We start from the raw sequence: 72,089 nt of genomic DNA, 5'->3' as shown, positions 1-72,089 counted from the left end.
ATGCTCCGCCTTTGTAATCCTTTGTACTCAATTCCAGTCTGCTGCCACTCTCTCCCCTTGTACATCTCATCACCTTACTTTTACCCACATTTATCTTCAACTTCCTTCTTTCACACACCTTCTCTAACTCTGTCATTAACTTCCTAAATCCCTCCTCTAATCCTGCTACAAGTGCAGTGTCGTCAGCAAACAACAACTGGCTTATCTCCCGTTTTTCTCCATTTTCTTTAACCATCTCCAATCCCTGACCCACTAGCTTTGCATTCACCTCTCGCACTACCCCATCCATGTATAAGTTGAACAGACAAGGCAACATAACACATCCCTAACGAAGTTCCACCTTTACCTCAAACCACTCACTCTCTCCATTTCTAATCCTAACACAAGCTCTACTACTCTCGTAAAAACTCTTGACTGCTTTTAACAGCTTTCCTCCTACTCCATATATCTGCAAAACCTCCCACAGTGCCTCCCTGTCCACCCTGTCATAAGCCTTTTCCAGATCCATTAAAGCCCAAAAAACATCCTTACCTTTTCCCATAGCTTTTTTCACATATCTGTCTTACCACAAAAATCTGATCTACACAACCTCTACCTGTCCTAAAACCACACTGTTCCTCACCAATTACTTCCTCTGTTCCTCTTCTAATCCTCTCAATCAAGATCCTCCCATAAGCCTTCCCAACTACATTTAACAAGCTGATCCCTCTGAAACTACTACACTCACACTTGTCCCCTTTCCCCTTGTAAAGTGGAACTATACAAGCACTCCTCCAGTCCTCTGGTACTCTACCCTCTCTTAAACAAACATTAGATAACCTCACCAACCAGTCCACCATAACTGCACCTCCTTTTTTCAGACATTCTGCATGACATCCATCCAATCCAGGTACCTTACCTGCTCTCATTATCTTAACAGTTGCCTTCATTTCATCTTTCCTTATTTCTCCTCCATTTTCCTCACTCATCACGGTCATTTTCTTAGCGCTTCCCACTGCAGCTACCTTTCCCTCCCTATCCTCCTTCACATTTAGCAACTCCCTAAAATACTCTGCCCACCTTCCTCTCACTGCCTTCTGTTCCATTATCTTCTCTCCATCTGCACATTTTCCCTTTTCTTCTTCACTTGATTCGCCTCCTCTTCCTCTCTTAATTTCTTTCCAAACCATTTTTCAATACTTTCAAAATTTTCTGTCATACTCTTACCCCATCCCATACCTGCTCTTCTCTTTGCCTCCTTTATCTTATGCTTTATTTCTCTCCTCTTTTCTTTGTACCTCTCATATGATTCCCTCGTCCTAATTTGTAACTAATCTATGAAAGCCTGTTTCATCTCTCCTTCACCCTTCTTTGCTTCCTTATCCCACCACTCACTACCCTCCTTTCTATTTCCTCCTGTCATCCTTGTTCCACACACCATCTTTGTACACCTTATGACTCCCTCCTTAAACCATCCCCCATTCCTCCTCCACTCCTAGCTCTACTCTATCCTTCACTCCCTCCCACTCCTTTCTCAGCTTCTTCTTATATTCCTTCTCCTTTTCTTCATCATTGAAGCAGTTCACTCTAAGTACCTCCCTACCTTCTGCCCTTTTCCTCTCTCCCCACCTATTCTCCACTCTCAACTTACCTTCCACAAAAAAAAAAAAAATATATCTGATATTCCCCTTAGAACATGTACATCCTTAACTCTTCCTACTATTTCACAAGACGAAAATGTAGTAGCACATTTAGTAAAATGTTTTAGATAACCCACTGTCGGAGAAACAAAGCAAAAGAAACAGACGAACTGTATATTTCGACCACTACTGAAGAGGACCACAGTAGTGGTCAAAATATACAGTTCGTCTGTTTCTTTTGCTTTGTTTCTCCGACAGTGGGTTATCTAATACATCTTTCTACTATATTCCTGGTTACCGCTATATAGAATAATCCATTAATGCTCTGTCTACCACCCTTCCATCCACCACCATCTCCCAGTTGTACTTATGCTTGACTTTCTTCCTAAACACTATATTTGCTATCATCAACTCTCTTTCGAGGCACATTTCCACCATCAACTCTCCACTACGATTTTTTTCCTGGAACTCTATACTTCCCAATCACTCCGTCTATTGGTTCGTTTCCTACCCTAGCATTAAGGTCTCCCAACACAACTACATATACATTTCTCCCTAATCCCTCTATGCAATCACTTAAATCCATCCAAAAAGCCTCCCTTTCCTCTATGCTTTTCTCACTACCAGGCCCATACGCACTTACAAAAACGTACATCTCCCTTCCCAGCTCCACCTTCATCCACATTAACCTTGAAGAAACCTCTCCACTCCACTACATGCTTACCTATCTCTTCACTTACTAGTTTAGCCACCCCTTCTCTCCCTCGTCCTCTCTTCACTCCTGAGAACCTCCCAACTACACTCGCAAACTCACACTCGCCCCTCCCTTTCAACTTAGTTTCACTCAATACCAACACATCCATCTTTTTTCTCACAAACATACTGCCTATCTCTTCCCTTTTACTCTCATCTGTACCACATCCATGCACAATAAAAGACCCAAACCTTAGGGTACTAGTTGGAAAACTTCTAGACACTCTTATGCCATTACTTTTTTCAGGAGTGTCCCCTGTGGGGCTACAGGTAGCAGGATTCCTAGTCCTATCCCCGTCCCGTTTTTTGCCACCTCGTACGACTCAAGTGGGAAGACTTGGTGGCAGCATTCTTTTCCCCCACCACAGGGTATGCGAAAAAAGGAAATCGATATTCAGAGAAATGGTAAAGGACAGTAACAAGGGGTTGGGGGACAACATAACGGAGGGACAGTCGCAGTATGATAAAAATGTCATCATTCCTCTATGAACAGTCTTCATCTATCACAAACAAAATTATGTGTGGCTCTGGTCCGTAGGGGCGCCACATATATGTATATATATACCCTAAAGTATCAGCTGCTTGCTACTTTGCCAAAATAACATGCAGCCAATACCCCAGACGGGGTGCCGTGTAATTTTATGTTATCAGTTCATGCTGCACATGTATAGATAAAAAAAAAAATTAACTACACATGTGTTGGTCAAAAGATATGTTCTGGTTTCCATCATTCCATTTTTCTCTAGTGTCAAAGTTAATGAACCTGACACATGCTCGCGGTGGCCTAATGTGAAAACGTCATCAGCAAATTTTATTAACCAGTTATACTGGCCCCCTGTCCTTCAGATGAAACTATCTTTTTTTTTTCGATGTGATATCATGTCTCTTGAAATAATTGAATTTTGATACAATGGATATTTCAATGCACAAAGGATTCGGATAACATGGATTTTGACCGGATTATGGAGGTCAAAACTGTAGGCCAGTTTCTCTTGTCTAGTCAGGGTAAGGTATGGTGTGAAACGATTTTTTCAATCGATTCAATATTACTATTTAGGTAGACAGAATTAATGGTCATAATTCATCGTTGAAAGGAAATTGGAGCATGTTAGTGTTACTAGGGAAGTTTGCGTGAGGGACTTTTCAATCCAAGATTGTTTAGGTTAGATTTAGAGCTAGGTTCTATTCTCTTCCCTTTGTTAATGTGAATAGCGTGATAGGGAGCATTTTGATTTCGCATTCGGCTGGAAATGGGTTCGAATATCAGTCCAAGTGCATATTAAAGCAAAGGTGACGGCTTCGGCTGCAGCTATGCTCCTCCTGGTGTAGGCTCTTCACCGGACTAACTGCTGATTGGGTAGAGGCTATGAACGATGCCCCAAACATAGCCTACATCACAACTGCACGACTGATTAACTTTTATCGCGGCCAAAAGTAAAAACAGTAGCAAACAAGATGTCCTGAAAATAAAAATGCCGAACGACTTATGACTGATGACCTGGATTTGAATCCAGGTTCTGAATGGATAAGGGCCTGCAGCACTCCCGTAATGGTGAATTTGCTGCTGCTACTCCGCCCTACACTATTACACAACCCCTACTCCTTCAAGACGATCAGGACCTCCCTCCCACGCCTCATCTCGTCCTTCAAGAGACGAAGACCTTAATTTGGATTGCATGTGTGTAATCCTTAATAGGGACCATCTCAAGTCAAGCTTGGGTGTCGCTAAGAATAGGGACTTTGTCTCCATGTGGAAATCCCGCCAAATGTGGACCCAATTAAATGGGTTCCTAGGCACTATGGTCCAAAACCCAGAAAAAGGTATATTATTAACGAAGTCCTCATCAACACAAGTGCACAACGAATCCCATAAAATTTTACATTCCTGCGTGGGTGTACTTGGCGCCCCACGTTTACGACAGTACAGAGAATCGAGCTCTTTAAACTTGCACGCAAACGAATGCATGAAAATCCCATCGTCCACATTGATGTTAACCTTTGCCCGTTCCCTGTTCACATCTCTCCTCCTCGCTGAATATCTAAAGATATCCTAAACTACTTCATAGATCACACATCAGCAGCTTCTTCAGCGCCAAATACTTCATACACGTCACAACGTTTGATTCCCTGGCGGGACTTTGATAGTCAAAGCTCAAAGCAAAAACAGCTTTTCGCTGCACCCGAAGATACAAAACTATCAACAAGCAGTTCTAAATCCCCATTTGCAAAGCGTGGAAAAGAATCCAAAAAGTACAACGATTCACCGTATTGTAGTTCAACAACTAACTCTTCTCCTCTCTTCTTCAAGTAGCAGAGACGTTGGCAGAAACATACAAACCACAAGCATGAATTCATCCCCCGAAAGACATTTGTTAACCCCAACTACTACCTGACATCACATCTCTCATATTCCAAGACCAGACTACCGTATATACTCGTGTATTGTGCGAGTTTTTGTGACAAATTAAAAAATAGGGGGTCGCGTTATACACAGGTAATGCTTTTAAACGTGTCAAAATTCATGTTTTTTTGTGTGTGTGTGTGACCGTAACTTATCTGGTACACTTACAGTCTCACATTACATTTGGGTAACCTTAATAGTACCAATAAGCTTCTATAACCTGTTTTCCGAAGTCTATATTCTTCCTTTCTGCTGCCATATGGGTATCAGGACTTCATTCACTATGTGCACCATAGTAACCTGCAAAATCGTGCATAAATGAAGAAATTATTTTTCTCCTTTCTCCAATCTGTATACACCTTCGTTCGCACGTGGAACAAGTGTTACTGAACGAGGCACAAGCTGTAGGTAAACTATACACCAGAACAATTAGCCAACCAACCCAGCATCCTTACCCTCCCTATGCACTCAATGAGTCCTCAAAGGAAACATTCTCAGCGTCCTTCTTTCACAACCAACGACAGTGGAGATTGATTTACTGCCAGCTATATAAGTTACCTTACGTCTACATCCGAAAATGATAATCACCCTTTTAACGTACCAAAAGTCATCTTCCCCTAATAAGTGGAGAGGGGAAAGTCAAAACATACACCCATAAAATATGCTCCCACTCAACTTAATCCTTGTGAATCTAGATGGATGTAGAAAGTCATTACCATTAGTGATGTAGAAAGTTAAGTGTACATAATATGTAAATGGGTGAAATATATTAGAATATTAACTTTCACACCGAAAAAGTGCTAGAGAGATGGGAGCCACATAAGATAGTTTCTTAACCCCCCATTAAATAGTTTGGGTCAGAGGCAGTGCATTAGGACATCAGTTCTCCAGAGCAGGGTCCTACAGCCAGAGTTTCTTTACAACCACCACTTCATTACATGGTGACCCATTCCTCATCACCCAGTCGAGAAATCTGCAGAACAGACAAGAAAGTAGGTGAGTATTGCATCATGTTGGAAGAGATGAATTCGTCTAATGGTATTATATCCAGTTACCAGTGATGGAAACAATTTATAGAAGATAACGTGTCGACTATCCAGTATCCACAGGTGTCGAGTGGGCGAGAGAACAAGGTCCCAGCTGAGTTTTGCGCGACGAGAAGGGCGTTCAGGTATTCTGTTCTGACAGTTGCTATAGAAACAGACCAGCATTAGCCAGAAGAAAATATGTAAAGATGTAAATGTACTGAAGGTATTGTGGATTTCTCAGCAATCCCACTTTTTTCAATCTGAGGAAACTTTACCGTGTTCAAGGTATTGACATTCATCCAAGGGATTGAATCAGTCGTCTGATTAGAGATGAAAATAAAAGAAAGAGAAACAAATATAGTTGCAAGGGCACTGGCGACTACTGACTGGCGACTGCGTATTTGTATGAACGTGGAATTCTATGTTTGTAGTGTATTCACATTAAAGAAATGTTTAGGTTAATGGCGACATGCGCCTTCTGTTTCTGTTTTGTTCAATGTTGAATTCGCGCGCTTCCCGGAGCGCCATAATGTAAACAGTGCCGGAAGCCTATGTTTCCTTCAACCCTTCCGTGTAACCATGGAGAACAGAGAAACTAATTGGCACCTAAGGAAAAGCCAATACATAACAATGGCGACGAGGATCAAAGTGTTTTTTCTGGTGGTTTAGGCCAGGAACAGTGATAAACGGTCTATATGCAGGAAAACATTCTTCAGCTACGCGCGTCGTAACGCGGGGGTAAGCTATGCTAGAGGTGACCACACAGAGTGTAGGTGCCTTTGCTTATATTGCTTCCTGTTACACAGCACCGGACATCACTTGTTTTCTCCTACATGAGAGGAGAAAGGGTTACAATTTCCTAGTGTGACGTGTCTGATAGTTTTCTAGCCACGAAGCTAGACCAGGGTGAAAGATGGCATCTTCAAACAAGATTGGGCCGTTTAACCCTGAAGAACTCCCTTTTGATGTCTACTTGGCTTTGTTTGAAGCCCATGTAGCCACACAGGATATAACTGATGCTGGCAAGAAGAAGAATCAGTTATTTGTGTCCATAGGCACCAAAATGTTTGGAATTTTAGCGAATTTGACGGCACCAGATATGCCAACTACAAAGACATATGATGAGCTGATAGAATTAATGAAAAACCATTTCATTACAAAGCCATCCTATCACCGAAGCTTGTGTTCGTTTCAACAAAGGCGTAAAGTTGAAAAAGAAACTGTGAAAGAGCTATATGCAGACTTGAAGAGACTGGCAAAGGATTGCAACTTCGGCATCATGTTTGATGCCAGGCTGAGAGACCAATTGTTTATGGCAGTGGACCATGAACCCTATTTCAAATATCTACTTGCTGAAGACCTGAAACTAGAAGCATTAACATCTTCAACACTCCTAGAACGCATTCTGTTGCTTGAAAAAGCTCACATGGGGGAAGGAGAGACAGGTAATCCCAGTTCATCAGGTACAGTACAAAAAGTGCATAGCAAGACTGTGTCAAGGTGTAAGCATTGTGGTTTCCTGCATCCAAGTTCTGCTTGTAGGTTTAAAGACTCGGAATGCCACTATTGTGGTCGACAGGGTCATTTAGAAAAAAAATTGTAGATTTAAGCAAAAGGATGCATACAAGCAAAATAGCTCTAAAACTTTTAAGAATAAAAACGTCAAATCAGTTTCTGAACAGGAACCAGAGTATGAAGAACACCAGTGTAATGCTAATAATGTTGTTGATAAAAGCATGTTGCTGAAAGTTTCTTGTAATTGTCTAAAATCTGTTAAACCAGAAATGTACAATTTTATGTTAAATGATAAATCTATACCTTTAGAGATAGATTCTGGTTCATGTGTTTCACTGATAGGTGAAAATTGGATAAAAGTACTAAATGTTAAAATGACTCCATCTTCCAAAGAATTGACTGCTTATGGAGGTCATCAAATAAAGGTAAAAGGTCAAGTTGATCTTGTAGTAAGGTTTAATAACTATAGTACAAATCATGTATTTTTTGTTACTGATTCACACTGTAATGATTTATGTGGGAGGGATTTAATGAGCAAAGTAGGCATAAAGATAGATAACTGGTTTAGATGAAGCTTTGAAAGTGAATTCAGTAAATGACATGGATGTTTCTGATAATCCTAAACAACTTTTGGATAGTTATAAAGTAAATGACAATTTACCTATTAAAGGAGTTAAAGCTAGAATATATCGCTTGTTTGCGAAAACGTCGTCATAACTCAAAAAACTGTATTTTTAAGTTATCTATACAGACATATTCATCTTCAAACATGGATTTTTTTTTGTAACAGTGTCATATCTGTAGCTCAAAAATTGACCTCTAGGGAGTGCTAAATGTCCCAACGACATAACCTTACATGTTCCAACTTGTTCCAACAAATATTTTAGACTTAGTAAAGATTATGATTGTTTCAACTTCTATAAACTTTAGAGGCGTATTTGATGCTCCAAAAAATGTTCCACCTATGGTGTTTGAGGGCTTTTTATAATATTGAGAGCGTTTTGAAACTTTAAAATGCCTCTCCTGAAAAATTCGATATTTTGAGTTATGACGACGTTTTCGCAAACAAGCGATATGTGAAAAAAGATGCTACTCATAAATTCATCAAAGCAAGGCTAGTGCCCTTAGCACACAAAGAGTTAGTTGATATTGCCATACAGGAGCTTGTAGAAAATAAAGTCATAGAACCTGTAGCTTATAGTGATTGGGCTTCACCCATTGTACCCGTCTTGAAAGATTCAGGAAAAATGAGAATTTGTGCTGATTTTAAGCATTTGAATGGTCAAATTAATATTGAGAAATACCCACTACCTAAGCTTGATGAAATGTTGGCTACAGTTGGAGATAATAAGGTGTTCTGTAAGCTTGACTTGTGTAATGCATATTTGCAAATGAAGGTTTCTGAAGGAGACCAGAAATACCTTGTTATCTCAACTGAAAGGGGATTGTTTAAATACAAAAGACTACCTTTTGGACTGGCATCAGCGCGGGGAATTTTTCAAAGGTACATATCACAGTTATTAAGTGATATTGATGGTTTCATTGTTTATTTAGATGCCATCCTTATATGCGCCAAGTCGAGAGAAGACCAAAGTGATAAAGTTAAGCTTGTTTTGAATAAATTGGCTGAAGCTTATGTCCAGTTGAATCTGGAAAAATGTGCCTTTAATAAAACTGTCATTGTTTTCTTTGGTTATGTAATTTCTGGAGAAGGCTTATCTCCATCATCAAATAAGGTTAAAGCTATTCGGGATGCTCCTGTACCAGAAAACTTGCATGAGCTACTGTCATTTCTTGGATTAGTCACCTACTATAGTAGATTTATCCCTAAGTTTTCTGAAATTTTGTCACCACTCTGTGATTTAACAGAAAACAATGTCAAGTTTGTATGCTCAAACCAGTGCCAAGTAGCTTATGATGTCATTAAAGAAGCTTTATGTAAATCTAGTGTCTTATCATGCTTTACTGGGAAGTCAAAATTGATTCTAGAATGTGATGCTTCTCCAGTAGGTGTAGGTTGTGTATTGATACAGGTTGAAAATAACGTTGAAAAGCCTATTGCACTTGCTAGTAAAAAAAAAACTTACTTCTGCTGAGAAAAAATTACTCACAGACGGACCGGGAAGGGCTAGCATTAGTGTTTGGTGTCACAAAGTTTCAATACTATCTATTAGGTAGGAATTTTGAGTTGAGAACGGATCATAAACCACTGCTTGGATTATTTGGAGAAAAAAAGCAATTCCAATAAATTCAAATGCAAGATTAATCAGGTGGTCTGTTCTGCTGTCACAATATATCTATGATCTTGTTCATAAAAGTGGTGAAACCAATGTAGTTGCTGATGCTTTGAGTAGGTTACCTATTGATGACTGTATCAATTCAGGCACTCCAACAGAATATGTGAAACTTATAGAAAATTTGAATGCTTTAACTTTTCTTTTGAAGTTGTACAGAAAATGACAAAAGCAGACCCTGTACTGAATAAATTAATTTCTCAGGTAAAATTTGGATGGACTAACAACTCGGATGTTTGTAGAGAATATTCTCATGTTAAAAATGATTTATCAATTCTTAAGGGTGTTGTTCTATTTAAAAATAGAGTTATTGTTCCATCTGCCTTAAGAGCTAAAGTGTTAGAGCTACTGCATTCCAGTCATAATGGAATTGTGGCAATGAAAGCTGAAGCCAGAGAAAACATTTGGTGGCCCAGGCTTTCTGATGATATTGAAGAGCTTGCAAAGAGTTGTAATGAATGTAGTGTTAGAAATAATCAAGTTTCTTCTAGCAAATTGATGTGGAATTTTGCTAGTAAGCCTTGGAGTAGGATTCACATTGATTATTATGGACCAATAGAAAATAAGTATTTTTTGATCATAGTAGATTCTTATTCTAAGTTTATTGATGTTCAATATACTTCAAGCATGAAAAGTGCTAATACTATGGAATTGTTAAGAAAAAGCTTTGCTAATTTTGGTATTCCTAATGTCATTGTTTCGGATAATGCTGCGTATTTTGTTTCTGCTGATATCAAAGAGTTTTATGAAAGGAATGGAATAAAACTGATCAATCCAGCTCCCTTTCACCCAGCGTCTAATGGATTAGCAGAGAGATATGTTAAAAGTTTTAAACAGGGAATGCTAAAATATCACAGTGGATCAATTAACACAAGAGTTAGTAGGTTTCTGTATAACAATAGGAGAACCATTCATTCAGGTACAAAAGCCCTGCAGAAATGATGTTTCACAGAAAATTTAAATCTCCTCTGGACATATGTAAAACGACTAAAACAAAGGAGGAAGAAAGTGTGCTAGTTAACAAGAAGAATACTCTTGATTGTGTAGAAAGCAGATTTGAAGTTGGGCAAGCAGTTTTTGCAAAAAACTATTCTAGAGGTGAACCTTGGTTACCAGGCATTATTATTGAGGTTACAGGTGTCAGAAACTATGTTGTAAAAGTGTTAACCGAAAGTGGAGATTTAATTTGGCGTAGACATTGTGATCAATTGAAAGCTAGGTATAATACTATTGAAAATGGAAAATCACCAGTTTCTGCATCTTCTCTGTTTAATTATCAAGTTGAAAATTCACTTATTAAACCAACTATTAGCAGTAATGTTGGAAACAAGGAAATTGTAAATGACTGTGTTGGCAGTGATACCATTTTGCAACCTGCAGGTGCCACTGAAGTACTTCCTAATCATAACATTGACAAATCTGTTAATGAACCTTATGTTCCTACTGAGCCTCTATTGAGGAGGTCAAATAGGTCAGTGAAACCTAGTAAAAGGTTAATAGAAACCATGTAACATTTTATTTTGTGTAAACCCATCAAAAATAAGAGGGGAGGAATATGTAGTGTATTCACATTAAAGAAATGTTTAGGTTAATGGCGACATGCGCCTTCTGTTTCTGTTTTGTTCAATGTTGAATTCGCGCGCTTCCCGGAGCGCCATAATGTAAACAGTGCCGGAAGCCTATGTTTCCTTCAACCCTTCCGTGTAACCATGGAGAACAGAGAAACTAATTGGCACCTAAGGAAAAGCCAATACATAACAATGTCTATATTTACACTTTCCACTAGAGGTCGGTGAAAAGGTTCTGAAATTCACTATCATTCTTATCTTTTCCTTTTGTTATAAAATTGGGACCAGTCGAAGAACGTGTATTTGAAGGAACAAAAAGACCTAAGGTAGATACGTTGACGACTGCTTCCTCTACTTCGATGCCCCACAAGACCTTGCTCATCTAATCCAGAAGTTCACAGAAAACTCAGTCTTACAATTTACTACGGAATCAAGCACAGATGGAAAACTCCCTTTCCTTGACGTCCTCGTTGATATTAACGACACCAAAATTAAAACCTTCGTATTCACTAAGGCCACTAATAACGGGACTGTCATGAACGCCAGAGGTGAATACAGCAGCATTTACAAAAAAAAAGTGTAGGCTAGTTGCTGCATTTGCCAAAAGAGCCGTCACACACTGCAGCACCTGGCGAAATACAACGAATTTGAACGCATCAGCCAACTCTTAACCAACAATGGGTTTCCCGATGCCAATAATTATAGAACATGGTATTCGCCGTACAATGGAGAGATTCCTTGAAGGCTCGTCGAAACAAAATGACAATCAGGAAATTATCAACACCTTTTATAAGATGTTTTATAATGAACACAACAAAGAAGAGGAAAAGGCTATTCGCAGAATAGTTAAAAACGGAGTTACCCTAGCACACAATACTAAGATAAACTTAATCTGCTATTACAAACCAAATAAAACCGCGTCACTCATCATAAAGAACAATACAGCTCACACCAGAGAACAGTATAAAAACAATGTAGTATATAATTGTGCATCCCTTCAAAATACTTACATTGGATTCACCTGAACTTCTCTAGAAAAAAGGCTTTACACCATCGTTACAATGGTGGAATTTTCGCTCACTACACAGCACAACATGACAAAAGACCACAAACAGCAGATTTAAGAAATAATACTTCAATCATTTACCGAACAAATGATCACCGCAGACTACAAATAGAAGATGTTTTGATCGAAAAACTCAGACCACCTTTAAATACACAGCAGAATCAATTGATACTTCCCTCAAAAAAGCGGACTAGAACACCATAGTGACGTTTGATCATAACAGTTACGGACAAAAAATCACAGCCCACTCGGTGAGGTCATTCTCAATTTATGAACTATAAAGACTAAGAGGATTAAAATATTACTGTTACCACCCAGCTGAAGAAGAGGTAAGAGACCTCGAAATCTGCAGATACTGGTTCACAGATACTGATTCACATTGAACGATGAGGGAAAAAAAGGTCTTCCGCAATTTTTAGCGATCAGCTATACAGAACGTCAGCGACTATCTAATTTAACAAAAATTGTCACTCGTGATTCAAGGGGAGTTTGTGCGATTGATACTTATAGATAATTGTTCATATATCAATCTAATTGACAAATATACCGGATATACATTAACGGATATGAAGTTAGTCTGAAATATTTAGGGTATGAGTGGAAAAGGTGGTGAGGTAAACGCCAAAAAAAACTCCCCATACTCTGAGGAATCCTCAAGGACAAAACGTTAGTAATAGAACTCCTACGGTTTTTGGGGGTTTACCTCGCCACCCTTTGCACTCATTCTATCATACATATTTAATTATACGGGTATAATGACGCTAAGTAATCTAATTTATAAGAACACACCATGTAACAGTTAACAAGTGGGGGGTGGCAAATATGTATGAAAAACATTTTATATAAAACAGATATTGTGGAATTTAATGAACGTTATTTACAGAGATAAATAGAAACAATTTTCAAATAGCTGTTATTTTTTTAAGTTTACGGAGGGTGAGAAGATGCGAAGGGCCGTCACGTAATTTTGCATAAATTCTATTAGAAGAGGTATATAAAATGTGAGAAATTATGCAATATCTTTCACATATAATAGTTTATTGATATAAGAAAAATATCACTTCAGGTGATTCTTCGAACAGAATGTAAACATGATTAGCAGTCAAAGATTTGTGCGTTTTGTTTTGAGAGCGCTGCTCGTAGCTATTGTTCAAAACCTCATAGAACTCAAAAGAATAATCATGACTGCTCATGATTGCTGATATAACGAGATTAGATCATGGGAACCAATAAAACTTGCACACACTGCGTATTCCATGAATTGATTGTTACTGGTTTTTTGATGTGTTACAAATGTAAGGAAATGAGGCAAGTGATTGCACTGGGTCCAAAGCTTGTTCTGTAGTCATTCGTGTAATATCCCTAGGGTGTCTACTGTCTATTTCCTGAAGTCATGTAAAAGGGAAAGCTTATTGTCTACCCTTGATAGTTTCACCTTGCATACAATAACAAACTGAGATTATAATTTAGGTTACCTGACCTAAACCAAGCCTTGGGCAGTTGGGGCTTGGGCCATACTTGTTTCTATGCTTTAGGAGTGGGTAATTGGGTGGTTTTGTATTAGAGGTGAGGGGGGTTACATGGAAATGCTACAAGTATAATCAGTTCATTTACCTTCAAGTTAGGAATCACATTCTTGATTTATTTTTTTAGTGATTTGGTGAGAAAGTAATTTGGTATATTTGATTTTATTATTGGAAGTGGTCATTTAGTAATAAATGAAAATTTAATTTACTTATTGTTTGCAAACATTTTAAGATGTGAATAGTGAGGATATTTAAAGAGGCCAATTAGGTCATATAATGATATAAAATAAAAGTTGGTTATTAACCTTGCCTCTGGGAGGAGATAGGACGGGGATTCTTTTTTCTTATATATATATATATATATATATATGTATATATATTTTTTTTTTTTCTCTCTTTTCTTTTTTTTCGTGGATACTGTAATAGTGACAGTAGTTCTACCAAGTCCAAGCATTGTGAATGCAAAAGGCTTGTTATCTGCATCTCTCTCTGTAAGGGCTAGCATCCATACAAACTAGATGAATGGCCCCAACAGACCCATCGCATCAGATATTTTTAACATTTGGTGAAAGTTTGGTGAGATTGTCTTTGTTGCCCCTGCAAATGTACAAAGATGAAAAGACTTTCAAATACATGTACTTTCTCACAGTAAAATTTCAGTATCTCAAATAGCCTTCAAACCATTTTTTTAATTCCATTAAAAAAAAAAGAATGGGTCTGTTTTGGTTATTTTAAAAAGAAACATCATCAAAACCACTGCTTGATTTAGAGATGATGTAGACTACAACTGGCAATATGTGGCAGTCTTGTAAACAAACCTGAAGAGTACATCAACATCTATCAGATTGCCAGAAATTGGTCACGAAACATTGTCTGCTGATATCAAGTATTTTTGGATATGAGATGGTAGTAACAAAGCTGTGATCATTGGTTCCACCAAAGCCTCCAGTAGAGATTTATCACAAGAAACATCATGTACATGACCCATGTATACAATTGATGTCGAAATATGTGGATGAAACATGCAAACTCACCAGCTAGAACTTTGACAAATGATTGCCTGCATGACTCCTATAACAGCTCATTGTCAAATTTTCTGTCAGAGAATTCTGTATAGGATTCAGGAAGAGACTTGTTGTTGGCAGTGCTCACTTCATACCAGAGCTTTAAGGAGGTAGAATTGCCCTCTTGTGCTATGCTAGCTACAATAAAAGCCATACAAATGCTGTAAACCTAGGAACAAAATAAACCAAAAATTCTGAGTCAGCCATTCATGCACTGTGCAATATGGTACAAAGATGCACTCTGGCATGTTTGGAAAGCTCAAAACCTGAGAGGTGCAAAATCTGAAATTGGAAAGTCTGAACAGATTGCATTTTTTGGTGTTTTTGAGGAAAAAAAATTGGGTCAGGGCCATTTTCTCGGGTAGGGCAGGGACAATAACCAACTAATTTTTTCATTTGGCTTTAGATATTGGAACTTGACTTTTTCTATAGTGGTAGCTTAAATGATAATGTTGTAATTGATTCAAATCCCAATTCTTTCACCATACAAGCATAAATCTGTATGTCACTTAGTTTTACCTTGTTGTATTTTATGGGACGATAGCTATGATCGTAGTGAGCCATTCTCATATCTCTCCACATCCAGTTTGTTCTTAAAATCGCATATAGTTCTGGCATTCACTGTTTCTCTGTTCATTTTGTTCCAGACATCGATCACTCTATGTGAATTTATAGTATTTTATTTCCTCACACTTTCATCTAATACTATTTATCATAAGCCATTACAAGCAAGGGGAATTTAAGGGTTATAGTATTTCTTCACATCTTAAGGAGTTGTTCTTTCCCACAGTGACAAGGCAACAAAAGGAAGATGGGCCCCCAAAGGCACAATGCCCCAAAATAGGGACCGTCCACTGGCCCATTGTTCAAGGAACCTTGAAATATCCCAACTCCACCTGGAGGTGTATCCCCAAGGACCAGGTACCCTGTTTCCATAACAGACCCATTTATTCTTTCATAATAAATTAACTTCCTTCTTATAATTTTTTTCTAAAGGAGAGTAGCACATTTGTGCCTGCCCACTCACATAATTTTCTACAAGTTGAGGAGATTGAAATAAGCCCAGGCCTTCACCCATGTCCATTTCTCCAATGCAATAACTGCCACTCATTGATCCACTTACAATGTTTCAGTCACCAGTATGAAACACTACACAACACAACAAACTGGACCTTCTGCCCGCACACCTAACCCTTCAGCCAAACAACCCTCAACACATAACATATATTGTAAGCACAATACAAGTAAACATTAACAGAATGACAAACAAGTACACAAAGCTGCAGCAGTTGTTCCACAACCACACCATACATATCAGTCTAATATAAGAAAGTAAATTTTCATTACAAAGCACACTACCAGCCTTCACAGATAATAGTATAATCAGAGAATACAAAACACATCATGGTGGACTCCTAACACTTATTCACAGAAGTATATCATTCTCCAACAAAAGTAACTAAATAATCACAGACACTGCAGTAATCATCATTCAAACACAAATAAAACAACAAACATCATAAGCATCTACATACCACCTACCACATTAACACCACAAAAATACACACTCCATCTCAAATAACTCATTGATATAGCAAATTACTTAGTGGGTGGAGACCTGAATGCAAACCACTGTGTATAGCTAGACAGAGTTAGCAGGCCAGAGTAAAAACTTCCTAGACCTATTTCTCAATTTAATAATTCTAAACTCCAAAACAATCCACAAAACAAACCCCCTCCCCAACATACCAAGTTACCTCTTAGGCATCTCAATCGGTTTCCCCTCATTTCACCAAGAAATAACACTGGAAACCATTTATGGTACAAAGAGGTTTACAAACATCATACATACATATACCAAAGGCTTTTTTCCCCCTACATGGGGGGTAGCCAAAAAGAAAAAGGCATAGAAACCACTCCCACCCATTCCATTTCCTATATATTCCACTCCCCTTCACCCTCCTCTCTCCCTCTTGTCTTGGCACCTCCTGGATGACGGGTCATCCCTGCATCCTGTCCACTGCCCTGGGTCAGAAGCAGTGTCACAAGACACAGCACATCCACAGCAAGGCCGCTTCATAAATTTGGCGACCCCCCTTCTCTGTCCCCGCCTGCAGAAAAGGACAAGACGGGGGAGAAATCTCTTCGGGCTGCGTCAAAAATTTTTCTCATACATACTTCCTCACCCCCCATCCCCCACCCACTCCCCCTCATGCTTCACAGCATCATCTATACACAACCCCTCTCCATTCACCCCTATCTTCTGTTCTCTCCCGTCCTTCCTCCACAGACATTCCCCTCTTTTGTAATGCCCCTTTCACCCCATCCATCCATCTCATCCTAGGATGCCCCCTCATATCACTCCTTCCACCTATGCCTTCCACATCATACTAAAACAAATAAGAAACATATTCTTAGAGGCTACTGGGAAAATACAACCCAAATTTCACACCCAAGACTACCTTCCTAATAAAAGAGAAGGTAAAAAGAAACTATCACAGCAAGGAAAAGAACAGTTATGGGTTCTAAAGATATCACAAAACATTTGTATGAAAAAGGGGAGAGGGTAGAAATATACAGATTCCTTGGTGAAACAGATAAAGCCACACAATCAACTAGAGAACCTAACATCCCACATACCTATCTTTCTTCTGTCTGCCATTTCTAAACTGATAAAAAGGCTGATCTTGGAGAGAATCATCATATGTGTACCTATCCCAACATGGATTGAAAGGTCACACTACCAACTCTGCTCACAAAACTCACTCAACAAGTATTGGAAAGCTTCAACAAAAAAGTGCCACTTGACACCATAGTACAGTAATGGCAATAGATATAAATAAAGCTTTGACACCATTGGGCAGTCCCTAGACACATCCTGTCAAAAAAAGATTGTAAAATTGAAGTTCACAACAATGACATGAAGACTTCTTAGCTGGTGGAGAATTTAGAGTATATCAGATCATATATCTATCAGGAACTAAAAGTCTCCCAAGAATCAATACTATCACCCATGCTATTTAACTTATTCACACATGACCTCGCTACTCCAAACAGAGATCAACATCAAAGCACTCACATATACAGTAACCTAATGTTAATCGTTCACTAACTATCAGTTTAACCCTTCTTTCATTTAGTTTAAAACTGGTAACTGCACCTCTCCTAAGATTATAAACCAGTAAAATAGAGATTGCCCCACACTATACAACACAGACAACAGTAAAAAATTTCATCACAGAGATATCTGTGTGAGGGCTCATGGACCATTGCTAGCCACAGGAAAGGAATCATACATTCTAGATTATTTTACATTTTGAATGAACCAGGAACTATTGATAGGTTTTTATTGTGGTCCTGCAAAGTGGATATTGGAGAGAATGATCTCCCACTGCTTTTCTTCTAATCCCATTAACACCCCCACCTCCATCTGGAGGTGTATAGCATGTAACCTCAGGACCGAGTCCATGATTTCTATCAATTTTGACCATCATTCCACTTTTTCACATATGGGAACTGACAACTGGTGACTGCTCCCTCCTACTTTTCTCATCATCCTCTTCCTTTTCCATCCACCAGCTGGTGACACAGAAACATCTGCACTAATACAACAGTAAACATCAGCATTTCTTTCCAGAAAGTTCTAAGGGAGGTTATGAGAACCATTGTTTGCCATTGTGGGTTTCCAGTCATTGAAACAGTTATAATTATGATCATAATTGAATAATTTTTGCAAATCCAGCAACAGCCCTAACTACAACTGTAGCTATGGATCCATGAGGACCATTGTTTGCCATTGAAACAGTTATTATTATGATCATAATCGAGTAATTTTTGCAAATCCAGTAACAGCTTTTACTACAACTGTAGCTATAGATCCATTTTTACAAGTGCTTTGTTAATAAATGGTAGTAATAGGAATGTACTAGAGTATTATCATTGGGGTCTTCATTACTGTTAGTACAGGGCCAAGACATTTAAAAGGAAGGCAAATTCACTTTAAGGCATACTTATTATTTACTATGTATCCTCTTGAATAAAAAAAAGTCCATAGTAAGGTCAATTCTCCTTTACAGAGTGTTTCATATATATAAGTATATTCATTGCATTGTCCATGTGCATAACTGGAGCTTTTCTTCCTATAATCATATAAAGTGAGCTGGCATTAATAAATTGTAGTTTTTTCAATTAGATGCAGTGGAGGAGGTAAGCTAATTGGATGTGATGGGACAAAAGTAGTCTGTGACACTACACCTTGCATCTCCAGATGAAGGTACAGTAGTACATGTTTGTAAATGATGAAATAGGTATAACTTCCTGTCAAAAGAAATGTAATGAATAATGAAGTATTTTAAATAGAGCTAGGTAAAAAGAATTTTTGTAATGTTTATGTCTCAGCTGTAGTAAGTGAAGTTAATTCAATTAGTTATTATAGTGGAAACTATATAAAGCCTTCTGTTTTAGTACTAACTTAAGATTACAGTGTGGAGCTATTGAAAAGTATACAGGTTGTACATTTTCCCAAAAAAATACTTAAGTACTGTGAAGTTAAGTTGCATCTAAGGCTTTCGTAAGAATTGTGGGTTCCTAGTAAGAATGATTTTTTTAGGAATGCATATATATTTCCTATTTCAGTAAATTGTTTTAATGACTAGATACATCAGTTTCAGATTTTTCATAATAGTAAAACAAGAACAAAATTACAATATCATACTCTCGATCCCTGAAGATTGCACACAACAATGCCAAAAGTATCCAGTGGGAAAAAAATACCTGTAAATGCAGGCAGTAACATAGAAAGAAGTCCAAAAGATACACATATGAAAGAAAAATGTGAAGAGGACATTTATTCTGATGCTGTATCTTTGTCCAAGTTTTCTCACAAGAGAAAGATAGAGGATAAGACAGTTTATAAGTGCAGAGAATGCAAGTCTGTATTTGCCAGTTCATATCTTTTAAAGGTCCATTTCAGGACACACACAGGTGAGAGCCCTTATAAATGTACTGTTTGTGAAGCTTCATTCTCTCAGTCTGGTCATTTAAAGGCTCATTTGAGTATACATACAGGTGAGAAACCTCATGAATGCACTGTCTGTGATACTTCATTTGCTCTACCGAGTAACTTGAAACGTCATATGAGAATTCACACAGGAGAAAAGCCTTACAAATGCACATCCTGCTCTGCATCATTTTCACAGTCATGTCATTTAAGGGACCATATGAGGACTCACACTGGTGAAAAGACTCATAAATGTACTCTTTGTGAGTCATCATTTTCATATCCTTCTGGTCTGAAATATCATATGAGGACTCATACAGGTGAAAAAACTCATAAATGTGAGTATTGTGAGGCTTCATTTTTTCGGACAGGTAATTTGAATGTTCATTTAAGAAAACATGGTGTGATTAGAAAGAGCAGAAGAGAAGCAATTTTCAAAAAAGAAATATACAGCAGGGGAAAAACTGAGAACAATAAAGAAATAGACAGCAAGAAAGAAATAAACCAAGAGGAGAAATATATAAAAGAGAAACTTAAAGTAAACACCATACCTCATGTTGCATCTTCTTCTAAAGTTTGTCATGTGAACAGTAAAGATGAGACAGCTCGTAAATGCACAGTGTGTAGTTCTTTATTTCCCAGTTTATATCTCTTAAAGGTTCATACTTGGACACACAGGGGTGAAAAGCCTTATAAATGCACTGGATGTGAAGCATCATTCTCTCAGTCAGGTCACTTGAAGGCTCATTTAAGTATTCATACAGGTGAGAAACCTCATGAATGCACTGTCTGTGATGCTTCATTTTCTCAACCCAGTAATCTGAAACGTCACTTGAGAATTCACACAGGCGAAAAGCCATATCATTGTACTCTATGTACTGCGTCATTTTCACAGTCCTGTCACTTGAAGGATCATATTAGGACTCACACAGGAGAGAAGGCTCATAAATGCACACTCTGTGAATCTTCATTTTCTTATCCATCTGGTCTAAAATATCACATGAGGACTCACACAGGAGAGAAGCCTTATAGATGTACCCTGTGTGAGGCTTCATTTTTCCGATCAGGTAATTTAAAGGTTCACATGAGAACACATACTGGTGAAAAACCTCATAGATGTACTATTTGTGAGGCTTCATTCTCACAGTCTGGTTATTTAAAGTCACACATGAAGACTCATGCAGATGTTCCTCACAAGTGTACTTTTTGTGAGGCTTCATTTTTTCACTTGAATGATCTTATGGCCCATATTTTGACTCACACAGGTTAGAAGACTTGTTGAATACTTTCTTCATTTTATTTTATCAATCTGAAGTTTTATTTCCTTTTCTGAGTCGATCTTTATATGTCATCTTTATTTATATGTGCAATTGTTTGAATTAATATGTATGTATTTGTGTCTGTTTTCCTTTGGTTTTGCCTAACTTTCCTTTATTTTCAGATTTGAATATTCTTTCTTTGTTATTCTTCCATATATAACTGATGCCATATTTCTTCCCAATTAAGATACCATTCACTTTTTTTTTTTTTTTTCCAATCTTCATATCTTTATCAGTATTTCCCTTTTTCTTTTCTCATAGCAAAATTCACTCATAGTTGTTTGATTTTTTTTTCTCTTATATATTTCTCTTATGCATTATATACTTTCATTTCTGCATTGTCTTTGACTCAAGTGGTGAGGGATGATGCTTTAATCGACAAGGTGCTAAGATGGGATGAAACGTGAATGGGTTTTGGATTGGCATGGATGATTGTATGATTTGACTCTGCCAATTCCATTATAGAGGCAAAAGACCCTTTGTTATGTATGTATTGTGCAATACATTTCAAAGTACCTTTCTTCATTTATTTCCATTTCTTTTAATATTTTATTTTTAATGTTTAAATTTCCTCATTTTATACTGTCTTGTAGTTTTTTACCTGACATATATTTTTCTAAGAGTTCTGTCCATAGTGATGTATACATTATATATATATATACATATATGTATAGATATATATTATCTTCTGGCTTTATGGTCATGAGATTATGGTTTGACTTAATGTAACTAATTTATACTGTACTTCTTTTATAAGATACAGAGTTATGTCTTTATGGAATATTGAGGTGTACCTGAATGTTGTTGTCCTGGAAGATGGGCAATAGAGAATCATCCCTATGCTGCTTATTTTCAAAACTCATCAACACCCTCACCTCCATTTGAAGGTGAAACCTTTAAATTACCCTCAGTCTCAAAACTGGGCCCAGGGTCTCTCTCATTCATCTTCAGCTGTATTTCCTCCACTGCTTCACATAAGGAGAGCTGACAACCAGCAACTGCTACCCTCCACCAGTTAGTATAAGCTGGTGATATAAAAAATGTCCCACACTAAAGTAGTTTCTTCCCAAAGAGATTTATGGGAGGGCCTGAGGACCATTGTCAGCCACTGTTGGGCTGCAGGTTTCATGATGGTGAAACTTAAAACAACAATTAATTAAACAATGTATCTTCATTGATTAACACATACATACCTTATACAGTATTTGAATGACAAAAATATATTACTAATGTGTATGGAAATTAAAAACTTATCTCTCTAAATAAGTTGCTTCTTATATATGTCACTGATTGATTAAAATAAAATTAAAATTACATACATACGTATACCAAGGATTTTTTCCCCATACAAGAGAGGTAGCCAAAGTCAAAAGCATAAACCCATTCCCACCCATTTCATCCACACATACTCCACTCCCATTCACCACCTCTCCTTCCCTCTTTTCTTGGCTTTTCCTGGATGACAAGTCATCCCTGCATCTCGCCCACTGCCTTGGGTCAGAAACAATGCAGAAAGACACAGCACATCCACAGCAAGGCTGCTTCATTCAATCGGTGACCCCCCCCTCTCTCCGTCCCTTCATACAGAAAAAGAGAAGACAGGGAGAAATCCCTTTGGGCTGCATCAGAATATCATTCACACATACACTCACCCCCTCCCCATCCCCCCACTCGCTCACTTCCATGCATCATCCATACACAACCATTCTCCACTCACCCCTATCTTCTGTCTTCTCCCTTCCTTCCTGAATAGATATCTCCACTTTCCCAATGCCTCTTTTACCCCATCCATCCATCTTGCCCTTGGTTACCCCCTCATTTTCACTATATCCACCTCTGCCCTCCACACTTCTTTAACTAATCTTTCTTCACTCATTCTTTCCATAATAAATAATTTTATTATTATTATTACAAATTTATAAGAATCATGTTAAAAGAATCATAAAATATCTTTAAGGAAGACCTCCCATTCTTATTCCTTTTATCTTATTGAACTCCAATCTACTTCTTCAAAGTACTTTTTCATTTCTGCAAAGTTAGCTTTTTCATAGTTGTATCTTCCTTGTATGTATGATTCTTCTCTTATTTCTGTCCTATTTATTTCTAGAATAAATTTAAAGACTACATGATAATTTTTACCTCGCAGGCACTGAGACTGTTTCTAAGTCATTAGGTATAGTACTGGAAGGGGAGCACTTGCCAAATATCTTCTGTCCGTATTTGAAAAGGTGGAAGAAATACAATCAAAATTGATAGAGATCTTGGTTCTGAATCATCAGGTAAAGGTGATGTTTATGGGTTTAGAGCATGGGTAGTTGGGACAGTCTCTGATGACCAGCTTGCACTACCATCACAGTTTGACCTGTTTTGTTACAGTCATTCATGTGAAAAAATAAATAGATAAAGAGAAAAGTTATATTGATGACAAAATATTGTCATGAGAAGATTTGGTTGTATTATGATTTATTTATAAACATCTCCATCCTGATGATATTAGACCTGTCAAGTGCAAAATATTCAGTAATTTCTAAGAGTAGGTCAGTCATTTGTACATTCTATACTTTTTACATTCAGGAAAATATCAGGGAAGAATTGATGGAGAAATTGGTTAAGGTGAATTAAAATGTAGTAGGACCTTGACTCATAGCTAACATGATTACCATAGAACAAGACTAGGTAGTGTGATTGTACACTTTGCTATGAACAGATGAACTGTTATTGTGATGAACATACTGCTTATAACATTTCTTATGGAAGTATTGAAAGAGTAAAAGGTATTCTTATGATAATCTTTTTATTGACTAAAATCTGGTTGAGACCACAGTAGTGGTATGTGTTATTGTAAAGAATGAATAACCTTTCCTTAGCCCAGCACAAAGAAATTCAGGGCATAAAACCAAATTACATTAAATACTGATTATAGAGGAGTGTAAAATATGCTTTGTCACTGGTTGACTATAATCTGAAAACTGGCATAAAATGATGAAGAAATTTTAGTATTTGTGATGTTTTCTTTGTTCCCTCTTGAGTACATTGTTAGATACACTACCTGCTCACCATCTTTTTTTGGGTCTGGAAGGGTTGCTGCTCCCTTGCTTTTTTATTGGTTGTGTTCTCTTTATTTTGGCCACCTATTAGGAGACCTTGCTGGGCAGGGCTTCTCAGCCAAGTAGACGAAGTTTTTTTTTTTTTTTTTTTTTTTTTTTTTTTTTTTTTTTTGGGGGGGGGGGGGGGGGGGGGGGGGGGGGGAAGCAGAGTATATCCTGAAAAAGGCTGCTCAGATATAAGAGACTGCTGCCCTGTACAGGGTGACTACTGAGCCTGCGCTCTCTTCATGTGGATTGTGACTCCAAGGCTCATCAATGGTTTCTCAAGCAGTTGTCATTTTTACATCTTCAGCTTGCCAGGCCTGTTGAGACAACGCTCCTCCTTTTTCATCTGGGCTTGGGACCAGCAATGAGAGTTTTACCATACAAGTAAATCTTCAGACAGTGCAAAATCTCTTTGAATAGACCTTTAGTGTTGGTGTTGACATATGTTGTGAGTTTTTCTAGAATGTGCAACAATGACAGAGAAGTATTTTGTTCTATTTTAAGTATTAAGTGTACAAGGCACAAGGCCTTAAATCAATATTTACTCCAATTGATGAATATGTTTTTTATTTGAAACAATTGCCAGTATGAAAACATTCAGTTGTGGTAAACCTTCAAAGTACTGGCATAGAGTGCATATTGTTTAAGTTTATGAGGGGGAAAAAACAGAAAATTATTGGTTAGACTATGGAACATTGTCTTAGTATGCAGTAAGGTGATAAATGTATATAATTGTATCCAGATCATGTTAAATTGACAAGGTTGATGTAAGTTCCCTGGAGTAGAAAACAAGAACCCAACCAATCAGCAGTAGTTTGTGAGCCTTCCATAGATTTCTCTGGGATGAAATGTTGGATTGCTCTATGCATTGAGTGATTCTCCTACAGTAATTAGAGATGTGGTGCTCTTTTCCCCAGAGGAGAAGCTAATTGCTGCCTCACCACTACCAAGTGGTGCCCCAGGGATTGAGTCTCAACAAGGAAGTCTGTGCATCGAGTAAGGTAGTAACTGAATGAATATTTCAGTCACTATCATATCTTTTCTTCCTACTGTCTAATAATATTCATTCTTCTCTTCTAATCTGATAGAAGTCCTGCAGTGATGGTCTGTGGCAATGGGCAAAAAGTACATACATACATATACCAAGGCTTTTTCCCCCTTACAAGGGAGGTAGCCAAAAAGGAAAAGGCATAAAATCATTCCCACCCATTCCATCCCTGAATACACTCCACACCCCTCCACCCTCCCTCTTATCTTAGTACCTCCTGGATGACGGGTCATCCCTGTACCTTGTCCACTGCCCTGGGTCAGAAGCAGTGTTGCAAGACACAGCACATCCACAGCAAGGCTGCTTCATTAAATCGGCGACCCACCCTCTTCATCCCCCCATGTATAAAAGGAGAAGACGGGGAGAAATCCCTTTGGGCTGCATCAAATTTTGCTCACACATACTACCTCACCCCCATCCCCCTGCCCATTCCACCTCATGCATCACATCATCATCCATATACAACCATTCTCCATTCATCCCTGTCTTCTGTCCTCTCCCATCCTTCCTCAACAGACATTCCCTTCTTCCCCAAAGCCCCCTTCACCATATCCATCCACCTCATCCTAGGACGTCCCCTCATGTTCACTCCCTCCACATCTGCCTTCCATACCTCTTTTACTAGTCTTCACTCATTCTTTCCATGTGTCCAAACCATCCTAATACTCTTCCATCAACCCTATCTCCCAACTCCCTTTCCACCCCTGTTCTCCTCCTCACCTCCTCATTTCTCACTCTATCTAGCCTAGTAACCCTCATCATATTTCTCAGACACCTAATCTCAAACACATTCAAACTCCTTCTCTCTTCCTCTCTTATGTTCCATGTTTCTGCCCCATACAGTGCTATTGACACAATCACTCATTCATACAGTCTCCTCTTAGCATCCATTCCCAAATGTCTATTCCTCATTACACTTTTTAATCCACCAAGGCATTTACTTGCTTCTCTCAATCTACCTTCTACCTCCACCTCCACTCCACCTTTTTCTGCCACATTTGCACCCAAGTATCTAAAACTATCCACTTCCTCCAGTCGCTCTCCCTTAATGCTCACTTCCAGTCTGCTGCCACTTTCACCCCTTGAACATATCATCACCTTACTTTTACCCAAATTTATCTTCAGCTTTCTTCTATCATACACTCCCCCAAACTCTGTCACTAACTTCCTCAATCCCTCCTCCGATCCTGCCACAAGCGCAGTGTCGTCCGCAAACAACAGCTGGCTCACCTTCCACTTTTCTCCATTTTCTTTAACAATCTCCAATCCCTGACCCACTACCCTTGCATTTACCTCTCGCACTACCCCATCCATGTACAAGTTGAACAGCCAGGGTGACATTTCCGTCTGGGGTATTGGCTGCATGTTATTGTGCTGCATGTTATTGTGGCAAAGTAACATGCAGTTGATACTTTAGGGTGTATATGGGGTGCCCCTACAGACCAGAGCCACACATCATTTTGTCTGTGATAGGGGAAAACTCTGTTCATAGAGAAATTATGACACTTGTATACTACGACTGTCCCTCCGTTATGCTGTCCCCCAACCCCTTGTTACTCTCCTGTACAATTTCTCTAAATATTCATTTCCTTTTTTGCCTACCTACTCTGTGGTGGGGGAAAAGAATACTGCCACCAAGTATTTCCACTTAGATCGTAAGAGGCGAGAAAAAAGGGGTGGGGATTGGGACTAGGCATCCTTCTCCCTGTAGCCCCACAGGGGACATTACTAAAAAAAGTAAAGGGCAAAAAGTGATCTCTGGAAATATCCTCATCACATCCCACACAAAGTGATGCAGGCCCATGGTACTGCAGCAATACAGCTCAGCAGTTGCTTGGACATCTAAACCGTTCTTTTGATCCACTTTGCTTGCCTCACATTGGGAAAGGGCTAGAAAATCTGCCCACACATAATCTGCCCTTTCCCCACCTGGCTGGAGAACTACCTCCAGCAAGTCACTCAGTCTGTAGCCACGATAATGGAACAAATAAGAAGTCAAGTGAAGGGATTGGGCAGCAGTTCTCCAAGATCCATCAACCCCAAACCCCCCTGCTGCTACTCTGCCCTGTCCTGCCTTGTAGCATTCGCAACAAAGAGAACTAGAGAAGAAGAAAATAAGGAGAAAGAAGAAAATAAACAGAAAAAGGAGGGAAAAAAGAAGGAATATAAGAAGTGGAAGAAGAAGAAAAGGTGAAGAAAAATAAAAAGTATAAGAAGACCAAGGAGAAGGAGGAAGACGAGGATAAAGAGGTGAGAGGGGAGGAGAAGGAGGGTGAGGAGAAGAGGAAGTATAAGAAGACCAAGGTGAAGGAGGAGGAGTAGGAGGGTGAGGAGGAGGAGGAGAAGAAGAGGAAGAAGAAGAAGGAGGAGGAGGAGGAACTTAAAAGATGTGATGGTGAGAACACCGATTCTGCCGAAGAGAAGTTCGAAGCGAGAATCTTCGTGGTGGTGCAGTACGAGGAGGACGCGGCGGGAGAGAAATCCGTCCCACTCAAAATATGAAAAGAAGAATAGAAAGGTAAAACCAGGAAGGAGGAAGAGGTGGAGAAAGGAGACGTACGAGAGAGGAGCGAAGACGAGGAGAGAGAAAATAGAAGGAGAAGGGGTTGGGAAGAAGAAGAGAAAAATAGAAGAGGAGAGGAGGAGGGACAAATAGGAAGAAGAGAAGATTAGGAATAGGTGAAAGTGAGAAGAACAGAAGGAAAGAAGGGGAAGATATGGAGGAGGAGCTGGAAACAGAGAAGGAATAGGAAAGAGGAGGAAGAAGAGAGAGGAGAAGGAGGAGAAAATGAGAAGAATAGAAGGAAAGAGGGGAAAGATGAATAGGAGGAGAAGGAAGAGGAAAGAGAAGAGGACGAGGAGTGAAGGTGGCAGCGAGGCTACCGTATACAGCGGCAAAGTTCTGCTCGACCGCCATTAATAGACCCATCCTCTGAACCTTTTCTTCTTCCCTCCTCTTCCTCCCTCTTCCTTTTCATCCTCCTCTTCCTCCTCCTCCTGAGGTCTTATCTCCCGCTCAACCTTTGAAGTGTTCAAATTTTCATTCTCGAGTTCGAGCAGACTCCTTCGTGGCGCCTTCGATCCCCCTCGGCAGTCTTCTTCTCCTTTTGGGCCCAAAAGCTCTCCGAAGTCCATTTCCAAGACCCTTCTTCTTTCCCCAGCCCCCCTCCCTTCTCCCCCTCCTCCTCAGGACCTCCTCCCAAGGCTGGCAACAAAACAGCATTGGCGGCCGGGAGACGGTCGTGGCGGGGGAGATTGGAGAAAGAGGTGGGGCGCGGGGGGGTTACGGGGTGTGGGGTGTGGGGGGCTGGGCTGGGGGGAGATTTGGGGTCCGGGGCAAAAATGAGGCCGACTAGAGGCCGGAAGATTCGGTGGGATAAATAGGGTCGTATAGCGTCTGGGAAATCAGCCTCTTCAGCACGGTGTTTTACTTTATAAACTCCATATATATATATATATATATATATATATATATATATATATATATATATATATATATATATATGTATTTACCTAGTTGTATTTACCTAGTTGTATTTTACGGGAAGGGGAGCTATGCTCGTGGGGTCCCGTCTTCATATCTCATTTTATCTAAACTATTTTTAAATTCATGTATTGTTTTTGCACACACCACTTTCTCATCTAACTTGTTCCAACTGTCTATTGCTCTGTGAGGAAAGCTGTTCTTTTTAAAATCTCTTCTATAGCTGTCTTTTTTTATTTTCTTTCCGTGTCCTCTTGTATTTCTGTCATCCCATTTTATCAGATTCTCTCTATCAGTAATTTCTATGCCTTTCATGATTCTGTAAATAGCTATCAAATCTCCTCTCTCTCTTCTTTGCTCTAGTGTCTGTAGTTTAAGTTTTTGTAGTCTCTCTTCATATGATAGTTTTGAGAGTGTTGGTGCCAGTTTTGTAATTGCTCTTTGTATTCTTTCAAGTTTTTTTATACATTTTTTTGTACTTGGTGACCATATCGTTGCTGCATATTCCAATCTTGGTCTTATCAGGGTGATTAGGATTTTCCTCACCATTTCTTCATCCAGGTATGTAAATGCCACTTTGATTGTTCTTATTAAATTATAAGTTTCTCCAAAAATCTTATTTATATGTTTCTCAGGTGACATATTATTCATAACAATGACTCCCAGGTCCTTCTCATTTTCTACTTTTTTTATTCCTTCTTCTCCCAAATTATATGATCCTGTTATTCTGTTTTTGCTTTTTCCAAATTCCATTATACTACACTTTTTTGTATTGAACTCCATCTCCCACTTCCTACTCCATTCTTGTACTTTATTTAGATCTCTCTGTAGTGATTCACAATCTTCTTCAGTTTTCACTCTTTTCAGTAATTTTGCATCATCTGCAAAGAAGCTCATATAGCTTTCAATTCCTTCATCCATATCATTAATATATATAGCAAACATTATTGGGGCCAGAACTGTTCCCTGCGGGACACCGCTTATTACTTCATTCCATTTTGAGTGCTGATCTCTTATCACTACTCTCATTTTTCTTTCTTGCAAAAAGTCTTCCATCCAATTTAGCAATTTACCTTGTATTCCTCCTTCATATTCTAATTTCTTAAGCAACTTCTTATGTGGTACTTTGTCAAAAGCTTTTTTTAGGTCTAGAAATGCACAATCAGCCCATCCATCTCTTTCTTGTATTATATCTATTAGTCTTGAATAGAAACATATTAAATTGGTGACGCATGATCGTCCTTGTCTGAATCCAAATTGCCTTGGATTTAGTACGTTGTTTTTTTCCAAGTATTTTACCCATCTACTTTTGATAATTCTTTCACATATTTTTGCTATTGTACTTGTTAGAGAGACTGGTCTATAGTTGGTAGGTTCTTCTTTATTTCCTCCTTTATATATAGGTACTATATTTGCTTTTTTCCAATCTTCTGGAACTTTTCCTTCTTTTAAGGAACTGCTTATTATGCTATGTATTTTGTCTGCCAGTTCATTCCTGCATTCTTTCAGAATCCAGTTTGCTATTTCATCTGGCCCATGCGATTTTCTGACATCAAAATTACCCAAGTGTGTCAATATTTCATTCTTTGTTACTTCTATTTCTTCCATAGGGGGGACTTTTTCCTTCCACTCAATCTCTTCAGGTTGTATATTTTCCCTTGTAAACACTGATTTAAAATGTTTGTTCATAATTTCTGCCATTTCCATTTCCTCAGTGTATTCAACTCCTCCTTGTCTTAATTTCTCTAAGTCTTGTTTGTTTTTCAGTTTATTGTTTACAAATCTGTAGAATAGTTTTGGTTGATCTTTACACTTTTCTATAACATCTTTTTCATATTTTCTTTTTTCCTCTCTGCACTTTTGTACATATTCATTTCTATAACCATTATATATTTTCCATTTTACAGGTCTTCTGTCTTTTTTCCATCTGTTCCAGGCTTTGTCTCTTTTGTCCTTTAACTCCCTACAACTTTTGTTGTACCAGCATTTTACATATTCTTTTTCTTGTTTTTGTCTTGGGACATACTTTTCCACTCCTTTTTTGTAAATTTTTGTCAAAATATTCCATTTCTCTTCCACTGTTGTTTCTTCTTTGTATATTTCTTCCCAGTTTTCTTGTTGGAAGAATTCTCTTATTTTATCAAAGTTTGTTTTTTCATACATCATTCTTCCTTTTCTATATTGTTCATTTCTTTTCATATATTTTTCTTCATTAAGTTCCAGTTCAATCAATATGTGGTCACTTTTACCTATTGGTGTTTTATATTCAATCTTGTCCACTATTCTAGGTTCAGATGTAATTATTAAGTCTAGCCTCGATGGTTCTTCTTCATTTCTATACCTAGTGTTCTCTTGTATCCATTGTGTCATTGAATGGTCAGTAATCATCTCAAGTAGAGCATTTCCCCATGAGTCATCACCACTCTTTACTGTCATTTCTTCCCAGCAGATTTCTTTGCAATTAAAGTCGCCCATCATAACTATTCTTCCTCCGTCTTCCATTATTTTAGTTAATGCTATCTTTGTGTCCTCTAACATACTTTTATGTTCACTCTCCTCCCATGAGGCTGTTTTCGGAGGCACATAATTGATCACAAATTTTCTGCTCTTCTTATCTCGGTCTTCCACTTCTATCATAATCATCTCTACTGTATTCTTTCCATATATGACACCTTTCACGTTTATATCCTTCTTAGTCAGGAACATAACTCCACCCCCTTGTTTTTTCTCTCTGTTTCTAATCCAATAATTGTATGTATCATGTCCTACACTGTTGGGTGGTAGTGGGCCTTTTAATTTTGTTTCTACAATTCCCATTATGTCCGGTTCTTTTTCTTTCAAATAATCATTCAGTTCATTCAATCCTGTTATCAATCCATCTATATTTGTGTAAGACACTCTTAGTTTTCTGCCACTTCCATTGTATTCTCTGTTTCTCTTATGTTTTTCTTTAGTATGTCGAACTGCTTTATTTTCATGTTCACTACTCTCCAATAGAATCTCTCTTTCTCTGACTCCGTTCTTTCCTCGTTTTTTGCCTTAGCTTCAATTCTTTTCTGCTTTTCTGCCTCTCTTTCCTCCTTATTCATTTCTCTTTTTATCCATACCTTTTTATATTGATCATTTGTTGCTAGTTTCCCTGTCTTGGATAGAATTTTCTCTGCTGTTGTTTGTGACCTGAATTTAATCTTAATTGGTCTGGTCTTATCTGTACTATATTTTCCGAGTCTGAATTTTTCCTCAATTTCCTTTATAATTTCTGGTTCATCTTCCTGGACTAATTTTAATAAACTGCTTACTCTTTCATTTTCCTCCTTGATTCTTGCGGTTCTATCTGGGTTATGTTTCTCTTCCATTCCTAATATAATTATACATTTCTTTTTGTCAGCTAATTCTCTTACTATATTCTCCTTCTGTCTCATCACTTTAATAACTGAGTCTTCATTATGTTCTTTCAATTGCTGTTTGACTATGTCAGTGAATGAAACCTTATTCCCTTCTTGAGTTATTCTCCAATTTTTAGCTTCTGTAGCTATTTTCTCTCTGTTTTCATTACTATTCTTCTTCAATTTCTCATTCTCCTCCTTTACATTTCCTAACTGTCTTTTTAGGTCCTCTATTTCTTCAGTTAAGTTTCTGTTAGCCTTCTCTAGTTGTTCCAACCTTTCAATTCTTTGGAAAATGGAGTCTACGTTACCTAACTTACGCTCCAAGTCCTCGATCACCTTATCAACTCTCTCCTCTAGTCTTATCAGTCGGGGGGGGGGGGGGTTGTGTCCCCCCCACCCTCTTTAAATCCCTGGAACATATTCTCGTCACTTTCTTCTGTATTGCTCCTCTCTATACTTCTAATCTTTACATTTTTATTAGACATGTCATCCTCACTCAGTCGTTTGTTTACCTTCCGCTTGTCTGGCTGGGCCAAGTCTACTCCCTCCTCATTTCCTTCCATTTCCCTCAGTAATCCCTCCCCTTTTCCTCTTTCCCTACTTTCCCACTACTCCACGAGCAATTTCCCCCCCACCCTGCAAAAACACTAGGCACTTCTCTTTGCGTTGGAATCCACAGACTTCAGTTTTCTTCAGAACGTCATCCAAGCCGTCCATTCGCTGAAGTGTGTGTTTGTGTGTGTGTGGTTGTATACACGCGCACACACATTCATAATCCAAATATACATTTCATATTACGTGTACACGTTTTACATTACATATACGCATTTCAATTACACATATCCATATTCCATAATATGTATTTAAGCCCATAACATATATGGGCATTTTACTTTATATGTACACATTCCTTACTCTACATGTATACTTCGTATTATACATGCGTGCACACACACACAGGCACAGCGAGAGACAAAGAGAAAATTTATCCAGATATATGTATTTTAAAGAGCCGAAAAGAACAAAGAGAAAATATCCAGTTCGAAGAGAAGTTCATCCGGTGTAGAGAATCTAATTGTCTTGAGAGGTGTTTACAAACTTCTATATTTTCTAACACATAAACACCAGACTATTACAAAGGCGGAGAATGCCGACAGGAGACCTTTTGATCCATATCTAGGTCGGATGCGAAAAAAAAAAAAAAAATCATATTAATAATAAAACAATAAATAAAAAACTATAATAATGTAAATAACAAATAAAATACATAAATAAATGCATAGGTATAGTTAAATAATAAACAAACAGGTAAATAGTAAATAATAATAAATGAAAATCAGACAGACAAATGATGACAAAACAAAAGCAAATAATATAAGATAAATTATAATCATTACAGCATCTTACTTAGGTATTTATCTAACTGATTCTTAAAGCTTCGAACTGAACTACATTGCACTACCTGTGCAGGAAGTTTATTCCATTCATTTACTACACGGTTGGCAAAGTTGTTTCTACCTACTTCCAAATTGAATCTATTTCCGGATAGTTTGAGACCATTGTTTCTTGTCTGATTCTCATTCAATGTGAAAATTTTGTCACTTTTGATGTTGTCAATTCCCTTTAAAATCTTAAAGACCTGTATCAAGTCACCTCTGAGTCTACGCTTTGTTAGGGAAAACAGATTCATGTGTTTTAGTCGATTTTCGTATGATTTATTTTTTATATTTGGAATCAGTTTTGTGGCTCGCCGTTGTACTTTTTCCAGTCTGTCAATGTCTTTAATGAGATTTGGTGACCATACAGAAACAGCATATTCCAAATGTGGACGAACTAACAATTTATATAGCTTGTTAATGAGTGATGGACTTTTGAAATCAAAAGATCGCGCAATGAGTCCCAGAATCTTATTTGCTTTCTCAGAGGCTGAAATACACTGCTTGGATGATTTGAGGTCGTTACTGATAATTACGCCGAGATCTTTTTCACTATCCACTTTTGTTAACGAATTACCAAATAACTTGTAATCGTACTTACTGTTATTTTTACCTATGTGCATTACCTTGCATTTACTTGTGTTAAATTTCATTAGCCACTTTTCAGACCATTGCTGTAATTGATCTAAATCTTCTTGAATATCTAATTGGTTTGAGTGATCATTTGCCATTCCGCACAGTTTTGTATCATCAGCAAATTTGGAAACAGTAGATTTTAGTCCATGGTCTATATCATTTATATATATGAATAGAAGTGGCCCAAGAACGGAACCCTGAGGAACTCCACTTGCAACACTTTTCCATCCAGAAGTATTTCCATTTAAAACAACTCTGTTTTCGACCATTCAACCAATTACTAGTCCAACCTAATAGGCTACCACTTATTCCATGCAAAGCTAATTTAGTAAGTAGTCTTTCGGTTGGGACGGTATCAAAAGCTTTTGCAAAGTTTAAATATATTAAATCTATATTGTTTCTTTTGTCACAATTCGAGATAACTGTGTTGTAGAATTCTAGTAAGTTAGTCACGCAAGAACGTTTCCGTCTGAAACCATGCTGGCTATCATTTATCAAACGGTTACTTTCTAAATGATGTTCGATAGCATCTCTGATGATAGTTTCCATTATTTTTCCTACGATTGAAGTCAAACTTATAGGCCTATAGTTATTTGGTTTCTTTTTGTCACCTTTTTTGAATATGGGAGTAACGTTAGCTAGCTTCCATTCTCTTGGGACATCTCCGGATATGATGGATTTCTTGAAAATATATTCTAATGGAACAACAATCTCATTTTTTATTTCCTTTAAGATTCTTGGATGCCAACCGTCAGGCCCTGGTGGTTGGTCTTTACATTTTTCTATGACATCTTTCTCGTATTTTCTTTTTTCTTCTCTGCACACTTGTACATATTAATTTCTGTAACTAGTATATATTTTCCATTTTTCAGGTCTTTTGTTTTTTGTATAACAAAACTTGAAAGAATACAAAGAGCAATTACAAAATTGGCACCAACACACTCAAAACTATCATATGAAGAGAGACTAGCAAAACTTGAGCTACAGACATTAGAGCAAAGAAGAGAGAGAGGAGATTTGATAACTATAGAATCATTTAAAGGCATAGAAACTATTGATAGAGAGGATCTAATAAAATGGGATGATAGATATACAAGATATACAAGAGGACATGGAAAGAAAATCAAGAAAGACAGTTATAGAAGAGATCTAAAAGAGAACAGCTTTCCCCACAGAGTAATAGACATTTGGAACAAGTTAGATGAGAAAGTGGTGTGTGCAAAAACAATACATGAATTTAAAAAGTTTAGATAAAATCAGATATGAAGACGGGACACCACGAACATAGCTCCCCTTCCCGTAAAATACAACTAGGTAAATACACACACAAAGATAGAACTATACACGATTGTTACTCCTCGCCTGTATACTATAATTAGGTACACGCACACGCGCGCGAGCACGTTCATGGTCATCTCCCTTCTGCATTTTTTCTTCTGTAGTTTGTAACTTGAGGAAATTCGACTCTTGGGAAATTGCCAAGAGCTATGGGTAACACTTTCTGCGCCATTGTCGAGAGAGTTTTTGTGCTTGGCGACCTTCTCCGGATCTTCCGTCGAGGAGTTCGAAAGACGGCGGTCGACATCGAAGACTCGAGGATGCCCGACTGGGAGGACATTTACGCCGACTTCGAGACCAATAGGAGCGAGTTCGAGAGCGAAGAAGAGTTCGTGGATGCTCTCTCTGACCTTGAGGACAACAGAGACGACATCGAAGAACTTAGCTTCAAGAACGAGGTCCTCTTTGAAAGGCTGGCCAACGAGCAGCAGTCAAAGGAAGCCCAACAAAACCCCATAAGCATAGAGGACCAATTGAAATAGCTCGCCCGACAACAGGAAAGGATGACCCTTCTCGAGGAAGAGGTACATCGTCTCGAGGCCGAGCGTAATAAAGAACAAATCGCTCACCTCGAGACTCAAGGCAAGCTTCTGGAAGCTCAAGAGTCCTTGAATAGAGTCTCCAAGTTGGCTGAAGAACGGGAAGAACGTTTTAGGCGAGAGGAAAGAAAATTGGCGACCAGGGCTAACACGTTCCAGAGTATCTTATTCAGAGAAAAGATACGAAAACTGGAATTCAGTGCTCAAATAAAGATGCTGGAAAAGGATCTGCACAAGACGAAGGCCGACACGGACGCCCACTTAGAAAAAATAGCCCTTTTAGAAAAAGCACAGAAAATCGAAAACGAGCAGCGCGAGCTCTCGTTCAAAGCTCGCATCAGCTTTGCCCAGTTAGAAAAAACAGCCCTGATCAAAAAAGCCCAAAAAATTGAAAAAGCGTACCGTGGCCTTTTGTTCAGAGTTCGCCATTTTGAACAGGACGCCCAGAGGCGAAGAAACGTCTTCAGAAGTCAGTTCGTGGGGCCATCTTCCAATTCGAGAGGAGAAACCAGTATCAACAGCCCTTACACAAGAAGCCCATTGAAGCTCGTTTCAAAATTATGAAATGCTATTAATATGACTTTCCTAACACGCCTTAATACAGATCGTTCAGGTCCTATGATCCCAACCCCACTTCAACTCAAAAAGGGGGATTTAGCGACTTCCCGGAGCCCCTTTATAATTATCTGGGGCAGCCCCTCAGCTGAATAAAGTCTGTTGCCATTAAACACTGGATTAATGGAATTCTTCAAAGTGGTGATATTCATTAAGACAAGCTGAATGAAATAGTCTGGTGTTTATGTGTTAGAAAATATAGAAGTTTGTAAACACCCCTCAAGACAATTAGATTCTCTACACCGGATGAACTTCTCTTCGAACTGGATATTTTCTCTTTGTTCTTTTCTTCGCGGGGCGGCCCTGTGATCCTCTCTTTTCGGCTCTTTAAAATACATATATCTGGATAAATTTTCTCTTTGTCTCTCGCTGTGCCTGTGTGTGTGTGCACGCATGTATAATACGAAGTATACATGTAGAGTAAGGAATGTGTACATATAAAGTAAAATGCCCATATATGTTATGGGCTTAAATACATATTATGGAATATGGATATGTGTAATTGAAATGCGTATATGTAATGTAAAACGTGTACACGTAATATGAAATGTATATTTGGATTATGAATGTGTGTGCGCGTGTATACACACACACACACACAATATATATATATATATATATATACACACACACACACACACACACACATATATATATATATATGGAGTTTATAAAGTAAAACACCGTGCTGAAGAGGCTGATTTCCCAGACGCTATACGACCCTATTTATCCCACCGAATCTTCCGGCCTCATTTTTGCCCCGGACCCCAAATCTCCCCCCAGCCCAGCCACCCACACCCAACACCCCGTAACCCCCCCTCGCCCCACCTCTTTCTCCAATCTCCCCCTCCTCGACCTTCTCCCGGCCGCCAATGCTGTTGTTGCCAGCCTTGGGAGGAGGCGTGGGGAGAAGGGAGGGGGGCTGGGGAAAGAAGAAGGGTCTTGGAAATGGACTTCGGAGAGCTTTTGGGCCCAAAAGGAGAAGAAGACTGCCGAGGGGGATCGAAGGCGCCACGAAGGAGTCTGCTCGAACTCGAGAATGAAAATTTGAACACTTCAAAGGTTGAGCGGGAGATAAGACCTCAGGAGGAGGAGGAAGAGGAGGATGAAAAGGAAGAGGGAGGAAGAGGAGGGAAGAAGAAAAGGTTCAGAGGATGGGTCTATTAATGGCGGTCGAGCAGAACTTTGCCGCTGTATACGGTAGCCTCGCTGCCACCTTCACTCCTCGTCCTCTTCTCTTTCCTCTTCCTTCTCCTCCTATTCATCTTTCCCCTCTTTCCTTCTATTCTTCTCATTTTCTCCTCCTTCTCCTCTCTCTTCTTCCTCCTCTTTCCTATTCCTTCTCTGTTTCCAGCTCCTCCTCCATATCTTCCCCTTCTTTCCTTCTGTTCTTCTCACTTTCACCTATTCCTAATCTTCTCTTCTTCCTATTTGTCCCTCCTCCTCTCCTCTTCTCTTTTTCTCTTCTTCTTCCCAACCCCTTCTCCTTCTATTTTCTCTCTCCTCGTCTTCGCTCCTCTCTCGTACGTCTCCTTTCTCCACCTCGTCCTCCTTCCTGGTTTTATCTTTCTTTTTTTCAGATTTTGAGTGGGACTTCTTTCCCGCGCCCTCGTACACCACGAAGATTCTCGCTTCGAACTTCTCTTTGGCAGAATCGGTGTTCTTGCCTTCACATCTTTCAAGTTCCTCTTCCTCCTCCTTCTTCTTCTCCTCCTCCTCCTCCTCCCTCTTCTTCTTCTCCTACTCACCCTCCTACTCCTCCTCCTTCTCCTTGGTCTTCTTATACTTCCTCTTCTCCTCCCCTCTCACCTCTTTATCCTCGTCTTCCTCCTTCTCCTTGGTCTTCTTATACTTTTTATTTTTCTTCACCTTTTCTTCTTCTTCCACTTCTTATATTCCTTCTTTTTTCCCTCCTTATTCTCTTTATTTTCTTCTTCTCTAGTTCTCTTTGTTGCGAATGCTACAAGGCAGGACAGGGCAGAGTAGCAGCAGGGGGGTTTGGGGTTGATGGATCTTGGAGAACTGCTGCCCAATCCCTTCACTTGACTTCTTATTTGTTCCATTATCGTGGCTACAGACTGAGTGACTTGCTGGAGGTAGTTCTCCAGCCAGGTGGGGAAAGGGCAGATTATGTGTGGGCAGATTTTCTAGCCCTTTCCCAATGTGAGGCAAGCAAAGTGGATCAAAAGAACGGTTTAGATGTCCAAGCAACTGCTGAGCTGTATTGCTGCAGTACCATGGGCCTGCATCACTTTGTGTGGGATGTGATGAGGATATTTCCAGAGATCACTTTTTGCCCTTTACTTTTTTTAGTAATGTCCCCTGTGGGGCTACAGGGAGAAGGATGCCTAGTCCCAATCCCCACCCCTTTTTTCTCGCCTCTTACGATCTAAGTGGAAATACTTGGTGGCAGTATTCTTTTCCCCCACCACAGAGTAGGTAGGCAAAAAAGGAAATGAATATTTAGAGAAATTGTACAGGAGAGTAACAAGGGGTTGGGGGACAGCATAACGGAGGGACAGTCGTAGTATACAAGTGTCATAATTTCTCTATGAACAGAGTTTTCCCCTATCACAGACAAAATGATGTGTGGCTCTGGTCTGTAGGGGCACCCCATATACACCCTAAAGTATCAACTGCATGTTACTTTGCCACAATAACATGCAGCCAATACCCCAGACGGAAATGTCACCCTGGCTGTTCAACTTGTACATGGATGGGGTAGTGCGAGAGGTAAATGCAAGGGTAGTGGGTCAGGGATTGGAGATTGTTAAAGAAAATGGAGAAAAGTGGAAGGTGAGCCAGCTGTTGTTTGCGGACGACACTGCGCTTGTGGCAGGATCGGAGGAGGGATTGAGGAAGTTAGTGACAGAGTTTGGGGGAGTGTATGATAGAAGAAAGCTGAAGATAAATTTGGGTAAAAGTAAGGTGATGATATGTTCAAGGGGTGAAAGTGGCAGCAGACTGGAAGTGAGCATTAAGGGAGAGCGACTGGAGGAAGTGGATAGTTTTAGATACTTGGGTGCAAATGTGGCAGAAAAAGGTGGAGTGGAGGTGGAGGTAGAATGTAAATTGAGAGAAGCAAGTAAATGCCTTGGTGGATTAAAAAGTGTAATGAGGAATAGACATTTGAGAATGGATGCTAAGAGGAGACAGTATGAAGGAGTGATTGTGTCAATAGCACTGTATGGGACAGAAACATGGAACATAAGAAGGAGTTTGAATGTGTTTGAGATTAGGTGTCTGAGAAGTATGATGGGGGTTACTAGGCTAGATAGAGTGAGAAATGAGGAGGTGAGGAGGAGAACAGGGGTGGAAAGGGAGTTGGGAGATAGGGTTGATGGAAGAGTATTAGGATGGTTTGGACACATGGAAAGAATGAGTGAAGAAAGACTAGTAAAAGAGGTATGGAAGGCAGATGTGGAGGGAGTGAACATGAGGGGACGCCTTAATACAGATCGTTCAGGTCCTATGATCCCAACCCCACTTCAACTCAAAAAAGGGGGATTTAACGATTTCCCGGAGCCCCTTTATAATTATCTGGGGCAGCCCCTCAGCTGAATAAAGTCTGTTGCCATTAAATACTGGATTAATGGAATTCTTCAAAGTGGTGATATTCATTAAGACAAGCTGAATGAAATAGTCTGGTGTTTATGTGTTAGAAAATATAGAAGTTTGTAAACACCTCTCAAGACAATTAGATTCTCTACACCGGATGAACTTCTCTTCGAACTGGATATTTTCTCTTTGTTCTTTTCTTCGCGGGGCGGCCCTGTGATCCTCTCTTTTCGGCTCTTTAAAATACATATATCTGGATAAATTTTCTCTTTGTCTCTCGCTGTGCCTGTGTGTGTGTGTGTGTGTGTGTGTGTGTGTGTGTGTGTGTGTGCACGCATGTATAATACGAAGTATACATGCAGAGTAAGGAATGTGCACATATAAAGTAAAATGCCCATATATGTTATGGGCTTAAATACATATGAAATGTGGATATGTGCAATTGAAATGCGTATATGTAATGTAAAACGTGTACACACACACACACACACACACATATATATATATAATACATATATATGTCTATCTAAATATATATATATATATATACATATATGAAGTATAAAAAGCAGGGGTGTGCAACCTTTTTTCCCCAAAGGGCCACAAGTCACAACTCTGTTGGTATGGAGGGCCACACAACTAACCTTACTACTTCATGTTATTTACTACGATCGAAGACATTATGTGAGATTATACTGATAAAGATAGATAATTAGTTTGTTACTGATTTTATCTATATTGGGATCACAAAAATAAGAATTGTCCGAAACAAATGTATTTTCCTTACTATAAATGAGCAAATGAAAGCCTACCGTACCTTATCATCTCTGAGGGCCGCACTATAACTTAATTATTTTGAGGAGAAAGGGAGGGATGGCCTCAATGAAAGTCTTTGAGGGCCGCAGGTTGCACAGGGCTGATATAAAGTAAAACCCCGTGCTGGAGAGGCTGATTTCCCAGACGCTATACGACCATATTTATCCCACCGAATCTTCCGGCCTCTAGTCAGCCTCATTTTTGCCCCGGGCCCATGCACTCACGTCAAAGATGAGACAAATCCGTGTACGTTTCTCGCTGTGTAGGTGAACAGTTGCCAGATGTCGCTAGCCATTTATAGAATCGTCCTGTTTTCAAAAAAGGATGTGTTTGTTGGATAATCATTTCACTTTGTGTAACAATTAGACTCTATAGGTAACGTTTATTCTAGTTCTAGTTAGGTATATAATTTCAAATATGATAATGATGCCATAAGATAGCGCTGTGCAGGAATTTGCAAACAGAAGTACGTGTATCTGCAAACATATAGTCACGTGCTGGGAGGTTGGTACGATGCATTGCATGTAGCTAGATAATGTAGGCCCTTGTGGACACTTAGTTGTAAGCCGAGGTATTTAATATATACTATAATAAGGAGCAATGTGCCTCTGTGTATACTTCTTTCTGTGTGTGGTTATGTGCGTAATGTCTGTCAATTAAGATACGCCGGAAAAACGATCTTCTAGAAAAAGTGAAGATGAAAATAGTGTGATTCAAAACTTAAACATTAAAAAAGACTAGGTAATAAAATCTTATATGTCATTTGACAGTGACTTGGATGCGCTTTTGGTTTAAAATATAACAATTGAAAATGTTATATCAAAAGTAATCGCCTAAGCAACGAAATAATAAATTTATTTCGAAAAAATGTGCATTTTAATTTATTAATAAATAGTTAAAGGAGATCGAAATCGAATAACAAGAGAAATCAGAATCCCGTGATTTTCAGGGGCGTTTACACTAATATTTCATAATCTTCCTAAATAATAAATAAAAATGTAACTGTATTCTAAAATAAAGGCAATTACCTAGAGAACATTTATTTGAATGACTCATGCTAAATTGTTTTCATTGATTATTAGTTAGTATATATTTGTGATTGATTTGAAATAAGTTAGGTATAGGAAATGAAACAGTAATATGGAAACATCAATGTATTTTAGCATTTGGTAGATTTTTTAATATGTTTAAGGCTAAATTCCTTTTCCTTTTTGTTATCTTGCCTTTCAGTAAGGCAGCTTTGCCTCTTGGTTGGCCAAACTGACGCCTAGCAATGGTCGTTGGCTGACAAGGAATTTTTCTCTTTGCCGCCCCCGATGCCTTAAAAATAGTGCAGCCTGCAGTCCGAAGGAAAGTATTAACCTGCGCAGGATTTCTGCAGGATTTCAGCCTCTGTTCAAATACCGCAAAGGAGCTGAGCATGCAGGTGCTTTTAGTTCTTTTTAATTCTCTATTGATCATGCTTGTGAACTCATCAATGCTGGTGTCAATTGATTGATTTTCATTTGTTGTCTGTGCGGAGGTCTCGATAACGACAGCTACATCTCCTTGCTCATCGTCACGTGCAGCTGGTTCTTTATTAACATGAGATACTGCATTAACAGGTGTATCAGCAAATAAGCCATCGAAAAAATTCAAGGTCGGCATCGGTTTGTCGCCGTATATCACCTTATACAAGACTTCTTTTTCAGCAACAGTGCAGGCGTATAGTTGTGGAAGGCGAACTGCGCTGTACTGCGACGCTGCTAATTGATGTTTGCAAACGCTTCCTGTGTTTCCACAGAGGCAGCTGCACATGCCGATTGAGAGGTCCACATTGTAACAAATGCCCTCTTGTGAAGCTGACTTAACAGTATAAACTGTTCCTCCAGCATGAGTGACAGCGCACATTGGAATGGTGCTGGTGGCGCTCTTACAACGATGGATCATGTAACAACAATAGGGATGGATAGAAGATGGATTATGCTTCTTATCCCGTATCATTTTTACGCAAAACAGCTAATAAATTTAGTATAAAACCGCAACAAAATGAAGTAGTACCACCGCAAGTGTAAAACAATTTTCATGACTCACTGTACATGTGTGCAGTTGGTACAGAGAGATAAAAAAAATCGTGAACAATTCTTGCAGTAGGTAAGAGAACTTTATATTTTATTTTCATGTCGGTGATGCGTGTAACTATTTTTACAAATTATGCAGCATACCTATCGAATAAGCTTCTTATCTCGTACCATTGCTATTGAAATCAGCAAAAAGAAAAAGACTAAAAGACCATCGTACCACAAGATTAGTTCAATTATGTTTTATTTTTTATCATACTGTATCTAGGCACTTGTAGAGCAGCGCGTCTTAATTTCATAAAAAGTGCGTACTTATATCTACTAAATATATAACTAACAATGTGAACCAATATTTTAAAGGCATGCTAGGTGCCCAAGCTCGACGCCATCACCAGCTGAAGAATGATTTTGAAAGTGACATCGCTCTGCTGGCAGATAGAAGAGTGAATCCCACATTAGACGCTGTAGTCAGTCTGAGGGCAAGATGGACGGCAGAGAACCACGGTAATTTCGATGACATGTCCGTCTTGGATGCCATGCAGCGAACCAAGAACAAAATGCCGCAGCATCTCATCAATTTTGCAGAGACTCCTGGCGGATACGTTGCAGTTCTCGTCACCGATTTTATGTATAGGATCCACAAGGAAATGCAATCAGCATGCGAGGTGGTGTTTGTGGACACGACTAGTCACGTGGACAAGACCAACTGTTCACTTACTATCCTTGTCTGCTCGAGCGCAGCTGGGGGTCTTCCCCTCGGGGTCATCTTATCATCAACCCAAACTAAAGAAGATTATCTCAGAGGTACGTCACATAACAAAAATTGCAATTAAAATTATACTAACACATATGTAACTAGAAGTAATCTGCTGATTAAGATTTTTTAATTCAAATAGGTAGCTTTATATTTGACTTTATTTCCACTTTAATGTTTTGCAGGTTTCACTCTTCTTCAAGCTATGCTGGGTGACGTCGCGTTCAACGGCAAGCTGCACCCTGAGTGCTTCATCACTGATGACAGTGACGCTGAGCGAGGAGCATTGCACGAGGTGTGGCCTCAGAGCAAGTTGTTCCTCTGCGTGTTCCATGTCCTGCAGGCCGCATGGCGCTGGTTATGGAATTCCAGAAATAAAGTCGCCAACGAACATCGAAAACCCCTGATTTCTGTTCTCAAGAAGCTGGTGTACGCAGAGTCCATATGTTCTTTCGAAGAAATATGGTTAGAGTTCCTAAACTCAGAACTCTCGCAAAATAACGTCAAATGTACCGAGTTAGTAACTACTTACAAACTCATGTAAATTATAATGCACATACAAAATATTTAATATGGTTACACAATAATATGTGATATAATAACATAAATTAACTATTAAGTTGTAGTATCTTAAGAATTGTACTTGTTTCAGGTACTTTAGATCAGCAGTAGAACGCAGGGAAGAGTGGAGCCTACCATGGAGATGTGGCTTTCTACTACGGGGTCACAACACCAACAATATGTGTGAAAGCATGATGATGGTGATTAAGGACATCGTGCTCAACAGGTATTGTAATGCCAAGACATTTTATAGCAGTTGCTTTTTATGGAAGGAAATTGCTAAATAGCGAGATGGTAGCCTAGTCATCATCTACCTCAGTTTACCGCAATTTTAATTTATTAATATTGAAATTGATTAATAATACATTTATTTTGAGCTAATAGACAGAAAAAAAACATAATCAACTAACACCTATCAAATCAATGCAAACAAAGTGTGATGGTGATGATTAATAAAAAAGTTAATTAAAAAGTTGCAGAATAGTACTTTCAATGTAAAAACACATATTAATTCCTGAAAATATTGCAACCTTGGCGTTTTATACCTATTAAATTTTACTCCTGATTTTGGATTGCAGCAACTTTAAATACTTGATTTTAGATGTTTGATGTATGCAACCCACTTACTTTAGCCTTAGATTTGAGCGTAATTTTAATGTAAATTTTTAATAATAGGAATTCTTTTAATTAACAAAAATTCATAATTGTAATGATTATTTCCTAATTGTGTACAGGAACAAGGCACACAACGGTGCCCAGCTGCTGTTGGTAATGGCTGACGTTTACAACAATTACCTTCGTCTACGGTTGTCAGATGTCCTCCTCAAAAAGGACAGTTCTTGCAAACCTTCCACCAGCACCATTCCAATGTGCGCTGTCACTCATGCTGGAGGAACAGTTTATACTGTTAAGTCAGCTTCACAAGAGGGCATTTGTTACAATGTGGACCTCTCAATCGGCATGTGCAGCTGCCTCTGTGGAAACACAGGAAGCGTTTGCAAACATCAATTAGCAGCGTCGCAGTACAGCGCAGTTCGCCTTCCACAACTATACGCCTGCACTGTTGCTGAAAAAGAAGTCTTGTATAAGGTGATATACGGCGACAAACCGATGCCGACATTGAATTTTTTCGATGGCTTATTTGCTGATACACCTGTTAATGCAGTATCTCATGTTAATAAAGAACCAGCTGCACGTGACGATGAGCAAGGAGATGTAGCTGTCGTTATCGAGACCTCCGCACAGACAACAAATGAAAATCAATCAATTGACACCAGCATTGATGAGTTCACAAGCATGATCAATAGAGAATTAAAAAGAACTAAAAGCACCTGCATGCTCAGCTCCTTTGCGGTATTTGAACAGAGGCTGAAATCCTGCAGAAATCCTGCGCAGGTTAATACTTTCCTTCGGACTGCAGGCTGCACTATTTTTAAGGCATCGGGGGCGGCAAAGAGAAAAATTCCTTGTCAGCCAACGACCATTGCTAGGCGTCAGTTTGGCCAACCAAGAGGCAAAGCTGCCTTACTGAAAGGCAAGATAACAAAAAGGAAAAGGAATTTAGCCTTAAACATATTAAAAAATCTACCAAATGCTAAAATACATTGATGTTTCCATATTACTGTTTCATTTCCTATACCTAACTTATTTCAAATCAATCACAAATATATACTAACTAATAATCAATGAAAACAATTTAGCATGAGGCATTCAAATAAATGTTCTCTAGGTAATTGCCTTTATTTTAGAATACAGTTACATTTTTATTTATTATTTAGGAAGATTATGAAATATTAGTGTAAACGCCCCTGAAAATCACGGGATTCTGATTTCTCTTGTTATTCGATTTCGATCTCCTTTAACTATTTATTAATAAATTAAAATGCACATTTTTTCGAAATAAATTTATTATTTCGTTGCTTAGGCGATTACTTTTGATATAACATTTTCAATTGTTATATTTTAAACCAAAAGCGCATCCAAGTCACTGTCAAATGACATATAAGATTTTATTACCTAGTCTTTTTTAATGTTTAAGTTTTGAATCACACTATTTTCATCTTCACTTTTTCTAGAAGATCGTTTTTCCGGCGTATCTTAATTGACAGACATTACGCACATAACCACACACAGAAAGAAGTATACACAGAGGCACATTGCTCCTTATTATAGTATATATTAAATACCTCGGCTTACAACTAAGTGTCCACAAGGGCCTACATTATCTAGCTACATGCAATGCATCGTACCAACCTCCCAGCACGTGACTATATGTTTGCAGATACACGTACTTCTGTTTGCAAATTCCTGCACAGCGCTATCTTATGGCATCATTATCATATTTGAAATTATATACCTAACTAGAACTAGAATAAACGTTACCTATAGAGTCTAATTGTTACACAAAGTGAAATGATTATCCAACAAACACATCCTTTTTTGAAAACAGGACGATTCTATAAATGGCTAGCGACATCTGGCAACTGTTCACCTACACAGCGAGAAACGTACACGGATTTGTCTCATCTTTGACGTGAGTGCGCCCAGGTTCACAGACTGAACATAAGGTAGAGAAGAGGATTTTTAATTATAGATTATCTAGAGCCAGGAGGATAGTTGAGTGCACATTTGGTATTCTAGTGCAAACCTTCAGAATATATTTAAGGAAACTTAAAGCTATGCCTTCTAACGCTAATGAAATCATTACAACAACATGCATACTTCACAATCTGATACACCCAAATGCTGTTGCATTACCAGATACTGTTGTCATGCCTCCATCAAACACAGTACGTCCAATGAGAGGAAGAGGGGGAAATGCTACAAAGGAGGCTTTTGGCGTGAGAGAAACACTGAGAGATTATTTCAGCTCCCCAGCTGGTTCAAAGCCTTGGCAAAAAGATAAAATATAAGTAGACAAACAAACTTGTGTAGGAATATTTGTTGAGTGAGCTAAGGAGATGCATTTCCGCAGTGGATAATAGGTTGTTATTATACATATGGAATTTCTTTCTTCGGTTAATAATGTGTATTTTTTTCTCTCAGTACCTTGGGAATATGATAAGTATGCAAACATTATTGTATAGGAAAATTGTTTAGTGAGGATAGGAAATGCATTTCCACAGTGGACATTAGGCTATTGTATGGAATTTCTTACCTTCACAACCCAGCTGCCTGCTTATTTCAACACAGCTTCTTCTTTTCGCCACGTTATCACTGTAGTGCAGCGAAGTCAGGTCATACAGCTCTGGTTTACCTTTTGACTAATTCTATTAGCATTTCATCTGAATCCACAAAATTAAAGTAAGTTTTGTAGGTTATATTTTATTCAGTTGGTGCTTATGTATATCCTCGCTGTACGCATTGTCATTGTATCAGTGATAGATAAAAAGAAAACGTATTTTTATAATTTTTCTAACTTTCTCATGATCCCATTGTGGTGTTTCCTTTGGATTATCCATGGTTTGGTAGGACAGAAGGTAACACTACTTGCTTATATGAAGGCTGAATCTCGACTGGAGTGGAGCAGGAGGAGCAGGACCGTGGCAACTGAGTTCACACTGGCGCTCACAGTCCGGTCACGCTCCGCTCTCGCTCCAGTAAAAATATCTTTTGACGGAACCGTGACCGGAGCGAGAGCGGAGCGAGAGCGCCAGTGTGAATGCTTCCATTGAAATTAATGAGACAATATTAGACCGGACCGAGAGCGGAGCGCGACCGGACCGATAGTGTGAATCAAGCCTTAGGGGGCAGTATATCTAGTCTGGACATGCCGTCCACAAGGCTGACAAAATAATGACAATAATAATAATAAAGGTCAAATAATCCCTGAATATTTTACCGTAATATACGATTTTTTAGTTAGAATCAACAGAATATGAAATATTTTTCTCTTATCCTTTCTGCAATAGGGACATTAAATGAAAAAAAAAAAATATGTTTAACTATTTCGCAAGCCAATAGCTATAATAGGCAGTAAGGGATAGTGGAGATGGGAAGTGGTGATGGGGGAGGAGGGGGGAGCGTCACTGAGAACTTTGCCCCGGGGCGGCACTTAGGCATGTAAGGGCTCTGCAACTGCATCGTTTTCTCCGCCATCCACCACACGACGAAGATCCAGGATATGTCGTGGCACTCCCTCGACAGAGATGTTGTTCCGCGAATTTACCTCCGTTACGATACCCCTCGTCCACTGTGAGGTGCACTTACTATCCTTTGGCTTCACCCATACCTCCTCCCCCACCTGTACTGAGGCAGCGCCTTCTTCAGCATTGGCCGGTAGCACCGGCGCTACCCTGGGATGTCGCCAGTCATATTTAGATAAGGCTCTCTGTGGAACCGAGTCTTCGTCTTGGCCTGACCTGGGGGACGTTTTATACCAGAAGAATGCCTCCATGGGCGGTATTATTGCCCCTTCGGCGATGGAATTAATAGTGCGATGGTGTCGTTCTACTATTCCATTTCTGCTCGGCCGGTAAACAGCCCTAAAGAAACGTCTCGTGCTCCATTTGTCCACCATTTCTTTCAGTGCTCCCGACCGAAACGTTGTGCTATTATCCATCAAGATTTCATCCACTGGACCGCGTTCCAGAAATATGTCATTCATCTCCCAATACAATTTCCTCTCCCGTCTCTGTCTTCAGCTCCCGCCAGATGGCGAATCGTCCTGGGCCACAGTCAACCATCGATAAGTACATGCCCCATCGATAGTGGGTTACGTTGACCGCCAACCTCCTCCAGTTCTCTTTTACGATGAGTTCCTCCGTTGCGTCCGATCTTTGGGGCGGGATCTATTGATTAACATCGGACACATCCTCTCACAGACCGCCGAATTTCTTCCCTCGTTATATTCGGATCAACTTTCTTGCTAAGAAAAATGACCTATCAACACCCAGGTTATATGTTCCATGCACCTCCTCCGCGCATAGGGATAACTCTAGCACGTCCTCTTTGTTCTCTCCCGATGGCATTTGGGTTACGCTCAACTTCACGCTGAACTCGTCTATTAATTCCTTCAGGATCCCAAGGCGCCCTTTCACAATGACCTCTGCTGCCCCTTTCGTGCGTATTCTCTTCTCACCCGTCAGAATTGAGTTCATCCATTCCGCCACCGTGGCTGAGTCTGTCCTGATTTCGATCTCTCGTAGCCCCCATTTCAGCGCCAAATTGACTCCTTTTACAACCTCATCCAACTCCGATATGTTGATGTGATGGTAGTCATCCTTTTTGTGTTGCCACGTCCCATCGACTACCACACCTATCTCCAAGACGACACCGGTTGCTATGCTGCTAGCATTACATCTATGTTCTGTTGTGGTGCACTCCACTGTCCTCTCACTGGATCATCGCGTCTCACCTGTCGTACGACTTCACGTACCATCGTGAGGTGAGCGTACCTTCATCGACCTTGTCTCCCCAACCCTTCAACCCTGACTGCCTCTTAATATAACTGCACGCCACATAGAGCCAACCTGGGATCGGGTAGTGACCAACCAATTTGCCACACAGCGAGAAAAGCTCTCGTCTGCTCATCTCGTCCGTTACATCCGGGATCTCGTTGCCTCTCCTGAACATCAGGTTTCTGCCCCCGTCCCTCTATAGTCGCAGTCCCAACACCGTCCCTCCTTCCATCGGTTCCGGCTCCTTTGAGACCAATCCAAACCGAGCTCAGTATTCCACTACGTCCGACGCAGGTACAACAGTATCATCCATTAATATGTCATCGAGATAGGAATCCGTGTTCTTCTTCATCACTTCAGTCTTCTTTAGCACTGTCTTCAGGATCCTCGTCATTATCCTCGGAGCTGAACACACCCCGAATCCCAGTCTCGTCAAGCAATATGTTTTACGTTTATATTCTATAGTTTCTTCGCTACGTGAATTTGCAGGTAAGCCGCCCGTAGATCTACAATCCTAGACACACCCCTCATTTGATGCCATTTGCATAGTCCCGTTACATATATCTACAAAATCATCACCAGTGTGACACCTTACAAACTGGTTCAGCTCTCGGAAGTCCAACACCGGTCGCATTTTGTTCTTGGATGGCTGCACCAATGCCATCAGAGGCAAGATTCCATCCTCCACTGGCTCCTCCCAAGGACCCAAAATTTCCTCATCAATCCACCGATATACTTCGATGTCAAAGTCATCCCTCGCCCCCTTTCCGAGAATCCATTCATAACAGTTGACTTTTTCTTCAATATAAGTTAGTCTCCTTTGAGATGCCACTCTACCTCCCACTTCTGACCATCAAATTTCCATTCTGTACTCGAGTCACGTATCGCTCCAACCCTCGCTTGTCCGGCAACAAACGTGAATTCTCCGAGCTGTGTAAATGCATCCATTCCTCTATGACCGTTCTAATAACAAGCACTCTTAGTCGTATCGGAATGCTCTCCACCGTCATTTCAACTTCCTGGTCACCTTCGCACTTCGCACGCCTTCTGTCAACTGTCATCAGGGCCATATCTCCCTGTCTAACTCCTAAGGTCGCCCGTTACAATCGTGGTTGAACAGCCGGAATCTACTAGTGCCTTTGTACGTCTTCCTCTCATCCAGACATCTACAATTGGCATACAGTTGGGGAGCGTCCTTACATTGATTGGGCAGCAACTCGCACAGCAGCTGCCCTTTGTCCGTTTCCCTGCTCGCACTGTTAAGTGATATATCCTGGTTCTCTACATTCGGAACAGATAGGGAGTAAAGGAGACGAGAGAGAGAGGTTCTCGCCAGGGTGGCAATTCAGGTACAACCTCAGCAACCGGAACACCAATGGCCAATCTCTGGAAGTCAGCACACACGGTACGGATAAGGTTACGTCCACCCGGCCGAAGGTGAGGCCGAGGCATATCAGGGTTGAGTGCCGCCAGGATGACATTGGAGTAGTGAGGAGCCAGATGGGGAGAACGTAGACATTTGATGCTAAAGTGACATTAGCGTATATCCTGTCAACAAGTGGGGTCAAGTTAAGCTCAGTCAGTATGTTGACTATTCTGGTGGAGGCAGGACAGCCCAGGATAAATCGCATGACTCTGTTTTGAAACTTATCAAGGGGTTACAGTGGTGTCTTAGGGAACTGACAGAGCGCAGGAAAAAGGTAGTCAATGACTGATCGTAGGAACAATATGTAGATGGTCCTAGCGACAGGGATAGAAACTCCTTTCACGTTGTTGCCAAGCCACTTGACAGGGATGAATCGTCGCTCCAATCTATCCAGCAGGTCTTTAACGATTGGATGGATACGTTGCCATGCGGGAATGGTTGGGGTGACACGCACGGGGGCACCTAAGTAAGTGTACTGTGTGCAGTGTGGTACAACATTCCCTCCCACGGTGAAGACCGGCAATGTTCGAGGGTTGCGTGTAGAGAATATCCTACTCTTGTCGGGTGAAATTATGAGGCCACAAGCAGCTGATGAAGCATAGAATGAGTGAAGGAAGACCTGAAGATTCTGGGGTGAGTCGGAGTGGATGCAAATGTCGTCAGCATAACACGTGATTGTAGTGCCAGGTAGTAGAGAAAGAAGGCGGTGAACTAGGACATTGAAGAGAGAAGGACTGAGAACGCCGCCTTTTGGAGTACCTAAGTCAAAATTTCTGGAGGTACTGCACGCGCCCCTAAAAAGGACCTGAGCAGTTCTGTTGCTAAGGTAGCTTCTAATCCATCTCAACAAGTTACCCTCGATACCAAAAGTCACGAGCTGATCAAATATGATGTCCCTGTTTGCAATATCAAAGGCACTCTTGAGATCGATGAATGCGACAACACCGGTGGGTGAGAGGCGGGTGTAGAGGTCGAGAAGGCAGTGGTGTGTCCCTCGCTGTGGCAGGAAACCATACAGTCGCGGTGAGAGCTTGGAGTGGAGACGGTTGAGGAATATTCTTTCAAGCACCTCTCTGAAGCACGAGGTTAGAACATAAGAACATAAGAATAAAGGAGACTGCAAAAGACCATAAGGCCTACACTAGGCAGCTCCGTATCCATCACCACCTGTCATCCCCATCCATAAAGTTGTCTAATCGTTTTTTAAAACAACTGATAGTTTCAGCGCTTACTACATGGTTACTAAGTTTATTCCATTCATCGACCACCCTATTAGTAAACCAATTTTTGCCTATTTCCTTCTTAAATCTAAATTTGTCCAGTTTATACCCATTACTGCGAGTCCTGCCCTGTTGTTTTATTTTGATGACCTTGTTTGTATCACCCTTGTTATAGCCTTTGATCCACTTGAACACTTCTATTAGATCACCCCGCACTCTGCGTCTTTCCAGAGAGTGTAAGTTTAGGTGCCTAAGCCTCTCTTCGTAAGGCAAATTTCCGAGTCCTTGTATCATTTTGGTCATTCTTCTCTGTACTGATTCTAGTGAATTTATGTTAGGGAGATGGGACGAAATTTATCAGTGCCGGGTTTAGGTATGGGCACTATGATACTGGAGGTCCAGGCGCTGGGTACGTAACCCCTCTGAAAGCATATTAAAAAGTTGTAAGAGTGGGTTATCTGGGACCTTGTGGAGAAGACGTAAGACAGAGTATGTGATCCCATCTTCACCAGGAGCTGTCGCCGTACCTCGAGTGAAGGCACGCTGAAGCTCCGGTGGTGTGATGGGTACGTCATCCTCTTTATCTACCTGCAACAGAGCATCTACCAAACGGAGGGTACGATGGTTCGCCTGGGAAGAAAGGGCATCTTGAACAGGTGCTGGGAGGTTATCAAGGCGTGATTGTGTAGACCAGGTGTCAATTAATGTCTGGGCATATTCCATCGGACTATGATGGAGTGCAGTGCGGGGTCGTTTCTTTACAATTTTCTTGATTTTGTGCCACATAGTTCCTACGCTGGTAAGATGATTGATGCTGTCAGTAAGGGCATGCCACGAGTCAGTTTGGGCACACTGTTGTAGACCTATCAATTCGTCACGTGACGTCTGATATTGTTCAAGATGGGCAGGAGATGGCTGTCTTTGGAAGGTAAGGTCATGTTCCATCGCCTTCCTCAGCTTTGAGGGCGGCATGTCCAGACTAGAATTGCCGTTCCCCTAACTGTTGCCGACATCTTTCGATAATAATTGGATTTCACGGTTATCCAGGCTTATCCAACTGTATATTCAATTCAATGTTTGTCGTGACCATCATCATTGCTATATTTTGAAGACACGGAGTGCTCGAAACATCCTGTCCCTCGTTTGGCCCTTGAGTTGTTTAGGGGTTTCTTTCGAATAAATACAATCGTCTTGGGGTAGTCACAATATAAGTAAAGGTTTAATTTTAAAGTGTTACTCGACACATGTTCAACCTTTCAACTGCACAGAATGCCCCCCTTAGGTTAAATGAAATCACCTGGCGGCCCCCTGAATAAAGTACAAACTGGTACATACATACACATACCAAGGCTTTTTCCCCCTTACAAGGGAGGTAGCCAAAAAGGAAAAGGCATAAAATCATTCCCACCCATTCCATCCCTAAATACACTCCAACCCCTCCACCCTCCCTCTCATCTTAGCACCTCCTGAATGACGGGTCATCCCTGCACCCTGTCCACTGCCCTGGGTCAGAAGCAGTGTCGCAAGACACAGCACATCCACAGCAACGCCGCTTCATTGAATCGGTGACCCCCCCCCTCTCCGTCCCCCCCCCCCATTGCACGGGGGCTGCGTCAAATTTTGCTCACACATACTACCTCACTCCCGATCCCCACGCCCATTCCACCTCATGCATCACAACATCATCCATATACAACCATTCTCCATTCACCCCTGTCTTCTGTCCTCTCCCGTCCTTCCTCAACAGACATTCCCCTCTTCCCCAAAGCCCCCTTCACCCCATCCATCCACCTCATCCTAGGACGTCCCCTCATGTTCCCTCCCTCCACATCTGCCTTCCATACCTCTTTTACTAGTCTTTCTTCACTCATTCTTTCCATGTGTCCAAACCATCCTAATACTATTTCATCAACCCTATCTCCCAACTCCCTTTCCACCCCCGTTCTCCTCCTCACCTCCTTATTTCTCACCTATTTAGCCTAGTAGCCCCCATCCTACTTCTCAGACACCTCATCTCAAACACATTCAAACTCCTTCTCTCTTCCTCTCTTATGTTCCATGTCTCTGCCCCATACAGTGCTGTTGGCACAATCACTCCTTCATACAGTCTCCTCTTAGTATCCATTCCCAAATGTCTATTTCTCATTACACTCTTTAATCAACCAAGGCATTTACTCGCTTCTCTCAATCTACATTCTACCTCCACCTTTTCCTGCCACATTTGCACCCAAGTATCTAAAACTATCCACTTCCTCCAGTCGCTCTCCCTTAATGCTCACTTCTAGTCTTCTGCCACTTTCACCCCTTGCACATATCATCACCTTACTTTTACCCACATTTATCTTTAGCTTTCTTCTGTCACATACTCTCCCAAACTCTGTCACCAGCTTCCTCAATCCCTCCTCCGATCCTGCCACAAGTGCAGTGTCGTCAGCAAACAACAGCTGGCTCACCTCCCACTTTTCTCCATTTTCTTTAATTATCTCCAATCCCTGACCCACTACCCTTGCATTTACCTCTCGCACTACCCCCATCCATGTATAAGTTGAACAGCCAGGGCGACATAACGCATCCTTGACGAAGTCCCACCTTTACCTCGAACCACTCACTCTCTCCATTTCTAATCCTGACACAAGCTCTACTACTCTCATTAAAAACTCTTGACAGCTCCTAGAAGCTTTCCTTCTATCCCGTATATCTGCATAACCTCCCACAGTGCCTTTCTGTCTACCCTGTCGTAAGCCTTTTCCAGATCCATAAAAACCCAAAAAAACATCCTTCCCCTTTCCTATAGCTTTCTCACATATCTGTCTTACCACAAAGATCTGATCTACACAACCTCTACCCGTTCTAAATCCACACTGTTCCTCACCAATTACTCCCTCTGTTCCTCTCCTAATCCTTTCAATCAAAATCCTCCCATAAGCCTTCCCAACTACACTTAACAAGATAATCCCTCTCAAACTACTACATTCACACTTGTCCCCTTTTCCCTTGTAAAGTGGAACTATACAGGCACTCCTCCAGCCCTCCGGCACTCTACCCTCTCTCCAACAAACATTAAATAACCTCACCAGCACAGTCCACCATCACTGTACCTCCGTTTTTTAGACATTCTGCATGGCATCCATCCAGACCAGGTGCCTTACCTGCTTTCATCATCTTAACAACTGCCTTCACTTCATCCTTCCTTATTTCTCCTCCATTCTCCTCACTCATCACGGTCATTTTCTTAGTATTTCCCACTGCAGCTATCTTTCCCTCCCTATCCTCCTTCACATTTAGCAAATCCCTAAAATATTCTGCCCATCTTCCCCTTACTGCCTTCTCTTCCATTATCATCTCTCCATCTGCACCTTTTACCTTTTCTTCTCTACTTGATTCGCCTCCTCTTCCTCTCTTAATTTCTTTCTAAAACATCTTTTTATTACTTTCAAAATTTTCTGTCATACTCTTACCCCATTTCATATTTGCTCTCCTCTTTGCCTCCTTTACCTTTTGCTTTACTTCTCTTTTCTTTTCTTTGTACCTCTCATATGACTCCCTCGTCCTATTTTGTAACCAATCTGTGAAAGCTCGCTTCTTCTCTTCTACAACCTTCTTTGTTTCCTCATCCCACCATTCACTACCCTTCCTTCTATTTCCTCCTGTCCTTCTTGTTCCGCACACCATCCTTGCACATTTTATGACTTCCTCCTTGAACCATCCCCATTCCTCCTCCACACCCAGCTCTACTCTATCCTTCACTCCCTCCCACTCCTCTCTCAGCTTCTTTTTGTACTCCTTCTCCTTTTCCTTTTCATTTAAAGAGTTCACTCTAAACACCTCCCTTCCTTTTGTCCCTTTCCTCTTTCTCCATCCTCCACTCTCAACTTACCTTCCACCAAAAAATGATCTGATATTCCCCCACCCTCTCCCCTTAGAACATGTACATCCTTAACTCTTCCTATCATAATCCTATTTACCACTACATAATCCATTAACGCTCTATCTACCACCCTTCCATCCACCACCCTCTCCCATGTGTATTTATGCTTGACTTTCTTCCGAAACACTGTATTTGCTATCATCAACTCTCTTTCTAGACACATTTCCACCATCAACTCTCCACTACGGTTCTTTCCTGGAACTCCACATTTCCCAACCACTCCATCAATTGGACCATTTCCTACCCTAGCATTAAGGTCTCCCAATACTATTAGATTGACATTTCTCCCCAAATCCTATATGCACTCATTTAAATCCATCCAAAAGGCCTCCCTTTCTTCTACACTCTTCTCACTGCCAAACCCACATGCACTTACAAAGACCCACATCTCCTTTCCCAGTTTCACCTTCATCCACATTACCCTTGAGGAAACCTCCTTCCACTCCACTACACGTTTACCTATCTCATTACTTACTAGAATAGCCACCCCTTTCCTCCCTCGCCCTCTCTTCACTCCTGATAACCTCCCACTTACACTCACCCTTCCCTTTCAACTTAGTTTCACTCAAAGCCAACACATCCATCTTTCTTCTCACAAACATACTACTTATCTCTTCCCTTTTACTCTCATCTGCACCACATCCACGCACATTAAAAGACCCAAACCTTAGGGTGCTGGTCGGAAAACTCCCAGACCCTCTTATGCCTTTGCTTTTTCTTTTAGGAATGTCCCCTTTGGGGCTACAAGGAGAAGGATGCCTAGTCCCAATCCCCGTTCCTTTCTTCTCGCCTCTTACGATCCAAGTGGAATAACTTGGTGGCAGTATTCTTTTCCCCCACCACAGGGAATTCCCCCACCACAGGGAATTCCCCCACCACAGAAAATGAATACTCAGAGAAATGGTACAGGACAGCAGCAAGGGGTTGGGGGACAGCATAATGGAGGGACAGTCGTAGTATAAAAGTGTCATCATTTCTCTATGAACAGAGTTTTCCTCTATCATAGACAAAATTATGTGTGGCTCTGGTCCGTAGGGGCACCCCATATAGACCCTAAAGTATCAACTGCATGCTACTTTGCCACAATAACAAGCAGCCAAACTGGTAGTGGGTGATTACAGCATACAGCTAGGTTCTTGCAGAATATGAAATTGTTAAGCGACAACAGGCAAGCATGGCTTGTAAATATTAATTACATAAAATTAGTAAGTCGTTAAACCTGAAGATTCGTTCATAATTTTGATAAAAAAATATATAGTATCACTTAGTGTGCGCATTTCATCATGCACTTTTAGATTAACAGTAACTAAACAATAGTCGAATTTGATTTGCCTTTGCGTGACACGTTAACTTTATATTACTAAATTCTTGAGTATCACACATGATAATTCGTAGATTTACGAGGAATGGATTTATACCATTCGGTGAGTACATATGAGACTAAATATAAGAATGTCGTTTTTGTAAGTAGACCTGCACTCTTGAGTTACGAAAAAAAAATTAATCCCCACTCCATGTGAGCACCCAAACCACTTATAACCTGCGGCTTAACCACATGCTCAAGTCTTATATGAATGCAACAATGTAATAGGAACTCTGGATAGTGATTACAAGAAGGCACTCAAAACAAGTACACGAGAATCAATGAAATAGAAAAAATGAACATAATAACATTTTGAAAAAACTACGTGATTTAGTGTTACTATTGTTAATTAAACACTAACTTGTTCAGTCCCAGGTGGCACATTTCCAACTTAGTTGCCATTGATTAATCAGTTTGCCTCATCTCCGTAGCACCTGCTCGGTAGCAAAAGGATTTTCATATTTCTGGTCACCACTCCTTGTACACGGGGTGGTAATCTCACCCGAGCTTGTGGCTGACATATTTAAACGTCTTTATAATTAGCGAACGGTAGTAAATTCATGGATTTTATTAGCGAGTGTTTGATTGTGATTAGTTATATAGGCCATTGACATGCTGAGTATTGGTAAACCTTTAAATATAATAAATAAAAAACTAGTTCAATGCATGTATGATTTATATTTATCTTTGGGAGATGCAGGTTGTCTTATAAAGCACGGTTTTCATTAATTAAAGTACATGAATTAATTTTATCATTTCCTTGTCGCAAATAGTTTTTTAGATAAATTCTCCCCCATACCCAGTACTGTGGGGCTTGTTTACAAAACAGGGATTTGGCCTAAATATAATTACTTAGTTTATATGAACTAGCTGAAATTATCCATATAGGAGGTTAGGGTGTTGCCCCAGGAGCCCTTACCTAGTCTCGACCTATTCCAGTATCATGCAGACATGTTTCGCTTCTTTTTATAACTTGAAATATTTTTTTCTATGGAATGGTAATGTTAATGAAGGAGCTGTTGGGCAACACAAGTTTCATGTTAAATATTTATACATGTGTGATTCTGGAATTGTTATTGTACCCTTCCCCTAGCCTAACCGGGGACCATAGATACTTACCATTACTCATTAGTGAGAATAATAGGCAAGGGATTGTCTTCTCATAAAAGGTGACTTTCAAAATTTCTGTCTCGGATTAGATCATTAGTTGCATCTATTTTCAATCACATTGAAAAGGAATTTCTACACGTTTGAGGGACACCTGAAGAATATTCACCCCAGATCCAGAACACCCACACAAAGAATTATCACACCATGAGATCCTACCTGAAGAATTGTCACCCCAGTATGCTGAATATCAACAATGGAATTAAGATTACATTAGGTTAGGTTGAATGAGGGTTATGCTTATTGTTTTCAACTTGTACAACTGAAGAATCGTAAACCTAGGATGGCCCACATGAAGAATTGTCACCCTAGGATAGCCCACATGAAGAGTTGTCACCCTAGGATAGCCCACATGAAGAATTGTCACTCTAGGATAGCCCGCTTGAAGATTGTCACTCAGTCGAAGACTGGGGTGACAATTCTTCATGTGATCCACATTTGATCCTTAGATGAGTGGATATAGAAGAGAGCTTTCCACATGTGGGCCCAGCTGTGGAAATGTGCTACACTGCACTTAATTGGACTCAAGTAATGTAACGGGGCATGGCAACCCTTCAGTCCCTAGGAGAGGTGGTTGATATCAGTCAGTCGATCCATTAACCCTGATCTCTTATAGAAGACCTGGGGATAGTTAGTGTGGGGCATTGTGTCTTCAGATTCAAACTAGGGTAGTATGAATCCATGGCCAGGCTTATTCTGTGTTGGTACTGTCTTAATCCTGGATGGTGTCCTAAGCACAGATGAGCCAGTGCGGTTCTTGTTCAGCATGGGAGGTTTTTTTTTTTCTGTGGAACTTATGTCTGGAGGTTGTTGCTGGAGGATTGAGTTTGGTAGTCTTTCTTGGTTTGTTTAGTAATCTGAGTGTTTTGAGTCCCTTAATAATCATGTATATAAACAATTTGGACAATGGGATTATTTGTGATGTTGGCAAGTTTGTGGATGACAATAAAATAGGACGCCAAATTAGGTCGAGGAAAGACGCCATTATATTGCAAGAAGATCTTAACAAATTGTTCATATGGTTGAGGAAATGGCAAATGGACTTAAATATTCCAAAGTGCAATGTGTTAAATGTAGGCTTACACAACCCAGAAAGCTGATATAGCTTAGATAATACCTTTTCAGAGAAAACTAAATGCAAGAGAGATATGGGAGTGCTAGTGAGACCTGACCTTTGACTATCTTGGCCCCAGGGACATCATCCTCTAACAATAACCTTTAGAAATGGGTTGCATGTCAACATTGTTAACTCTTTTTCAATGCATTGAGATTGTCCTTATCTTGGTAGTGTACCTAATTGCCAACAGAGTATGGTAACTGTGATGCCAACATTCCGGTTTGCTATTAACACACATTTTCACTCTAGCCATTTTTTCCTCTGATCGAGTCTTCTTATCTTCTTGCATTAGCACAGGAAGAGAGCAAACAGAGCATTAGGTTTCATTACTAAGATTGTTACAAATCAAAGTGCAGAGGTAGTTATCAAACTTTATCTGGCAATAGCCAAATTATCCGCACGTTGCTGTGGGCAAATGATGATCATTTTAATTTTGATAGAATTTGTGGAGAAAAGTTACACGTATCAATATAACTCAATGGAAAAGGTAACAAATTTTTTTAAGAAAGTAACGAAAAAAAAAAAAAATTGAGGAAGGAGACACCCTTTGGAAATAAAATATACTTATCCAAGTAGCCTGGGTTATGGTGAATATATATGGTTTTGGGGGGAGTTTGTGAACAGACAGACAGACAGAGGCTACTACTTTATTATAGTAGATTACAAATGAAAGATAGTTATCCAAGTACCTTGGGTTATAAGGTTTCAGATTATAGGGGTCTGTGCAAAAACCTAGGAGTTCATTAATAATCCTTAACCTAACCATACCCCACCTAACTTTAACCCTTAAACCTAACTTTTTTTTTTTTTTTTTTTTTTTTTTTTTTTTTTTTCCCCATCTGACCTAGATATGAAATATATTAAATATAGTTATCCAAGTACGTGGAGTGATAGGGTATCAGAATATATATGGTTATGGGGGTCTATCTCCAAAACCCTAGTTCTTGAACCAACAGGCAGACAAATGAAAGATAGTTATCCAAGCACTACCTTGGGTTATAAGGTTTCAGAATATATATGGTTATAGGGGTCTATCTGCAAAAACCTAACCTTACCCCACCTAACTATAACCCTTAACCCTAATTTATATATATATATATATATATATATATATATATATATATAGTTATCCAAGTACCTGGAGTGATAGGGTATCAGAATGTATATGATTATGGGGGGTCTATCTTCAAAACCCTAGGAGTTCATGAACAGACAGATGCTACTACTTTATTGTAGTAGATTAGACACATCCTTGACTGTGCTGTACAGTTTTGGTCTCCATCTTATAGAATGGATATTGATTCATTAGAATCAGTACAGAGGAGAATGACCAAAAGGATACATGGGTTCAGAAATTTACTTTACAAAGACAGACTTGGGCCCCTTTTTACAGTGTGCAGTGATGTAATAGATGTGTTCAAATGGGTCAAGGGCTTTAACAAGGGTGATGCAGACAAAGTCATCATATTAATGTAACAGGACAGGACTCGCAGTAATGGGTTTAAATTGTATGAATTTAAATTTAAGAAAGAAATAGGAAAGAACTAGTTTATCAATAGAGTGGTTAACAAATGGGGCTTTGTAACCATGTAGTGAACACTGAAACTATCAGCTGTTTTAAGGGGATCGTCCATTAGAAAATCGAACTTTTTTATTTTGGGGTGAAAGTGGCTGAGATTTTTTCCTAGTAACTGTCTTGTCTCAGAGAATATACCACTGATTTTTCATGTCATTTATGCTTATACTTTTTTTATTATGATTTATTTTATTTTTATTTTTTTTAGGGGTAATTTTTGAAAAATTTGAAATTGATTCAGAGGATAGACCTTTGACTGGATATTGATTATTTTTTGTCTTTATAATGGGCTAAGATAGATGAAGAAACGGAGGCAGAATTATGATGTTCTGATCAATCTGTTATGAGAAAAAAAAATTCAAAGTTGATGAAAAAAGCAAAAACAAAAACAAAATGTATATATGAAAAAATCCTACTAGTCCTTGACAGGACATAAATCTGCCTCCAAATGTTCTCCCAATTATGCTGAATCCAAAAAGGATTTGCAGTTGAAAATCAGTGAAGGCGTTTTGGATGTGAATCAAATTAAATGTGCAAAAATCAAGTTTTTCAGGAATGAGCGTCAAAGTTTTTTTGTTCATGGTTACTGGTCCCCTTTCATTATTTATGATGTTATGGTGTTGAAAGGGTATCAAAGGCACCACCCTACTCTTTGTTGCCAGCTTTTGATCAATTATAGGTTTATATGATGAATCCAGTTAGTATCCACCAGGGTTATATTGCACTTTTCCTTTTCTTGGCGCGATGCATCTTTGGCGACAGACGATCTTTATCTGCCATCCTAAGCTGTTTTATGGCATCACTGGTTGTTGTCCCTCTTGCTGATGGCATATATGCAAGTTCATAACTGTGATCGCAACTTCTTCTTAGAAATCTTCGGCATCTTCAGAGTCAATGAAAGTACTTGAAACAACGAGAAAATAGTACGTCTCACTAACTTGAAAGACAAGCAATGAATAAGTCACGTTCACATACTGTACAACAGTACGCTAAGCAGTCAGGTCCCTATTGCCATATCGTATGCTATTATCATACAAAAGCATAAATATTGTGCAAAATACGCAGCTTCTTTTGTTAGCAAATATATGTAACAACAGAAAACGTGATATTCAGTACACAGTGCCCATGACCCAGCCACACGGGGTGGGGGGGTGTTACTGTATTATATATTTTTTAGATAGTAAAAATCAGGATACAACATCCATACTCGGTCACGAGATAGCTAATGAGTAACACTTTTAGAGGAAATATTTTCAGAATTTCGTTTTTTTTTTTTTTTTTTTTTTTTTTTTTTTTTTTTTTTTTTTTTTTTTTTTCTCGTGATTTTCTGATGGGCAATTCATACTGAACGATATGCAGTCAGGTCCCTGTTGCCATATCGTATGCTATTATTTATCATACAAAAGCATAGATATTGTGCAAAATACACAGCTTCTTTTGTTAGCAAATATATGTAACAACAGAAAACGTAATATGCAGTACGCAGCGTACACGACCCAGCCACAGTAGGGTGGGGGGTACTGTATTATATATTTTTTTAGATAGTAAAAATCAAGATACAGCTTCCATACTCAGCCACGAGATAGCTTATGAGCAACCCTTTTAGAGGAAATATTTTCAGAATTTCGTTTTTTTTTTTTTTTTTTAATTTCGTGATTTTCTGATGGACGATCCCCTTAAGAGAAGGTTATATAAATTTATGGATAGGGATGATAGATGGTAATGGACATGGAACTGCCGAGTGTAGGCCTTGTGGTCTCTTGCAGTCTCATTTCATTCTTTATTCTTATAAGTGTATGTCTCTTTGTGGATATATTTACTTAAGTGTTGTGTGGTGTAGGAAGTAGGTTGTTGTAGATGTATCATTAGTATGCTGCTGGTGTTGTCTTTTTGTTGTATTCTGTTGGTGGTGCTTGTGAAATGTAGTGTGAAGGGTGTGTAGTCTTTAGGTGGTTGATATATGCACATTGATAGCAGGTCTGACTTGGCCACCCATCTTAATAAGGGCAAGAAGACCTTCAGGACATTACATAATTCTGGTTCATCATCAGTAGTGCTATTTCTGGGGACAAAATCATGCCAAAGATATAGATAAGGAGAGTAGCAGAAAAGAGGTATAGAAATTAAAAATTATCAGTATTTTTCTTGGAAGATTACCCAGCAATCTTCAGTCATGAAATATGGAGTGTGACTTGTCTGTAAGGTTGTCACAATAATAATAAATATTGTCTCAAATTTCACTTTACTGAAAACCTGCAGCCTCACAGTAACTAGCAATAGTCCTTGGACCACCTCCACCCCTCTAGATCTCTCTAGAAAAAAATTTAGATAGTTGCCTATATTGTATTAACATGGGTTATAGCTAGTAGTAGCAGAAAGAAGGAAGCAGGTGCCATTTGTCAGTTTTTTATATGCGAAAAAATTTAGGAAATAGCTGGAGGTGACTGTGTTGACAAGTTTTGAGATTGTTCTCAGGCCTAGAGATTTCTCTGATGTTCTTGCAGGACCACCACTAACAAGTACCCATCATTGGGCCTAAGCATCACCAAAGTCCCTAAGAAATTGAAGAGTTTATACATCTAATAATGTCATATAGTGTTTGATTTCTTCTGTTTTGTTGGAGGACTATGTTTTCATGTATCTTGTATTCCTTGTGGTTGTTGAGTTGTTTGAAAGTGTTGGTCATGTGGATTGTGGTGGGATATTTGTTTCCTAGTTAAGTGATGATATATGCAATATTTACTTTAATCGTAGTGTACAGGAAATGAGCTATGCTCATGGGGTCCTTTCTTTCTAACTTGATTGCTTTTATCTGGAGAAAAAGTTGTATGTAGAACACTGTTTATTAAATGTGGATAGTAAACTTTTATACAAAACAAAATGTCAGACAATGTACATATATATACCATGCATCCATCCTTCACCCATCCCACGCCCTTTTGTTTTGTTCCTGTCTCCCACCTACTGGTCAGGTTGGAAGAAGTACAGCAAGATAGCATCTCCATACCAGGGCCCAACAACTGAAACTAGTTTATCCCAACCACTTTATTACATGATTCTTCCCTCATCCACTTGAGAAATAACAGAGAAGACATGATAGTATTCCTTCAGGTTGCATCAGTTTCTCATCCATTCCCAACAACTCTCCACTCACACTTATCTCATCTCATCTCCCTTCCCTGCTCAACAGGTGCTCTTTCATCCAAGGATCAATCTCATCCATCCATCCCATTCTCAGGGTACCCCCCTCAGTTTACTCCTTCCACCTCGATCGTCCACATTCTTTTTGGTAATCTTTCTACACTCAGTCTTTCCATGTGCTTAAACTATCCCAGTATTCTTTTTCAACCCTATCTGCCAACTCTTCCCACCCTCCTATCCATCCTTGTAACCCCCACCATAATTCACAAGCACTTCATCTCAATACTTATGGGTGTACATTAATTCTAATCTAAATATGGTAATTGGAAATCAATGGTAAAGATTAAGTTGGAACTGTACATGAATTTGAGTCTAGATATGATTAAATGGAGAGTAGGAGATGGAACCCAATGTGTGTTGCTCCTTTCTTGTATACTACAGTTAGGTAAATACATGTAGGATCACTCTCTGTTTCCTTAACCACTTCAGTACGAGTCAAATTCTTGTATGCAGCATCAGCTGCCATATGTATAATTCATCACACTACTCACATTATGAAATATAAAGTTACTACTGTATTACTCATTCTCTTTTACTCTGAGTAATAATAAAAACAGAAAACATGACCAAACCAGTTCACAGAATCCAAGGGTAACTTGTGTACAACTACAAAAATATATATAATCAAGACACCAACCCAGCATCCTTGTGTACCCACTCATGCCTCATGATGCCTATGTAGGCATCGTCGTACTGAAGTGATTAAGGGAAACAGAAAAGGACACTCTCCACTATACAGTGTCATGGGTACAATAACGCATTTGTAGTCTTCTCTTCGTGTTTGACTCGAATATCTAATTCTCATGACACTTCTCATTCTCCCCAGACGTTTACTTCCACCATTCCATTCCTTACTACATGTGACCTTAAATATTTAAAGCTCTTCATTTCCCTTTACTCTCCTTTAAAACTCGTTTATTTCTTTTTGTAGGTCAGATAAAAAATAAGGTTTAATTGAAAGTTATTTGACTTTCACATACGAGGGTCATTCAAAAAGTTCTGAGCCCCCCTTCATAAAATTTGCCACAGTGAACAAAACGTGATCAAACTTCTAGGTCCTGATTGTATATGTGTAATGTAACATTGAGCTGAATTTTGTTAAATATGCTCATCATTTACTAGTATAAAGACGACCTTGATCAACACACTTTGTTCCATTTCAGAAATATGAGCTTCACAAAGGAGGAAGTGCGAACGATCATCAAATTTTTGGTTCTTCTGGGCAAATCTGCTTCTGCCATCCATGCAGAACTTGCCCAAGTTCTTGGTGAAGAATCTGCACCTGGCCTTTCCACTGTGAAGCGTTGGGCGGTGAAGTTTCGTGAAGGAGAAGCAGAAGTCTCGGATGCCCCCAGAAGTGGACGACCAAGAACAGCGACCACAGACAACAATGTGGTGCTGGTGCAGGAGCTGTTAGCAGAAGATCGGCATCTGACAGTTCAGGAGATCAGCTTGGAGGTTGGGATATCTGAAGGAAGCGTTTGGGATATCCTCCACAACAAACTGCAGAAGCGGAAGAAGTGTGCGCGGTGGGCTCCACAGTAGAGCAGTAAGGTAAATGTGACTTGTCAGCCTGTGACAGCACCTGACTTCTCCAAGTAAGAATAATACAACCATTTTTATAAATTAGAAGCATGTATGACAAATAATTTTTATATGTCTTGTAATGGATTGGAAAATATTAGGGTAGGGATGGATAATAGATTTTATAAGACCATTACTTTCTTATTTGCTTTATAGCAAGTAGAATTTATTGAAAAAAATATGTGGTAAGCATTTGATTATGACTTGGGAAATTTTAAAACCTGTAATGCTGCTTTGTACATGATCTGAAATAAAGCTACAGAATTAGTAGGAAAAAAGACATCACATATTGTGAAGAAATATTAGAAAGCTACCAACTTAGAAATGAGTATAAAATTGGGTACACATGGTGGTGATAATGTATTCCAGTACCATATTTCAAAAGCACTTAGATGATTCAATAGAATCATAAGTATTTTGTCTCTATATACTCTAAATATATTGACATAAATGTGTATTTTTTCTTCTTTTTTTTAGATAACACACAACAATATCAGTCATTCAGTGAGTGTGCTACCAGCAAGATGAAAACAAGTAAGGAAGAGGAATCTGTGAAGGAAGAATGTAGAGAAGATACCACCTCAGATGTTACATCTTCCTCCATGAGAAAGATGGGAAAGAAAGCTTACAAATGCAGAATTTGTAATTCTACATTTCCCAAGCCATCTTCATTGAAAATTCATATTCGTATACATACAGGTGAAAAGCCTTATAAATGCACCTCCTGTAAGGCTTCATTTACTCAGTCAGGTCATTTGAAGACTCATTTGAATACTCATTCTAAAGAAAAATTATATAAATGTACAGTTTGTGAAATTTCATTTTCTCTGCCAAGTGCCATGAAACGTCATATGAAACTTCACACAGGGGAAAACGTTCATAAATGTACCTTCTGTGGAGCATTATTTACACAAGCGTGGCACTTAAATGAACATGTAAGGATTCATACAGGTGAGAAACCATACAGATGCACGTACTGTGAGTTGACATTTTCTCGTTCAACATCGCTCAAATCTCATGAGAGTACTCACACAGGTGACAAACCATACAAATGTGATCTCTGTGGAGCATCGTTTTTATATCCAAGTTTATTAAAGTCTCACATGAGAGTTCACTCTTACATATGTATTGTCTGTGACGCTGCATTTTTGTGTACCAGTGATCTGAAGACTCATTTGAAGACCCATCCAGATGTCAAGCTTTATGAATGTACCTTTTGTAATGCACCATTCTTCCACATGAAAAGTTTGAAGTCTCATATGAAGGTACACACTGGTGAGAATGTTTACAAATGCCCTCTTTGTGTAGCTTCATTTTCACAGTCCAGGAATTTAAAGTTTCACATTAGAACACACACTGGCGAGAAACCTCACACCTGTCATTTATGTCAAGTTGCATTTGCAAGACCGGATAGTTTAAAGGTTCATATGAGGACTCATACAGGTCAAAGACCTTATAAATGCACTATTTGTAAGGCTGACATTTCTGTTGTAGCTTCTGCAAATGCTAATATGAAGACTCATGCTGAGAAGAAGCTTTTTAAATGTGATTCATGTGTTGCATCATTTGTTCATTTACACTCTTCACAAAAGCACAGGAGAAAACATACAGGAGAAACCTTATAATTGTAGTCTGTTGTGTTCTCTCCAATTTCTAGCATGCACAGTATACACATGAGAACACAGACTATTGAGAAACTGTAAATGGATTATTGGCAAAGCTTTATATTCACAAATGAAATTTTTGAAGACTGGTATGACAGAATACACTGGCATGAAACCAATGAAACCTCACAAGAACATATTGTGTGACTTTAATTTCACAATTATGGCCTTATGCAAGTATCAAAAAACATACAGAGGAAACGCAAGTTCATTCTTTGTATGGCTTCATGTTATCACCCTCCCTACATTCATGAGTACTTTTATAGTACTTTTATATTAGGTTTTGTAGTCGTACATACATATACCAAGGGCTTTTTCCCCCCTTACAAGGGAGGTAGCCAAAAAAACAAAGGCATAGAAACCTCTCCCATCCATTCCATTTCCTACTTATCCACTCCCCTTTACCCTCTTCCCTCCCTCTTATCTTGGCACCTCCTGGATGACAGGTCATCCCTGCATCTTGTCCACTGCCCTGGGTCAGAAGCAGTGTCGCAAGACATAGCACATCCACAGCAAGGCTGCTTCATTAAATTGGCAACACTCCTCTCCGTCCCCTCATGCAGAAAAGGAGAAGACTAGGAGAAATACCTTCAGGCTGCCTCAGTTTATTTCTCATACATACTCCCTCACCCCCATTACACTTTTTAATCCCCCAAGGTATTTACCTCTATCAATCTACATTCTACCTCCACCCCCACTCCTCCCTTTCCTACCACATTTGCACCCAAGTATCTATAACTATCCATTTCCTCCAGTCTCTCCCTTAATACTCACTTCCAGTCTGCTACCACTCTCTCCCTTTGTACATCTCATCACCTTACTTTTACCCACGTTTATCTTTAACTTCCTTCTTTCGCACACCTTCCCAAACTCTGTCACTAATTTCCTCAATCCCTCCTTTAATCCTGCCACAAGTGCAGTGTCATCAGCAAACAACAACTGGCTTATGTCCCACTTTTCTCCATTTTCTTTAACCATCTCCAATCCCTGACCCACTACCTTTGCATTTACCTTTCGCACCACCCCATCCATGTATAAATTGAACAGCCAGAGTAACATAACACATCCCTGACATAGACCTTTACCCGAAACCATTCTCTCCATTTCTAATCCTAACACAAGCTCTACTACTCTCATAAAAACTCTTAACTACTCTGAACAGCTTTCCTCCTATCCCATATATCTGCAATACCTCCCATAGTACCTTCCTGTCTACCCTGTCATAAGCCTTTTCCAGGTCCATAAAAGCCCCCCCCCCAAAAAAAAAAAAAAAAAAAATCCTTATTTTTCCCCTATAGCTTTCTCACCTGTCTTACCACAAAATTCTGATATATCCAACCCCTAACTGTCCTAAAACCACACTGTTCCTCACCAATTACTCCCTCAGTTCCTCTCCTAATCTGCTCAATCAAGACCCCCCCATAACCCTTCCCAACTACACTTAACAAACTGATCCCTCTGAAACTACCACTCACACTTGTCCCCTTTTCATTTGTAAAGTGGAACTATACAGACACTCTACCCTCTCTTAAACGTTAAATAATCTCACCAGTCAGTCCACCATCACTGTACTTCCTTTTTTCAGACATTCTGCATGGCATCCATCCAACCCAGGTGCCTTATCTACTCTCCTCATCTTAACAGTTGCCTTCACTTCATCTTTCCTTATTTCTCCTCCATTTTCCTCACTTATCACGGTCATTTTCTTTGCACTTCCCACTGCAACTACCTTTCCCTCCCTATCATCCTTCACATTTAGCAACTCCCTAAAATACTCTGCTCACCTTCCTCTCACTGCCTTCTCTTCCATTATCATCTCTCCATCTGCACTTTTTACCTTTCTTTACTTGATTCGCCTCCTTTTCCTCTCTTAATTTCTTTCCAAAAATTTTTTTTATTACTTTCAAAATTTTCTGTCATACTCTTACCCCATTTCACATCTGCTCTCCTCTTTGCCTCCTTTATCTTATGCTTTACTTCTCTTCTCTACTTTGTACCTCATATGATTCTCTCATCCTAGTTTGTAACCAATCTATGAAAGCTTGCTTCTTCTCTTCTATACCCTTCTTTGCTTTCTCATTCTACCACTTGCTAACCTTCCTTTTATTTCCTCCCACCCTCCTTGTTCCACACACCATCTTTGCACACCTTATGAACCATCCCCATTCCTCCTCCACTCCTAGTTCTACTTTATCATTCACTCCCTCCCACTCCTCTCTCAGCTTCTTCTTATACTCCTTCTTTTCTTTCTCATTTAAGCAGTTCACTCTAAGCACCTCCCTCCCTTCTGCCCTTTTCCTCTTTCTCCACCTATCCTTCACTTTCAACTTACCTTCCACCAAAAAATGATCTGATATTCCCCCTTAGAACATGTACATCCTTAACTCTTCCTACTATACTCCTGGTTACCACTTTATAGTCAGTCATGGCCACATATTTAGATACTTGAAGAAACATAATGAAAAGCCAGGAAAATGTCCTTTTAGTGAGGTTCATAGTTCATGCAATAAGTCACTCAGTTGAGGAGCCTTATATATGTAATTTGTTCACTGTATGATTTACTTGACCATATACCTGTACTTCAAATGAGCATTTGAAAACTTATGCCAGAAGAAAAATCATAAATGAAGTTGTAATGTTCTGTTTCATTTTTGTCCTATGATTATTTATATGACGCGTATATTGAGCCAAAAGATATGGAATGCAGTAGTGAAGGTTTATTAAAAGGTTGTGTTAGTAGCTCCTAATGTAATTACATATATATATATGTATACATATATATATATATGTATACATACATATATATATATGTATACATATATATATATATATATATACATACATGCATATACTGTACCATGGGCTTTTTCCCTCTTACAAGGGAGGTAGCCAGTCAAAAGGCACAAATCCACTCCCCACCCATTTCACCCCCCAAATACACCACTCCCATTACCCCTCCCTCCCTCTTTTCTTGGCTCCTCCTGGATGATGGGTTATTCATGCATCTTGCCCATTGCCCAGGGTCAGATGCAATGCAGCAAGACACAGCACACCCACAGCAAGGCCATTTCATTTAATTGGCAACCTCTCCTCTCATACCCTCATGCAAAAAATAAGAAAATAGGGAGAAATTCCTTTGGGCTGCATCAAAATATCATTCACTCGTACTCCCTAACCCACACCCACTCCCATGCATCACAGCATCATCCATACACAACCATTCTCCATTCACTCCTATTTTCTGTCCTCTCTTCCCTCCTCAAGACATCCCCCTCTTTCCCAATGCCCCTTTCACTCCATCCATCTATTTCATCCTTGGTTGCCCCCTTATATTCACTCCATCCACCTCTGCCACACCTCTTTTACCAATCTTTTTTCTCTCATTCTTTCCATTTGTCTAAACCATCCCAATACTCTTTTCATCAACCCTATCTCCCAACTCCTTTTCCACCCCCACTCTCCTTCTTACCTTGTTTCTCACTCTATCCAGCCTAGTAACCCCTACAATACTTATTAGACATTTCTTCTCAAACACATTGAAACTCTCTCTCCCTCCCTTATTTTCCATGTTTGTGCCCCATACAGTGCTGTCAGCACAATCAACCCTTCATACAATCTCCTCTTACCATCCATTCCCAAATATCTATTTTTCTTTACACTTTTTAATCCCCCATGGCATTTATTTCAATCAACATTCTACCTCCACTCCTTCCTTTCCCATCACATGTGCCCCATACATATTACAGTGCATGTATATGTAATACATATGTAATAATTATATATATATAATATGTAATTGTATATACATAAACAAAAACTGCCCTCATATAAGAGGGTGACAACATCAAAGTACACACACATATCAAAAGATGCCCTCGTAGTACTTCTATCTCAACACATTGTGGGCCATGTTCCTCCTACTACAGTGTATGAGTCAAATAGTGGAGTAAGGTACAGCTGAACCAA

General features: G+C 39.5%; 3 protein-coding genes across 14 annotated transcripts; all 3 read left to right on the top strand.

The window, feature by feature from the left end:
* Nucleotides 1-13,178: 13,178 nt before the first annotated feature.
* Nucleotides 13,179-25,497, top strand: LOC143028630 (uncharacterized). Of its 3 annotated transcripts, none has more exons than XM_076191033.1 (4): nt 13,179-13,234; nt 15,625-15,755; nt 19,027-19,107; nt 19,499-24,321. In XM_076191033.1, exon 4 carries the CDS (start codon nt 19,577-19,579, stop codon nt 21,101-21,103), a length of 1,527 nt encoding a protein of 508 aa, XP_076047148.1. In that variant the 5' UTR covers nt 13,179-13,234; nt 15,625-15,755; nt 19,027-19,107; nt 19,499-19,576; the 3' UTR covers nt 21,104-24,321. The 3 variants fall into 3 exon arrangements, 2 of the variants coding, with proteins under 2 accessions (XP_076047148.1, XP_076047147.1); XR_012966749.1 differs by lacking the exons at nt 13,179-13,234; nt 19,499-24,321 and adding exons at nt 13,316-13,539; nt 24,552-25,497; XM_076191032.1 differs by lacking the exon at nt 13,179-13,234 and adding an exon at nt 13,316-13,539.
* A 16,675-nt stretch (nt 25,498-42,172) lies between these two features.
* LOC143027959 (uncharacterized) lies at nt 42,173-46,094 on the top strand. 2 transcript variants are annotated; one of them, XM_076189604.1, is made up of 5 exons: nt 42,173-42,529; nt 42,887-43,967; nt 44,103-44,433; nt 44,570-44,704; nt 45,213-46,094. In XM_076189604.1, exons 2-5 carry the CDS (start codon nt 43,526-43,528, stop codon nt 46,084-46,086), a joined length of 1,782 nt encoding a protein of 593 aa, XP_076045719.1. In that variant the 5' UTR covers nt 42,173-42,529; nt 42,887-43,525; the 3' UTR covers nt 46,087-46,094. The 2 variants fall into 2 exon arrangements, with proteins under 2 accessions (XP_076045719.1, XP_076045718.1); XM_076189603.1 differs by lacking the exon at nt 42,173-42,529 and having other exon boundaries at nt 42,749-43,967.
* An 11,646-nt stretch (nt 46,095-57,740) lies between these two features.
* On the top strand, nt 57,741-70,910 carry LOC143028629 (protein GVQW3-like). Of its 9 annotated transcripts, none has more exons than XM_076191028.1 (3): nt 57,741-57,875; nt 66,039-66,429; nt 66,937-70,910. In XM_076191028.1, the coding sequence occupies exon 3, from the start codon at nt 66,984-66,986 to the stop codon at nt 68,082-68,084; it is 1,101 nt and encodes a 366-aa protein (XP_076047143.1). In that variant the 5' UTR covers nt 57,741-57,875; nt 66,039-66,429; nt 66,937-66,983; the 3' UTR covers nt 68,085-70,910. The 9 variants fall into 9 exon arrangements, with proteins under 9 accessions (XP_076047143.1, XP_076047138.1, XP_076047142.1 ...); XM_076191023.1 differs by having other exon boundaries at nt 66,039-66,473; nt 66,937-70,886; XM_076191027.1 differs by lacking the exon at nt 57,741-57,875 and adding an exon at nt 57,949-57,967 and having other exon boundaries at nt 66,039-66,473; nt 66,937-70,886.
* Nucleotides 70,911-72,089: the final 1,179 nt, after the last annotated feature.

Source organism: Oratosquilla oratoria, chromosome 9 (genome assembly GCF_046742065.1).
Source record: "Oratosquilla oratoria isolate Oo_2021 chromosome 9, ASM4674206v1, whole genome shotgun sequence".
NCBI lineage: Eukaryota > Metazoa > Arthropoda > Malacostraca > Stomatopoda > Squillidae > Oratosquilla > Oratosquilla oratoria.
Note: the sequence above shows the minus strand (reverse complement) of the source record. Positions and strands in the feature narration are given on the sequence as shown.

What these genes read in the sequence shown, in the direction of transcription:
- LOC143028629 (XM_076191028.1), top strand. Translation starts at nt 66,984, where the DNA reads ATGAAAACAAGTAAGGAAGAGGAATCTGTGAAGGAAGAATGTAGAGAA.
- LOC143028630 (XM_076191033.1), top strand. Translation starts at nt 19,577, where the DNA reads ATGCCAAAAGTATCCAGTGGGAAAAAAATACCTGTAAATGCAGGCAGT.
- LOC143027959 (XM_076189604.1), top strand. Translation starts at nt 43,526, where the DNA reads ATGCTAGGTGCCCAAGCTCGACGCCATCACCAGCTGAAGAATGATTTT. An exon ending in TAAAGAAGATTATCTCAGAG is followed by an intron (nt 43,968 to 44,102) that starts GTACGTCACATA and finishes AATGTTTTGCAG; the next exon opens with GTTTCACTCTTCTTCAAGCT. An exon ending in AATAACGTCAAATGTACCGA is followed by an intron (nt 44,434 to 44,569) that starts GTTAGTAACTAC and finishes TACTTGTTTCAG; the next exon opens with GTACTTTAGATCAGCAGTAG.